The sequence below is a fragment of the Cervus canadensis genome, chromosome 14 (genome assembly GCF_019320065.1).
Source record: "Cervus canadensis isolate Bull #8, Minnesota chromosome 14, ASM1932006v1, whole genome shotgun sequence".
Classification (NCBI taxonomy): Eukaryota; Metazoa; Chordata; class Mammalia; order Artiodactyla; family Cervidae; genus Cervus; species Cervus canadensis.
The window spans coordinates 36,903,778-36,975,866 of NC_057399.1; positions in this window are offsets into that span (position 1 = coordinate 36,903,778).

The window sequence follows — 72,089 nt, forward strand, 5'->3', positions numbered from 1 at the left end:
CAACAGGACATGAATTATTTTAAAAAATCTAGAATCCCAAGCAAAGAAAAGGCAAGTCATAAAGCCAGTTTTATGAACTGGGTTGGCTGTGCAAACCTGGCAATGTTTAGCAGAAGGGTGCAGTTAAATAAGTAATCAGGCTGCCAATTACAGAAATACTTTAGACTCCACTTCTGCAGGGGTATAATGTCTCATATGTTTAGGTCAGCAGGGGAGAGTGAGGCAGAAGACATAGTTTGATGAAGTTTAGGAGCAGAAAGTGGGAGAAACAAGTTACCAATAAATTAATCTACTTGTGTCTTTAGGAAGACTCATTTTGAGCCTAATATAAATTACATAGCTAGGCACAGAAATTAACTTTCTATTTTTAATATTTGCTATTTGGAAATTATCTTAGTGTTAAAAAGATGATAATAACACCTCCCCACAAGACAAGATATTTAATTTATCAATTTAACTCTGTTCTCACCCAAATGATTCCCAGATTGCCAACCTTTACACCTGTGCATAAAGCAGTGCAGAGAGGAATATTTTACAGCCTGTATATCCAGAAGCAGTCACAATAAAAATTGTTCAATATCTTCTCCAATGTTTTAAGTTTTTGCAAAGATGATCCAAATGTGAAGGTAAAAAATTAGACTCTAGATAAGTGTTTGAAAAACTTAAGCAAGATGATGTTTTAGAAAATACACAGCTACTCTCTCTTGAAACTTCATCTTTGTAACAATTCTGCCCCTAAAACTATACTAAATAATCTTTGCTACCATTTCAATGGAGCTTTTACAAAATAAATTTATTTCAGGTAATCTGACTCATGAGAGCAAAATTATTTGCACAAAACAGGCTATATGGGACTCAAAAAATGGTGTACAGAACTACCAAGGAAGTTCATTGATTTCTAGACTCCACGTCAAGGGGTTCTGATTTTGCAGTTTAAAAGATAAAGCTTGGAAACCTATTTTTAAACAAGTCACCTATAGCATTACTCTGCCAAACACCAAATAAACCAGAGATGAAAGAAAAGTGAAACTGAAAGGTCTTAGTGCTGACACTGTTTGGACAGTAGAAATGGAATATTAAGGATTGGAGGGAAAAGGATTTCCTTTTTATTGACTAAAACCTGCCAAAATCATCTCTGAAGGAAGCCATGTTTTGTACACACAGGAGCTTTAAAAAGAGTGAGAGGTTATGATAAAGCTTTTATCTTGGGCAAAACTGATGCAGTGACAGTGCTGTGATGTGTGAAGTTAGCAAAGAAAGTAGCATGCTCTAAAATATAAAATTGCCCAAGAAAGCCAGGAAAAAGAGGTAACATATAAGTAATCAGTTTCATTTTCTAAAGAGTTTTAGTTTTAAAATATTATTAAATAGTCCCTTCAAGAAATGATCTTTAGCTTAGCTCTTGAATACAAAGAATAAAAATTAAATGCAATACTAAATGTTTTTTCAGGATAGTTAAAATTAAGCCACACTTTTCTCTGTCCCCATGCATGATTAAAAATGAATAACTGTAACAACCAAACCACATTTGACTCTTTACCCCAAAAGTGATTAGTCATTTTCACTGTAATGAGACACATATGCCAACCACAACAAATTACTAATGTGTCTGTGATATTCTGCAAATAAATGCAATGTATTTTTACTTGTGAGTACCATCTGCAGGATTTCAAGCATGCAAAATATTTTGATGCTTCAGGGAATTTTATATAATTGATGCTGTATTTTTCTGAGAATGCTTCAAATGACTGATTATGAAAGATTTGCCCAGTTTCGCTTACATTAACTCTTGAAAATAATATCCCCATTCTCTGACGAATTTGGACAGTTAACCCACTTTTTCACCATTACCCACTTTAACCTCCTCCAAATCCCTGCCATTTATAGGAAAACAGAACAAATCCCGCAGTTGATCTAGGTAATGAAATAGGATTACCTCCAGAAGTATTTGGTTATTTTCCAGTAACCATTAAAATACAGACAGATAAGAGACTTCCTAACACATAGTAGCCAGATACTGAGTCATCCCCACTATTCCCTTCTTTCTGTTATCATGAGCGTTCTCCAGGCAAGGCCAAATCCCCTTGCCAGGTAGCTGCTCTGGAATAGGAGGCCTGCTAACCATCCCAGACTTACCAGAACCATCTGGTCCTTGGGAAGTTATCTTGGTGCATTTTAAAGGGGAACTTGTCGGGCTGTCTGTGGAGCTGAGACCTCAGGCTGGGAAATGAAATGGCTTCGCCTTTTCACTGAACCAGCTGAGATACCTGCCTGTAGGTGATGTACATCACACTTTTTCAAAGAGGCAGCTCCACGTGATGAAGCTACATCCTGCTAGAGCAGCCCCCAGCAAGAAGTGCCAGAAAACAAAAATCACACAAGGATAGCAGCAGCCCACGTGATTCACAATCAGCATTGAGGTTTTTTCTCATATGGAAGGACTTGTGAACAAGTCAGATGAGCCGGGATCCAAATTGAGAGCAGTGGAAGTGGGGAAAAAATTCTCTAAAAGTGAAGTTATACCCCTTGTAAGAGTCTTCTATTTTTAGTCTGATCTTATGAGTTAACCCATGCATTTTACATTGCAATTTTCAGAAGCAATACCTGCAGAGCCAAAGATTCTTCAGTTTGTTGTTGTTATGCTCATTTATACCATTATATTAAATACCCAAATCCCATTAATTCCATATCTTGACTCGGGTTGTAAATGACTACAGAGACATATGACCAATAGACTACATGCTCCCTGAGGGCCAGCAAAGCATTGCAGCAGTAGAATCCAAATTATATAAGATTTGATGGTAAATATTCAGATGTATATAAAATGGAGATGACATGTGTCTCATTAATAAGCATTTATATAGGTAATCATTGGGCTTCTCAGGTCACACAGTGGTAGAATCCACCTACTGATACAAGAGATGCAGCTTCAATCCCTGGGTTGAGAAGATCCCCTGAAGAAGGAAATGGCATCCCAATCCAATATTCTTGCCTGGAAAATCCCATGGATAGAGGAACTTGGTGGGCTGCAGTCCATGGGGTGGGGAAGAATCAGGCACGTCTGAGCACGCACATATGGTTAATCTCATTTCATCATCACAACTACCCAAAAGGCAGGCGATGAGAAGAATAGAAGGCTTAGAGAAGTATCCTGTTCAGCATGACACAGCCTCTCATAGTGGGTAGATCCAAGCTTTGATACTTGGCAATTTGACTCCAGTGCCTATTGCCTCAACCAGTATTTCTGTGTATTCAGTAATACATGTTAAAGAAGAAACTATCACACAAACAGGTAATGCATCAAATAATTATACCTTTATATCTACATTTATTTCAATAAAAATGTTTTTTGGAAAGGTCTCAAGTGAACAGATGTATATTCTCATTTCCCTTGTAAGGAAAAAGGTATGTCTCTTTGATCTTCAAGGTTCCCAATCACTGAAAACAAATCAATTGCCTTGTTTTGTCTCTGAAAATCAGCTGATCAAACATGCTCATTTTATTAATTTCTACTCAATAACCAATCTATCAGGAATTCAAAATATCTTCTAACTTGAGACAAAGAAATGTCTGAGCATGTCCAAATATATGAAAACCAGGATATGTGTATTAAATATTTGGAAGGTGGTCACATAAAGAGGAAAGTTATTAATAAACATCTAGAAAAATTTGTAGTGGAGGAAAAAGCTGTGTTTATTGGGGAAATTTGCCCCTGGACTACTCAATGACTTTCATCTGATCCCCCAAGATCAGCCTCTACAGGCACAATCTATACAAACTATTTCCAAAAGGAGGGACTCTGAAGAAAAACACAGCCACATTAAAATAAAAAGCAGGTAATGAGAAATAGATGAAACAATGAACACAGGCACCAAATAAATAAAACTGAAGGGAATTATGATTAGTAATGTTCAAAGGTTTTACACCAAAATAGTTGATTGATTTACATGCACATTATTTGTGTGAAATTAAAACAAAAAGTCAAGATATCAGTATCTTCTTAAATGTACATAAGAGATTCTGGCTGTAATGCTAGTGTCTATTCTGACTTTTTAAAAGAATGATAATGAGGCAAGAAGGGCAAAGAATCTCCATGTATAACATAGTGAACTGTTGTAAATCATCCTAGATATCAAGGAGAAGCATATTTGTCTCAGATGTGATTGCTAAACTCTTGACTGGCACTTTGATATCTTAGTTCATGATATTCAGATGTTAGTATCCCAGTGAAAGCAATACTAGCTGTGTGTGAACTTAATAGCTGAATCTTATATCTAGTTGATGTTCTAACCCAAATCAGCAAACTTTTAACAATCAAATTAAAATCTTCCAAAACTTTTTTCTGAACACAGCAATACATTAAAACTGTGGTTAGCTAGTTACCTCTTAGAGCTTAATGTAAAATTCAGAGAAGAGTCCACCAAAAAATATCTGTTCAGCACCCAACTCACTGGAGAAGGAAAGGGCAACCCACTCCAGTATTCTTGCCTAGAGAATCCCAGGGACAGAGGAGCCTGGCAGGCTACAGTCCATGGGGTCGCAAGAGTTGGACACAACTTAGTGACTAAACCACCAGCAGCACCACCCAACTAAACTCTTCATCAATATACTTAAAAAAATAAATGCACAAATAGATGGCATTCATAAACAAGATTCAGTTCCAGAGCAGGGTATGCTGTCAATACTTGCTAGTAGGCAAGATAACACAGATCAACAAACAGAAGCCTGTCACAATCCAACTATATCCTCCAGATGACTTAAATTTAACTCTGGAAAATTAAGTTTCCATTGAGTTATATTGAATTCTTCAAGGATATTAAAAGCTTTTTTTTCTTCTTCTTCATTTTAGACACTCAAACTTTGATGTTTCCTGTGATGTGTGTGTGTGTGTGTGTGTGTGTGTGTGTGAATCAGATGCAATATAGATCTTGTGACTTTAAAGATCAAGAATTATGCTGAAGACAGAAAAGAATCCTGACTTAAATTTTAGTACAGATGAGGAGCTAACATACAACTATGTTATTATTGCTGTTGTTATTGTTAATATTATTATTGACACTGCTATTATTCTGATTTGTTACTCAATTCACTGACTGAATAAACATACAATGGCTTATGCAATGTTTTCTAGGACCATATGATGAATTTCAGACAATCCACAACTAAAATAAGAAATGAAAAGGGGAAGGAGAGGTTCAGTCTTAAGGAAAACCCTTTGGTCAAGTTATACAAACCCAAAGGCACAATGTTTAAAAATTTGTCTTTGCAATCAAAGAGACCATAGATTCAACCCACTACCCATGTGGTTGTTAACCTAACTTCAGAAACTTCACTGTAAATTGATGATCACAATACCTACATCATAAACCTATCTTAGAATAAAATGAAATGATGTATTTAGATTTCAGAACTTAGCATGTAATAAACACTGCTGTATTGGTCTCTATTATTTTACTAGAAACAATAGGAACAAAAGTAGGATCAGCATAATATTAATAAATCTCTGTTAGGTATTTTGAGCAAAACTTATCCTGGCTAGATTATTCCAGTACTATATGGCAGATTATGACATAAAAATGATTAAAGTGAGATGCTTTCGCCAGGCAAGGCTTAGCATGGCTTCTTCTACTTATACTCTTTTGGCTGTTTCATAGAGGACTGATCATATTGGAGAATATACTCAACACTGTCCCTTTTTTTGGTTCAACTGAGGTTACACACACAGGACTGGAAAAGGTCAGTTTTCATTCCAATCCCAAAGAAGGCCAATGCCATAGAATGTTCAAACTACCGCACAATTTGCTCATTTCACATGATAGCAAGGTAATATTCAAAATCCTTCAAGCTAGGCTTCAACAGTACAGAAACTGAGGATTTCCAGAGGTACAGGCTGGATTTAGAAAAGGCAGAGGAACCAGAGATCAAATTGCCAACATCTGTTGGATCATAGAAAGAGCAAGGGAATTCCAGAAAAAACATCTACTTCTGCTTCATGGACTATGCTAAAGCTTTTGACTGTGTGGATCACAACAAACTGTGGAAAAGTCTTCAAGAGATGGGAATACCAGACCACCTTACCTGCCTCCTGAGAAATCTTTATGCAGGTCAGGAAGCAACAGTTAGAATGGACTGGTTCAAAATTGGGAATGAAGTATGTTAAGGCTGTATACTGTCACCCTGCTTATTTAACTTTTATGCAGAGTACATCATGAGAAATGTCAGGCTTGATGAAGCACAAGCTGGAATCAACATTGCCAAGAGAAATATCAATTACCCAAGATATGCAGAGGACACCACCCTACTGGCAGAAAGGGAAGAGGAACTAAAGAGCCTCTTGATGAAGGTGAAAGAGGAGAGTGAAAAAGCTGGCTTAAAATTCAACACTCAAAAAATTAAGATCATGCCATCTGGTCCCATCACTTCATGTCAAATTGGGGAAAAAAATGGGAACAGTAACAGACTTTATTTTCTCGGGCTCTAAAATCACTGCAGACAGTGACTGTAGCCATGAAATTAAAATACACTTGCTTCTAGGCAGAAAAGCTATGACAAACCTAGACTGTATATTAAAAAGCACAGACATTACTTTACCAACAAAGATCCACATAGTCTAACCTATGTTTTTTCCAGTAGTCATGTATGGATGTGAGAGATGGACCATAAAGAAGACTGAGTGCTAAACCATTGATGCTTTTGAACTGAGGTACTGGAGAAGATTCTTGAGAGCCCCTTGGACTGCAAGGAGATCAAAGAGTAAATCCTAAAGAAATCAATGTTGACTATTCATTGGAAAGACTAATGCTGAAGCTCCAATACTTTGGCCACCTGATGTGAAGAGGTGACTCATTGGAAAAGACCCCGATACCATGAAAGATTGAGGGCAGGAGGAGAAGGGGGTGACAGAGGATGAGATAGTTGGATAGCATCATTGGCTCAGTAGGCATTAGTCTGAGCAAACTCTGGGAGATAGTGAAGGACATGGAAGCCTGGCTTGCTGCAGTCCATGGGATTGCAAAGAGTTTGACACAACTGAATGACTGAACAACATGTTAGAGGAGATATGCAGAATCTGAAGATCCATATCCTTCAAGCTATTTTCTTTGTGACATTATTTTATTAGATTTAGTTAGATTCTTTATAAAATATCCAAAGATAAAGGTAATACAGACACTTTCAGAGAATATATTAATAATATATATTATAATTTTACTGGAGATCTAAATCTATCTTGCTTATTGAAAATTGTCTTAGCACAAGCAATGGTTCCTCACTGTCAATGATCGCTACATCAGTGTCATAAAATAATTAAATCACAATGTTTAGTGAGCTACTTATATCCAGTTAAATGTTATTCAATTAGCAAATTAAGTTTCATAGCGTTTTAAAACTTCAGATTCAATCTGGAAATTTCCAATACTGTTCATTGAAATAGACTCTATAACTCTTTTCATTCATATGGCGCTGGATAGAAACCAGAGAAACACCATGATGGAAGATGGATGCATCTTGAAATTCTCAGACACAGAAAACTCTTAGGCCAATGTATCTGAATGAAGGAAAAAAAAAAAATTCCAAGAAACTCCTGCCTTTGTAAGTTAAATTCACAGATAAAAAGTAAGGTAATCTTCTTTAGAAAGAGTTCATGAGGACAATACCTTTAAAATTCGAACTTTGAATCACTGTATGCCAAAACATTGAAAGAGAATTTTTGGTTGCTATCATTCTCCTCAATGAGGAAGCCACACATGCATTAACAAAAGTGTAAAACTAGGACAAATGGCAGTTAACAAAGACTTACTCAAAACTGAGAAAAGTAAAAGGGGAAAACTGAGACCAAATGGGGATTTTCTTCCTTCCTAAAACAGATTCTTAGTGAAAAGAAATTAAAAGTCAAAAATAAAAAATCTGCTATAGTATATAGGGTCATATACAAATAACACGTAATTGTATAAGAACTAGATAAAGTTTTCAATTTTCACACTTTCATATACATGTGACAATTGTTATATAAATTTTTCATTGTCTTCATAAATTTACAGATTAAAAATCATTTTTGTGCTTACACTTATCTATAATTTAAAAAATAGTAATTACTAAATTTCTGATCATTTACAATTTACTAGACATAATACAAAACAGAGGTAAGATTTCATTTATTCTTAATGATAATCCTATGAGGTAAGTACTATTATTTTCTCATTCTTTAGATGATGTGACAAAAGCTTTGGAGAAATTTAGTCATTTTCCTGATTATACAAGTAACATAAGAATCCTACCCTAGATAGGTAGATATATAATGGAACTACAGACAAGCATTTAGTGCCTTGAGGACACCAAATATGCATCACCCTTATCACATTAAGTATGTTACCACATGGCCTCATTATTTATAATGCCTGAGTGTATTACACATTACTCAAGTCACAATTTCAACACAGACTTTAATGTAGAAGACCTCTTGTCTCTATGGTAAAGACAGGCAGATCTTTCTGTAAAGGGCCAGATGGTAAGTATCTTGAACTTTGCAGGCCATCATGCTCTGGTGTAACTCCTCAACTCTTGTTATAGTAAAAAGGGAAAAAAAAATTTTTTTTTCGACAACATAGAAATAAATGAACATGTTCCAGTAACATTTTATTTACAAAGATTGAAATTTGAATTTTATATAATAGTCACATGTTACATAATAGTCTTATTTCTCTTAACCATTTAAAAATGTAAATAAAACAAAAAACTTCTACGTCCTGAGAACATTCAAAAACAGATGTTGGACTCAGTTTGGCACACAGGCTATAGTTGATTGACCCTCTGCTCTGCAGTGTCAAAGTTCTTGCTGGCAGTGACTTAGGCACTTGAGTATTCATAAAATATGGTATAATTCTATGTTACTATTTACATCCAAGACGAGTGTTAATTTAACAATGGCCCATTTTTTAATACACTTTTCAGTTTTGAAGTGATACAATTAATTAAGCCCATAAAACACAAGGAATTCCTGGTTATATAATAGGGGACAAAATATAAATCTTACCTGATCATTGACACTAAGTGATATTTTCTACATTAGCATTTAAACAAAAGAACCTGGGATCAAAAAACGACCTTAGGGCATTCTTGTACATTTGACAGAATAAGTTTGGAAATTTTCATTCTAGCAAATCCTGAAAAGTTTATCAAAGATATAAATGTCAAGATCTCTAAGAAATAAAATATGAAATATCTGATCTTTTCTCTGGATCATTCTACTGGTACTTACAAATTCAGCTATCTATAGTAAATAATTGTATTTGTGTATTATTTATGCTTTCCCCATTATTCTTTTAAGAAATTTTCACCATATTTTATTTTGGTCACTTTTCTAATTAAAATTAAAATGTTATCTGAATTATAATCTAGTTTCAAAAATCCCTTTCAACTTCATAACTTCTGCTAAATCAATACCCCAGAGAAGCCATAAAAATGACAACAGATTAGCTGACCCATTGCACATTTTGACAGATCAGACCAAACAGTAAGTGTTCTTGCATGTAATTGCACCTTTTGGCATATCTATGAATGATATTCAAAAAGTCCCAGAAGCTATCATTGCTATCTATCATTTTCTTCTAACAGTTGCATTACCAAATAGAGGATTTTAGGGCACTTTTGCAATAACCTTTAAAATCACTGGAAGAAACACAAATATATTTCTTCTTTTTTGCTTGTCAAATAGCTACAAATCAAGCAAAATGAAAACAAATTGAATAAAAACAGGGCATTTGCCAGATTTTCCCATTGCTAATGACTTCTTCACAGGCATGTAATTGATTCAAAATTTGAGCAGTCCTGATGCTTTTTGTTTTGTTTTGTTTTCTTTTGAGTGGTCCTGATTTTAATGCCGTGCCCATTCATGCCATGATGCTTTGAGGTCAAGTCAAGGCAGCCCCTCTTTGCTTTTACAGAAGCAAAGGCTGTATAGCATTTAATTATTAATATTAAAGCAGCTACAAGCTATAATGAAGAATTACAGGAAGGCCATCAAAAAATAAACAAAAGCAAAGCCAAGCCAGAGATACCATGACTTTCGTCTTTTACAAAGCTTTATAGTGGTCAACATATTTTCACATTTTCCTTTGCTGATTCTCACAGCAACGCCCAGTAAAATAACAGGGCGGCAATCTTTCCAAAATAGCAAGATTTTCTATGCTTTGCCACATAATGACTGACTGAATTAGGAACAAAAAGAAGCTAGAACTGTACATAAGAGATGCTATTTGAAGTACTAAGAGACAAAACCTACTTAAGAACTACAGTAATGGAAATATCTCAAGTGTATAAGGCTAGGGAATGAAATCTTAATTCACCAAGATTAACAGGATGCTAAGAGGAGTGATGTTGTATAACAGGATTCCCAAGAGATGAAATGGGATTGGCAACAATTCGCAGCAATCATAGAAGAAATGAATTCTAAGAACAGGGAAACTTAAAGGAAGAGAAATTTATTTTCAGAACCTTTGGTAGAATTTGTTAGGCTGTTCTAGTTTTCCAACGGTCCCTGTCACTGTAGGAATACCTTTCTGCAGAGCTTCACCCTCTCCTTTATTTAATTTGCTCTGTATTCCCCATTCCTTCTTGAACAGACACCCCTATGGAAAATGACATTGCTCAATAGAACTATAATAGCTCTATTGATCAGTGAGCTAGGGAGGAGAAAGGAGTGATTCAGGGCTAAAATGTATAAGCAAAGAAATTCAGGGAAATAAGCTAAAATAAAATGTGAAATTAATCACAGAAGAATGGGAAACAGAAGAAACAGTGATTGTTAAAAGACCTATATATTCTTCTTTCTTCTCCCTCAACCTTGGTTATAAGCCTTGATTATAGGAACTTTGGTAGCAGCCTTTAAATCAATAAGCATGCTATTTACCAGCTTTGCAGAAACTGTGCCTGGCTTTAGTCCATCTACCCAGTAGCTATTACAGCTGATTACGCCACGATTTCAAATGCTTTGCCCTCAATGTCCAACTCTAGAAATGGAATGAGGGACATCATGGTTTTGTCTTTTTGCTAATGGCAACTTGCTAAAATCCACAGATTTCTGCCTCACTGCTAGGGTGTGAAACATTGTCCTGTTTCTTCCCATTTGGCTTGGCATATATTAGGGAGGTAGAAAAAGGAATAACTGTTCATTGGAATGGAGTCCTGAGTAAGTTAAATGCCTCCTGAATAAATGTGCGGTATCTCTTTCCCAGGCCTAGGTAATTGCTTTTTTATTTATCTCAAACAGTTTTCATCCTCTCCAATAGCCTAATAGAGTCAGTCTGTGCGCACAGTGGATTTCCATCACAGACGCTAGCAGGATACAGCCTTTGCTGATAAAAAATAAATAAATAAAATCATGGAGTCCATATTACAGCAAGTGGAAGCTGAAGTTTTACATTTATATATTAAATTAAAATTGCTCTCTGTCCATTTTATACAAAATGTAAATTATAATTCAGTCAGGCAGCAGACAGAGGTTGACTGCTTTTTGAGCAAGATGTCTGAGTTTTATTTCAGGGCAAGCATCCCTCGTGGGTGATACAGACATTTATTAATAAGTTAATATGGCAGTATTCATTCTAATCACATTTAGAATCTGCCTTGTGCACAAGTAAAAGTCTGGGTGAAGGAAGAGGACATTAATATATTTTAAATGAGCATGGTTGATGAATACTCTCCTTCAAGTAAATGAAAAAAAAAATCAAATGAAAAGGAATACTTTTAAAGGAGCAAAAATTTAAAAAATTGAACATATGAAGAATGCTTTATCCCTCTACATGGAACCATTATCTTTGTCAAAAGATTCACTGCTTAACACCAATCAGAACTTCATATTTTTCCCCTTAACCAGAGCACTCAGGCAACTGTGACGTACAGTCTGAGCAATCATTTTAGTGAATAGACAACCACAGTCTTTGAATAATAAAAACACATTTCAGTACTGAGAAATCTTTTTCATCATTAAAATATGGACTATTTCATGGTGCTCTGGAGGTTCTATGACTAGAAAACATTTGCTACTACTAGACCTATATGGACAATAAATATGAATACACAAAACAGTTATGTTTTGTCTACAATTAGCCAACATAATGGAAATATGACTGATTTTACAAACACTTTTGCAGAAATTAGTACATGTGACTTCAAACTTTCTTCAGTTTTTTCTGCTGTCAGACTTGACAGCTCACAACTTTTCAAGTGAAGTAAATACCTGGGGTAGTAATCCATCTACAGATCCAACATGGCAAACACCTGGCAAGTGTATCAACATTCTTGCATTCTGCTCTCTGAACAGACATTATAATTCATATGGCACTCTTGCCCCAACCCAATATTTGGACATAGATGATAATTCATGCGCACACAAGATGGTGGCTGGCAATTGATCTGTGTCTCCATTTCTTTATGGTTGACATAGACAGCTAAACGCTCTGACTTACAGTTTCAGATAAGAGTTATAACTTTTAGTCTATATTTTTAAAAGACTCAGTATTAACACTCTCACTCTTAAGGTAAAGAAATTAAGACCACAGTCATTTGCTTAAACCAGAAGCGTTATTTGTAAAGCAGAACAGGACATGGGAGGAAAAAAAAAAAAACAGTCAAATTCATTAATTTTACAGAAAAGAAAACAGGCATTTAGCAAAAAGATTTACCCACAAACAAGTGTCAAATCCTGTGTCAATCCCAAACAATTGAGCTGGCTTCTGGACCGTCATGTTGAGGATTCTTAAGCTAAATCTTAGCCTAATGGATCAGTTGATCAATTAGCAATAATCAATTAGCCATATCTCTGAGGTTTCAGGGAAGGGCAAAATAAAGCATGTTACATGATATCTTTTCTGTAACCTCCATAGTCTGAGCCTAATCACACCAAAATAACTTCAAAATAAACATTTAGATTCCCCAATAGTCTGCCTTCAAGGAGAGAAAGCTTTTGTTCTGTTTACATAACTATTCAGGTTCATATAAAAACAATGTGTTTTTAATAGCTATAATTAAGTTGGTATTCTGATTTAATACAACAGTTCCAATAACTTATAATGCCCCTGAGATTTAGTCTTCTAGTGCTGACAAATTCAAATTGCTGAGCCTGCAAGTTTCAAGGTCAGACTCTGGAATACAGTAGCATCACAAGGGAAATGCAAGGCCATTTGGGGAGAGGCCAGTTGGATCTCTCATGCGCCACACACATCATTTTCTTTAAACTTTCATCCAGTATATTTGCACCTCATTTTAGATAACAGTATAGAAAATCACAGCTTACAAAATAATTTAGAATATTTCACTTTGAAGAAGTGTTTATCACAAGGTCCCTAATAATAACAAACTCCTCTGGTACATTTAAAATAAGATTTGATTCTCCCAAATTATTTAAAAATAACTTTTCAGTAACAAATCTACTGCATAATGCAAAAGTCACATGTTCATAAATAGTATCTACTGGGGAAAAGGGCAAAATAATTGATAATGTAAAACTATTTTTCATTCTAAGAATCATATAGCATATGGAGATTCACAAGATCTGCTTTAGAAAAGTGTCATGATTATTACTCCACAGTCAAGTCACTAAAGGGAAAACAGATGCAGAAAATGGATTACAAAGTCAGTTAGGGAAGACATCACTGCCAACAAATTTTTTTTGACGCTTCAACTAAAGAACAGCTTCAGCCAAGTTTGAAGACATTTCATTTCTTTCCTGAACAGTTATTGATTTTATGTAAGTGGACAAATTTACCTTATCTGGGTTGTGGGCAGAGGCAATATTGTTTTTCATGATTTCTTATTTACTGTTCATATGTTTACAGGAATACAGGTATCATCTGGCTTTTCAAAAGTTTGCTTTATGTCCCTTCACTTTTTAGAAAACCCTACATTAGTATCTGTTTTGGTAACCAAGATAAATCCAAAGAGAATTTTCACTTTTGTGAGAAAAGGCAAAAAGCAAAAACAGCAATTAGCATTTGCTTTGCAGCCAGCCCCATAAAGGCCGCCTGAACCCTTAGCCGTGCGACGGGCACCACCAAGCTCTTTCCTCAGGAACTACACTTGCATCTCAGCATCAAGCCTCCGAAGCTTTAAACTGCATGTGAGCAACTGGCTCTGTCTCCATTTGTGCATCCCTTAGCAAGATGTGCCCTAAGGTAACTGCTTTTTTTGCTTTACACCATTTCAGTTGATGAAAAGTTTCATAGAAATGGACTAGTTTGATATAGCAAGGAAAATCTGTATAGACACATTAAGCGAATCTTACCAGTCTTTCTAAGTACTTGCTATTTCCCATCAGCACCCTGACGTCACTGTGTTGTATTGCCTTCCTTAAGTCTAAGTTGCAAGAATTCCAGCCTAAGGCTATGACAAATACGTTTCACACCCTGAAGGAAACCGGACAAAAGCAAAGATTATGATATGAAGCAGAATATATCTAAGTCACTTAGACTATCCTATTTTGGAAATATATTTGTGAGGTTTCCCTAGTACCACTAGTATTTGTGGTAAATTATGTATCCATACCACAATGGCCTTGTATACAGTATATCCCCTAGTCAAACCTTCATTTGTAGCTTTTATAACCATAACAGGAGATAGAGTGATTTGTTTAGTTACAATTTTCTTCAACATTATAAAATTACTACTACACTTGTAGTATGAATCTGACAATTGGCATCTCCCCAAGAAAATGCAGTGTTGGAAAAATAAAACTAAAATTATGTATTGCATTAGCAAGAAATAACAGAAGTTTTGGCAAAATAGACACTACAGTTGAAAGTTGTTATTTGTATAATTAGACAATTTTAAAAATATTTGTTGCATTTCATCCAACAATAAGAGGTATTTCAGCTGGCATTTTTCAATCCTATGCCTACATAATGAACTGATGTTACATCATGACCATTTTTAAACTATATAGTTGGAAATGTATGCAATTGGGGAGAGAAGGAGTGGGAGAGAAAGATGGAAAGAGATGGAAAAGGAGAGAGAAAAGAGGGGAGGGAGAGAGGGAAGGAAGGAATTTTTTAACTTAGTGTTTTTATTTATTTTTCTTAATAGTCTTATTAATGATCTAGGATGAATTTTTGCTAGGGAATTCTACTTACTATTCCAATCACATGAATGCACTGGGAGAAATAAACTTTATATTACCCAAGTAAGACTCACTCACATCATGAGACTTTATGGTATGAGAGGAACTAAAGTTGACATAGTCATTTCTTATTCTCAAAACTGATGGAAAGAATATTTAGATGGTTTTTCAATTAGTCATATAAAACATTTTGTTCACAGTAATGACATTATCCACATAGTTAGATAAAAGTTAAGACAGATACTGAAGTTACACAGAGAAATCCTGATTAAAATAAATTATAAATTAGTTTTGGACTTCCCTGGTAGCTCAGCTGGTAAAGAATTCACCTGCAATGCAGGAGACCCTGGTTTGATTCCTGGGTCGGGAAGATTAGCTGGAGAAGGGATAGGCTAGCCACTCCAATATTCTTGGGCTTCCCTGGTGGCTTAGTTGGTAAAGAATCCACCTGCAGTGTGGGAGACCTGGGTTCGATCCCTGGATTGGGAAGATCCCCTGGAGAAGGGAAAGGCTACCCACTCCAGTACTCTGGCCTGGAGAATTCCATGAACTCTATCGTCCATGGGATCACAGAGTTGGACGTGACTGAGCAACTATCACTTTCATAAATTACTTTTAAAAACTTGGAAGATAATGACAATCTGAAAGAACCAACAGTTGGAGTCTTCATAAGTAAGTATATGTGCATCTATATATTTGGGTATACGTATATTCCCACACATATTTACATGAATTTTATTGATTGCAATAGTAAGATATTCTCATATACTTTGGTTAAAGAATTTGACACACAAGATTTGAGAACTTTTGGTTGTTTCCAACTTTTTCCAGATTATCAGTAATAATACTCTGTCCATCTCTTAGGCTTCCCTGGTAGCTCAGATGTTAAAGAATCTGGCTGCAGTGCAGGAGACCCAAGTTTGATCCCTGGGTCAGGAAGATTCCCTGAAGAAAGGAGTGGCTCTCCACTCCAGTATTCTTGCCTGGAGAATTCCATGGACCAAGGAGCCTGGCAGTCTACAATCCACAGAATCGCAAAGAGTCAGACCCGACTCTTAGGTGTTCTGAGACCCAACTTCAATGTGAGGAGAAGGGGTTTCCCCCTACACCACCAAGCAATTTTGGACATCAACTGGGTATCCTATGATTCAACTTAATTCTAACACTAAATACCTGCACATAGCATTAGATCTCACAGATTAGAGGCTCAGTCTTACAAAACTGTCCTTCCCACAATTTCAGATGTCATTCACATGCCCAGGCTGTCACGGGAGTTTCTGATAGACCAGCAATTGGGGGAAGATTGGAGGTTTCATAACACTAACCTTGCGTATCAGACACCAGTCCCCAGTCCAGGTTATTACCTATACTTCTGACTGACTAGTTGTAAACCAGAGATTCCCAGGACCTCCTCCTCCACTGTGATTAATTTGCTGGAGCAGCTAGTAGAACTCTCAAGAAATCTGTTTACTCACTAGATTACAAGTTTATTATAAACGGATATACTTCAGGAACAGGCAGATGGAAGGGTCTCATAGGGCAAGATATGGGGAAAGAACATGAAGCGTTCATGCCCTCTCCAGGCTCACTACTCTCAAAGATTATTCACTGATCCAGAACTCCTCAGAACTCAGTCCATTTGAGCTTTTATGGGAGCTTCATTACACAGACACGGTTGATTAAAACCCTGGCAATTGATTCGCCCTCCAGCCCTTCTCCCCTTCCAGAAGTTGGGGGTGGGAATACTGAAAATTCCAACCCTTTCATAAGATGATTGTTTCCCCTGGTAACTAAACCTCGTCCTTAGCTGCATCCAAGTCACTTTATTAAAATAACAAAGGACACTGTCCTTACCTTTATAGCTATCATTACTTAGGAAATCCCAAGAGTTTTGGGAACTTGGGGATGAAGACCAAATATATATTTTTGTAAATCACAATACTACTCCATCCTTGTCCATATTTTTTAAAACAAAGTCACAAATTCTTTCTAAAGGAAATATGCATAAAGACAGAACTACAACTCAAATGCTACATGTGTTTGTAAACTCTATCTATCCAGTAACAACACTGCTTTCCTCAGCAGTATTTTCCAGTTTAACCACACTAGCAATATACAAAGGAATCCCTTGACAAACCTGTTCTGAGTACCATTAATTGAAAAAAAAAAGTTAGCTCTTTGCCATTTCAATAAGCAAAGGCATATCTCAATAAAATAAATTGCCAATCAGCCTATTTAAATAAAATTTTATTTCATTCTTTAAAAGGAGGCAAAATCAACTGCGCTAGTGCAAAACCAGTTCATGTCTATGAAAAGATGGGGATTTCCCCTAACTGCCTCATAGCGCCTTATATCCAAAACTGCCTCATTGGTGTAGCTAGATTTTTTTAAGATATTAAGTGTGTGAAGTGTAAAAAGCATCTCCCTGGGTTCAGTAAGAAGTTTCTCAAAAGGCTTCACTCCTCATGCAAATTTTAATTCTTTGACATTGAAAGGATTGCAGGAACCATAAATCAACACCTTCTTGTGATTGAAAATCAAAGAAATCCAAATTGTATATGGAAATATTTGTCTTTGGTACACTGAACTTAGTTTCTCAAGTTCTCGAAAGGCATTTGCAACACATGCTGTCTTCACAGCATAATACAAAGCAGGTCCCACTAAAATTAGGGAGGGGAAGTTTTCAGCTCTGACTGAAACTAACCTGGTTAATCACTGCAGATGGTGACTGCAAACATGAAATTAAAAGACGCTTGCTACTTGGAGGAAAAGCTATGTCCAACCTAGACAGCATATTAAAAAGCAGAGACATTACTTTACTGACAAAGGTCCGTCTAGTCAAAGCTACGGTTTTTCCAGTAGTAGTGTATGGATGTGAGAGTTGGACCATAAAGAAAGCTGAGTGCCGAAGAATTGATGCTTTTGAACTGTGGTGTGAAGAAGACTCTTGAGAGTCCCTAGGACTGCAAGGAGATCAAACCAGTCAATCCTAAAGGAAATCAGTGCTGAATATATTTATTGGAAGGACTGATGCTGAAGCTCCAATACTTTGGCTACCTGATACAAAGAACTGACTCATTGGAAAAGACCCTGATGCTAGGAAAGATTGAAGGCAAGAGGAGAAGGGGACACAGAGGATGAGATGGTTGGATGACATCACTGACTCAATGGACATGAGTTTGAGCAAGCTCCGGGAGTTAGTGATGGACAGGAAAGCCTCGCGTGCTGCAGTCTATGGGGTCACAAAGAGTCAGACACGACCAAGCAACTGAACTGAACTAAACCTCCTCCTAGCTGTGTTATATCACAGGTGTGCTGGTGCCTTTTCAATGATAATTCAGTTGAAAGCAAAATATTTCAGACATGAAATTTTACCTGATTTTATTATAATGTTACTCTGTAAAATATTTTTAAACTTTCAATAGCAATTGTTTGTTCACTGAAATGGGTGGGAGACTTTGTATTGAATAATTGCTACTGAGACAATCAGCTGTTTTTCTCATCAATATTTGCTAACTTCTTGTTCAAAGGATATTTTCTTTACTAAAAAAAAAACCAAAAAACTACACCATTTATTTATTATAAATATGTGACAACAAAAGTAACATTTTACTATCATATTTAAGATAATTGATAATATAGTGAGTTTTTTGTTTGTTGTTTTCTTTTAATAGCAGGCCTTCTAATATTGATTCCATTATGTTATTTTTCTGTGTAAGAAGAACCCATACTGACTTCCAACTGCCCGGAGAATGAAGATGTTTCTCAGTATGTTCTACATATCTGTACAATATGGCTAACCATCCTAATCATCTTCTTTTCTGGCATCTTCAGTGTTCTCTTCACACACACACATCATCCTTTGGACATATGTGTGTATGTACCTAGGCTTCACCAATGGCCCAGCAGGTAAAGAATCTGACTGCAATGCAGGAGACTTGGGTTTGCTCCCTGGTTTGGGAAGATCCCCTGGAGTAGGAAATGGCAACCCACTCCAATATTCTTGCCTGAAAAATCTCATGGACAGAGGGTGGGCTACAGTTCAAAGGGCCACAAAGAGTTGGACATGACTGAGCGACTAAGCACAAGGTGTATATACCTATGAATCTGCCCCTGAAACCTCCTCCCTCATTTAAGATTTGTCCAACACTTTAATTAGTTCATGTTTTCCCCATTTTCTAGAATGGTTTAAGCTTATATTACTTTCATTAACAATTTGTATCATACACTTTAGAATCTGCGTATATATTCTAATGCTAATTGGTTCTGGTTTTGTTCATGTTATTTTCATGAAAGTCTATCATATATGCAGGACAAATAACGTTTCATAGCACTTTTATACTGCTGTATTTTGTAGGAATAGTTTAACTAAATTTAAAAAATAATTAAGCAGAGAAATACTCAAGACTTAATTTGGTACTATAGACATGCAATCCAATAGTATGAAGAGACATTTTGGCCTTTCAAGCAAAGGAAGTAAGTAAAGCTCTTTTGGGCTATTTTGTGGCTGTTGACACACAGGGACAAAGAATAGAGAAATAGGTATGAGAAGTGTTGGTATGAATAATTATACCCTCAAAAGTTTACAGAGGAGAATAATATGGTGAAAAAGAGAAAAAAAATGTTAAAGGTGAGAAGAGGTTATATTTTAGAGGATTCTTAGCTTTCAGGAAATTTTCTTTGTAAATTTAAATGCTTTTTTGGGATTTTGGGGTTGACTTTTAGGGTTTTTAGACAGTTATGTCTAAGACTCCTCGGAAAACATCTTTTACATATCATCAAAAGCATCAAACATTATGATAAAAACAGTATAACTCTAAGTATTTTCTAAGTTTAATGCCTAAATAGAACTTTAGCAAAGGTGATAGATACAACTGGAAAATGTTTCATATTTACACAGAACAACACAGTTTTTATTCAGTAGCCAAGGCTCCTGTTTTTGTGATTTTTGTTCCTGAGGTGGGGGCCAGGTAGCACTTTTATCATTATTTTATATTCTATTTGGATGTGGTTATGTTAATTCGTCTTCATAGGTTTCAACCTTACTGCTCATATTCAAAGTTATGTTTATGCAGATTCAGAAATTTAGAAACAAAAAGGTTTCAAGTTTTCACCTATATTGTTATTACATTTAGAAATGAGATTACCATATTTTTAATGTAATTTTTGTAATTAATTGTATTTACAATTAATGTAATTTAATTGTAATTTTTTAATTACAATATTACCATGATTTTTTCCCCCAAGATCATAAAGCTAACTGGTAACATCAAGATTAGGATCCAGGTGTCCTTACAAGTTGAGTTACTTATTTTCCTGATCACATTTTTGGCTTAGTGAAAGCATTTTATATTCTACTCATCTCAAAGTGGAAATGTTTTAAGATATGAATAATCAAATCATTTTATATAATCTTAAATTACCTTCCTATTCAGTTGGGAGAGATTAAAAATTCCTTTACTTATTTATAACCCATATTTCCAAAAGGATTCAAGACAGTCTGCATAATTAAATATGACACAAAATAAGCATATTTTCCTTAATATGGAGCCTTTATACATAAGGTGATATGAATAAAGAGGATATCTCGGTGATTTGAGTTCCAAATAAACTTTTCTCCTAAATTTGATTCAGTTCTATGTCATAGGCAAAATAATAAATAAGTTCTTAGCTTTCATGACAAAGAAAAAAAAATTGATACTCCAAGAAACAATCTTCCAAAGACTAGGTGCAGTAAAAAATACATATGCTCTTCAATTCTCAACTTAAAGTCATTCTATTTTCTTAGGCCAAAAAATTACTGGACTTGGCACATAAATGGGTTTAAGTTCAAGAGTATTGAGTTCAAGAGTATTAAGTATCGTCCCCCTCTCTGGTCCATATAAAAGCATGGGAACCAGCAACAGAGACAGAATGTGACAGAATCTAGGTGATCCTAGCCCCTGGGTTCCTATGATCTTCCCCAAAGCAATCTGGAATCAATTTGAGTAGGATTAGTTTTCTTGCTCTATGAAAAGCTAACAAGAAGTTGAACAGTTGAACTAATTCTGCACCCCTTATTGAAGGAAAGTACAGAGAGATTCAGTAGCTAAATGGTTTCTTCTTGGATAACCTGATTTATGATGTATCTCCCATCTGCAGACGCTGATAGACAACTGGTCTTTTGGCACTCTATATAGAGTGCCAATTCCAAGCTACCAAACCGTGGCAAGTAGAAGGAAAACAGTTTTAACACTTTTGAAAACCTCACATCCAGAGAGAGAGCAATCAACAAAAGATCAGAATGGACCTCTAATGAAACAAAGATATAAGAGAAGACAGAAAATATTGAAGGAAAACATTCTAATTATAAAATAATAAAAATAACATCAACTGTAGATTAACATACTTTATTGGAACAAACTTTAAAAATTTAACATATACACTGAAGAAGAGAATCATCTCTAACATGAATAAAATTGCTGGTCTGGAAGGTCAAGTCAATCATAAAGCAAAATTGAAAAAGACTGTAGTCTGGAGAGAAATATAAAATTTGAAGGGTAGATACAATAATTGTAATTTGAGAATAGACTTTCCAGAAGAAAAAGTAGATACAGATGAAAATAAAATCAATCATAATTTTAAAAATTTCATCAGCTGAAGACTATTCCAGCCTATACTTTATAAGTTTTGGCTAATTCCCAGTGGGATTAATGAAGAATATAGGGATATATTTGTTAGATACTTGAATTCCTTGAGTTAACAACAAACTTTAGAACTTTCCAATAGAGAGAAAAAAGGATAAAGAAGTTTTGTTCAACTGCTTATCCACAATGTTGTATTTAAAAGTTGATAAAGAAATTTCTAAAACAACTAACAGAGAAGCTTGAAATCAGACTCCCTCCACCTAGGAAAACTATTCTTCACTCATTGGGGAGAAAAGAAAAATATTTGCAGATATGCAAGGGTGCACCCACCTACAGAAACACATCTAATTGAGAGGAATACTTTGAAAATATGGTGTAATAGTTAAAAACCTGCATGTAGCATCCATTATATCAACTAAACATATAAAATACAACTATTTAAAATGTGAGAAATTCACAATGGAGGTAACATGATAAACCAATTAATGAGAATGAGTCAAGCATTTATCCTGCTTTTTCTGAATAAAACAAACTTCAAATATTCATATAATCAAACGGATGAGGGAAAGGTCTTCATGGAATAAATCATGCTAACAAAATGCAAATGTGCTTAGTCACTCAGTGGTGTCCAACTCTTTGCAACCCTCTGGACTATAGCCCTTCAGGCTTCTCTGTTCATGGGATTGATTCTCCAGGCAAGAATACTGGAGTGGGCTGGCATTTCCTCCTCCAGGGGATCTTCCTGATTCAGGGATCAAAGTCACATCTCCTGTGTCTCCTGCATTGCAGGCAGATTCTTTACCAGCTGAACCATCAGGGAAGCCCAAACATAGCAAAAGAGATGACAAATATAGAAAAATCACCATTTTGCAAATCCTAATGAAATAAAGGAGCTAGGCCATGATTATTAATGAATTCTAAAACGATTCGATGAAAAGTTGATGGAAAACTTCATAAAGAATGGTTCAGACTGATACCATCTAAACATACAGATCAATCATAGCTTTTCTTACATAGTAGAACCAATGGATACAGTGTGCCTCCTGGTGTGATGCAAACAGCAAGTACATAGTCCCACCAATGAAATATTCTTGAAAAAAGAAAGGTGAGGGCTTAAATCTAACCAACCTCTAGATATCATAATCACTGAATAGAAAATCTGGGTGAATAAGGGATGTTTAAACATCACCAAAAGAAAGTCTGCAGCAAATATACTGAATAGAATGTGGGACACACTAAAAATAAGTGACAAAAGTAATTTCTACAAGTAAGTGGCATGAAAAAAAGATAAATGAAAAGAAGCACATACATATATCCTGTTAGACATTTGTATTGAAATATCTACAGATAAAATGATGCGATGTCACAGATTTGCTTTAAAATACTATTCACACAAAAAATAATTTGGAGAGATGTGTAAGACTGATAAAATGTTGATTATCATCAAATAGGGATGAATGGGTACCTGGAGACATTGTACTATATTCTCTATCTGGGGATATGTTTGAAAATTTCCTCCAAATAAAATGATTTTAAAAATTCAGGGAAGCTTTATTTGAAAATACAATGGTTGACAATATATCATCCTTCTTTAAAATCTAGATAGATTTAGTAGACAAAGAAGGAAGAACTATGAAACTGATGAAGGCAATCTACAATCTGCATTTACAGTAAATATAGAAAACTTTGTTATTTGAATGTAGGTTATTTTCATACATTTGAGAAAGTTTACAGTAAATAATAAAATTTCCTATAATCTTTCACATCTTCAGAAAATTGAGATTTTACAGCAACAGTCTTTGATTATGTATTTCATCCAAAATAAAAGTTGTAGAGATGATTACAGACACTTGAATAGAAACGTCATGTTAAATAACATTATTTCTATTTCTCTGATATTAAATTTCTTAGATGTTATAATACTATCATGATTATGTGCAAAAATGTCTTTATTCTTATTAAAGATTTGGTGATGAAATGTACTTTTCACTGCAATTTAATTTCAAACAATTCAGCCAAAATATTTCATGCTACTGCTAAGTCTCTTCAGTCGTGTCCGACTCTGTGTGACCCCATCCCTGGGATTCCCCAGGCAAGAACACTGGAGTGGGTTGCCATTTCCTTCTCCAATGCATAAAAGTGAAAAGTGAAAGTGAAGTCGCTCAGTCATGTCTGGCTCTTCACAATCCCATGGACTGCAGCCTACCAGGCTCCTCTGTCCATGGGATTTTCCAGGCAAGAGTACACACATATAAATGGTGTTAGAAAGAATAAAGTGAAGAGAAACTCAAATTTTGAAAAAATAGCAATAATTGGTGAGTCTGGAATAAGAGTTACATGTGTTATTATACTATTCTTTCAATTTTTCTATAGATACAAAGTTTATTGTGGTAGAAGGTTAGAAAGGGAAATACAGGAACAAAAAGTTAAATAAACAATTTTTACAGTTAAAAAGTTAAATACATTCATTTGATTACTTGAATGAAAGATAAAAGTAAAACTAGAAAACTTCATTCTCCAGCCTAGAGAATATTTTGTACAAATATCTTCCTCTCTAAAAGGTCAAGAGGGCAAGATATGACTAGATCTTTAAGGTACTTTTAATAACAGGAATGCATTAATTTAAATACCCCATAACAATCACAGTGAGAGTAAAGGCAAATGTTTACTGGCAATTTACAATTACCAGGCAACAAACTGCATATTCTATATGTATTACCTCACTTAATCCTCACAATAGACTCATGACTAAAAGCAATTAGCTTTTGACTTAACAGTGGTCTCCTGGGATAGTCAGCAGTGGAGTCAAGGTCACTGCCCTTTATATTATGCAAAGCATGATTACTCATCAGTTTCATATTGCCCTTACCCATCAGAGCTGGCATTAATCATGTTCCCCTAAATGAAATACTTATCTTAGAATAATGATTAAGAGGGTAGCATATTAAGCTCATGTTTTAACACTTTAGCGGTATGACCTTGGTCAAGTGATTTTTCCTCACTGTTCTTCATTTCTCTCAACAGTAAAATGGAGGGGTTAGCCTGTGAAGCTGGACTAAGATGATTTGTGATAGATGTACTGAAAGAACAAAACAGAGAGTCTAGAAAGGATCCAGGAGATATTAGATCTCAGTATAATAATGCGGACATTCTTCAGGGCTGCAGCTTTATGCCATTTAAAAAACAAACAAACAAACAACCAGCTGACCATGAAAACAATAGAAGGTGAAAGACTTGAGATCTCTTCAAGAAAATCAGAGATACTAAGGGATCATTTCATGCAAAGATGGGCACAATAAGGACAGAAATGGTAAGGACCTAACAGAGCAGAAGAGATTAAGAAGAGGTGTCAAGGACACATAGAAAAACTGTACAAAACAGGTCTTAATGGCCCAAATAATTAACCATGATGACCCAGATAACCATTAGTCACTCACCTAAGCCAGACATTCTGGAGTGTGAAGTCAAGTGAGCCTTAGGAAGCATTACTACACCCAAAGTTAGTGGAAGTGACAGAATTCCAGCTGAGCTATTTCAAATCCTAAAAGATGATGCTGTGAAAGTGCTACACTCAATATGCCAGCGAATTTGGAAAACTCTGCAATGGCTACAGGAATGGAAAAGGTCAGCTTTCATTCCAATCCCAAAGAAAGGCAATGCCAAAGAATGTTCAAATTACCATATGATTGCACTCATTTCACATGCTAGCAAGGTAATGTGCAAAATCTTTCAAGCTAGGCTTCAACAGCACATAAACCAAGAACTTCCAGATGAACAAGCTGGATTTAGAAAAGGCAGAGGAACCTAAGATCAAATCGCCAACACCCGCAGAAAAAACAAAGGAATTCCAGAAAAACATCTACTTCAGCTCTACTTCAGACTATGATAAAGCATTTGACTGTGTGGATCACAACAAACTCTGGAAAATTCTTCAAGAGAGGGGGATACCAGACCACCTTATCTGCCTTCTGAGAAACTTGTATACAGGTCAAGCAGCACAATTAAAAACAGACATGAAACAACTGACTGGTTCAAAATTGGGAAAGGAGTACATCAAGGCTGTATATCGCCACCCTTATTATTTAACTTATGTGCAGAGTACATCATGTGACATGCTGGTCTATATGAATCAAGATTGCCAGGAGAAATATAACAACCTCAGATATGCAGATGATACCACTCTAATGGCAGAAAGTGAAGAGGAACTAAAGAGCCTCTTGATGAAGGTGAAAGAGGAGTGTGAAAAAGCTGGCTTAAAACTCAACATTCAAAAAACAAAGATTATGGCAATCAGTTCCATCACTTTGTGGCAAATGGATGGGGAAAAAATGGAAACAATGACAGACTTTATGTTTTTGGGCCTCAAAATCACTGCAGACAGTGACTGTAGCCACAAAATTAAAAGGCATTTGCTCCTTGGAAGAAAGGCTATGACAAACCTAGACAGTGTATTAGAAAGCAGAGACATCACTTTAACAACAAACGTCTGCATAGTCAAACCTACGGTTTTTCCAGCAGTCATGTACAGATGTGAGAGTTGGACCATAATAAAGAAGGCTGAGCACTGAAGAATTGATGTTTTTGAACTGTGTAGCTAGAGAAGACTCTTGAGAGTCTCTTGGACAGCAAGGAGATCAAACCAATCATTCCTATAGGAAATCAACCCTAAATATTCACTGGAAGTACTGATGTTGAAACTGAAGCTCCAATACTTTGGTCAACTAATGCCAAGAGTTGATTTATTAGAAAGACCCTGATGCTGGGAAAGATTGAAGGCAGGAGGAAAAGGGGATGACAGAGGATGAGATGGTTGGATAGCATCACTGACTCAATGGACATGAGTTTGAGCAAACTTCGGGGGATGGTTAAGGACAGGGAAGTCTGGCATGCTGCATTCCATGAGGTCACAAAGAGTCAGACATGACTTAGCAACTGAAAAAGAACAATGTTTCAAAATAAAAAGCATCAGGCAGTGATAGGGGACAGGGAGTTACAAAAACTAGCAATATTTATCCATTTGGAGAGGATAGTGTAAATTGAATTATATCTCCAAGCACAGTGCCTGCTTAATATTAAGCATAAGCTTAGTAAACATTTGTCAAATAACAGAATTTAACAATGTCTAAGCTATAACTGAATATATTGAATGAATTTAATCATAATAGTTTTTGATTTGTGAATTGAATCATAGTAGATGTTCAGAAGATCAAGATTATTTTACTTAATTAAAAAGTAGTTGTAAAATAGCAAATGTTAAGTGTTTAAACTTCAAATCAAAAATTAAAAGAAAAAGCAAGATCATTCCATGTAGTAAATGCATCTCACCAAATCTCCTATCAGAGCATAGGAAGATCAAACAGAAGAAATATTATCAAGGAGTATTCACCACTGTGTACTCAACATGGAAAGATAACCTTTTCCAACCTGTCCTGTAAAGAAAGCCCATTTTCTTTTGAGCTTTCTGCCTTCCACAGTGGAAACATTAGACATCAGTGGCTTTTGTACACCAATCCTTCCATTTTTTTTCAAAAGAATAACTAAGAAATGAAACAATCCTTAAAGCACAAAGCATGGTCAATATATTTCCCATCCACTTACAGAAAAAGCAATTATGTTGAAAGTCAAACTCTTACTAAAATTTGGGTCCTAACTATCTCATTTTTTCTATAGGCAAACTTAATAAGAAGTAAAGTAACAAAGATTCTCTGCGTAATTTACCACAGATTCTAAGGAGGAGGGCACAAAATTGAATAGGAATTCTGCTCCCAGCCTGCATTCTACATTTTCATTAATGTCATGCCTGAAGTTATATAAGAACCTAAAAATAAAGAACAAATTAGAACACAGTTCTGCTGTTTTAAAAAACAGGTTGTATAAATACCAAAAAGTGAATAAATAAGCAATCATTTTTAATTATTTTTAACTACAATATTCTCTTTTCAACCTGACACTCAAAAAAAAAAAAAAAAACTGACACTCATTTTTTTTTTAGTATCCCAATGGTAAAAATAATTTTTAGAAGGGAAACTTATGAGCCTATAAGGAAATAGAGTTATGAGAATAAAACTTTGCTTGAACATAATATATTGGGAATTCTCTGGCAGTCTAATGGTTAGGACTCCTACTTTTACGGTCAAGGGCATGGGTTTAAACTCTAGTAGGGGAACTAAGATCCTGAAAACCACATGACATGGCCAAAAATAAAAATAAATAAAACAAGCATAGTATATTATTTTATTAGGTTTAACATTCACTGAAACAAAACAATAGCCAACATATTGAAGAATATATGGCATTATTATATATAAAATGGGGGAAATCATCATGAGCAAGATATAGAATTTGGGGGGAAGAGGATTTTTTTTCTAAATGGAAATCTCGTCAAAGAACCTTGCCTTAAAAGAAAATGTAGGGAGTGGTCTGAATAAGCAAGTGTAAAAAAAAAAAAAAAAAAATAGAGGGACCTCTCACTGTGCATAATAAACAAATAGGAGTCTACCAATGGGGGCTGCCAGTGGGCTATGAGGGTGAGAAAGGAAGCTAGAATGGGTAGCGGGCTGGAAATATTGGAAAAGAATGACTGAGTATTTAACCCTGGAATGGAGATGATTCAAACTATATAAAAGAGTGTTTATTATTCTTTTTTAAATGATTATACTTTGATTTTTTTTCTAATCTATAGCCACAACTGCGAAATCTTCACAGAAATTCTTCTGAAAACAATCAAGCCCCTTACATGAATGGTTTTTATGAAGTATCAATACTGTATGCATTTGGGTCAGGAAAAAGATAATGACTGCAGGAGACGAAATGTGAAATCAGTGAAAACAGGGATCACTTTCATGAGTGATTGTGAGCATCTCCTTCTCCAAATCCACAGAGATATTGAAAGGAATGCTGGACTTAGGTCAACTTTATCTGAGCACCCAAGAAAGGTTGAAGAGTCCAACTGACATTACCTCATCTCCTCAAATCCCCTTTCCCTGTAGTTTAAAGAAAAAATTTCAGAATGTTTTGCTTTCTGTCAAGTACTATTCCAAATCATCTTATACTACCCACAAAAATCAACTCAAGATGGATTAAAAACTCAAATGTAAGACCTGAAACCATACAACTTCTGGAAGAAACATGAGAAAAGCTCATTGACAACAGTCTTGGTAGTGTTTTGTGATATGTATGTGTGTGTTGTTTTGTTTTTTTTTTTTTTTGGTCTGACATCAAAAGCAAAGGCAACCAAAGCAAAATAAGCAAATGGCATTACATCCAACTAAAAAGCGTCTACATAGAAAAAGGGAAAAAAATCAACAAAATGAAAAAAGCAATCTATGGAATGGGAGAATATATTTGCCAATCATATATTGGGATAAGGTATCAATATTTTACACACTCACACAGACACAAACATAAATTAGATTATTCAACCATTAGAAGGAAATCTTGACATGTGGGAAAAGATGGATGGACCTTGAAGAATTATGGTAAATGAAATAAGACAAAGAAAAACAAATAATGTATAGTATATTGAGATGTGGAATCTAAGGAAAAAAAAATTTTAAGGTTAAGTTCCTTGAAACAGAAAGTAGAAAAGCAGTTGCCAGTGGTTGGGTGTCGGAAGACAGGGAGAGTTTGGTGAGAAAATACAAACTTTCACTTATAAGGTGAATGTAATCTGAGAATGTAATGTAAAATATGGTGATTATAGTTGGTAACACTGTGTTGTATAACTGAAATCTTGGAAGACAGTAGCACTTAATTATTCTTACCAAAAAAAGTAAACAAAGAGAAGATAAATATATGAGGTGATAGATGTATTCATTAACCAGACGGGGGAATTCATTCACAATATACATACATCAATTCTCCATGATATACACTTTATCTTACACTTTTATTTGTCAATGATACCTCAAAACTGAAAAAAATAATAGCTAAGCAAACAATGGAATACTACTCAGTGATAAAAAATAATGAAATCTTGCCATTTATGACATGGATAAACCTGAATGGTATTATGCTAGGTGAAATAAGCCAGAGAGAAACAAATACCATATGATTTCATTTACATGTAGAATCTAAAAAGCAAGTGAATCAATATAACAAAATAGAAACAGATTCAGATACACAGAACAAATTGGTTGCCATAGGTGAGAGGGTTGGTGGGGGAAATGAATGAAATAGATGAGGGGTATTAAGTAGCATCAATTTCCAGTTATACAATAAATAAGTCATGGGAATGTAATATATAGTATAGGGAATATAATAAATAATATTTTATTTACTTTGCATGGTGACAGATGGTAACTAGGTTTACACAGTGATCATTTTGTAATGTAAAAAAAATCACATAACTATGTTGTACACTTGAAACATAAGTCAATTATATTTCAATTATAAAAAGAAAAAATATAATAATCAATGTACGTCAAAAAGTAAGCAGTATGTCTACAGTCCTCCAGCCAAACTTAAGTGATTTTTTAAGTTACTCAGAAGAACATATACAGAGTCTCTGTAAGTACAGAATAGATAGTTAATTTACTTTTACCTATGAAAGTATTGGAAACTTGGAAAATTATGCAAGATAAACCTGAACTTCACATCCAGGGAATTTATGATTAGTGACAAATCACTTTGTGGTGTATTTTGTTGGCTAAATATCTAAAAAAAAAAAAAAAAAACCTCAAATGCAAATTTTTACAACTCTGAGTTTTATAATAGGTAGATTACCTTAAACTGAGTTTTGTGAACTCTTTATAGAACATGATGACTTATTTTATGCTACAAAGAGTTCTGAGAATTATAAAGTAGTTCAAGTGAACAAAATTGGTAAAATATCAACCTATACACCATTAAAGATTTTTTTATTTGTTTTGACTCAAGCATTTTATATTTTTTATGGTGGTAAAAGCTACATAATATAAAACATATTATTTTAACCATATTTAACTGTACAATTCAGTGGCACCAAATACATTCACATTATTATGCAACTATCACCAGCATCCTTCTCCTGAAGTTTTCACTTTCCTAAACTGAAACTGTGTTCCCATAACACTAACTCCCTAGTTAGTAGAGCTAGGTTGGGGACCTCCCCAAACCCCTCAACCCTGGCATCTACTGATGTACTTTCTGACTCTATGAATTTGTCTGTTCTAGGTATCTTTTATAAGTAGAATCAAATAGTATTTGTTTGCACCTAATGGAAACGACAGAGTGACTTCACTTTCACTTTTCACTTTCATGCATTGGAGAAGGAAATGGCAACCAACTCCAGTGTTCTTGCCTGGAGAATCCCAGGGACAGGGAAGCCTGGTGGGCTGCCATCTATGGGGTCTCACAGAGTTGGACACGACTGAAGCGACTTAGCAGCAGCAGCAGCAATGTTTATTGGAATAAATTTTTAAGGTTAATATATGTCCTACAAACAGACTGTACCTTTTTTTGCCCTATGCTACACAGTAGGTTCTCATTGGTTACCTATTTTATGCATAGTAGTGTATATATGCAAATCCCAATCTCCCAATAAATATTGATATTTTAAATTGCCAAGAAAAAGTTTTAAAATGGCTAGATAATTTCACCAGACTGAATATCTGTTAATAACCTAAGTATTAATAAGTTAACTAATCAAAGACTATCTTGCTAACATTTATTGTCTTTTGATTGTACCCTGTACATGCTCTACACTCAGGACACTGAAGTCAGGCAGCTTTCATTAGTATTAGTAAAGGTTAACAATGTCTCCTAAATTTGGGAAAACAGTTTGAAATCTAGTGATTAGTAATAACATAGATTCTATGGATTCACACTCTAGATAGCTGACTTAGAGGCAGAATTCTAAAATTATTTATAAATTGAAAACTTTCAGGTTTAAGACAGAATAACAGTCCACGGTAACAACTAACCTTAAAGCTTTTAGCAAACTGATATAAATATGAATTAATTGACAAAAAGTAGAATATGAATGAAAACAAACAAAAAATACAAAAGAACGGTCCAGACAGAATCCAAGATAATGGTATTCTCCAACGCATGGAGGCAGGGAGAAGGATAAGGGGAGGGATGATTATCCCTGGAGACAGCAGCTTTGCTTGGCACGGTGTCATCTCACTACTATGAGAGAAGGAAGGAAGGAATGGACGGGGAAAGCCAGGAAGGGAGACTGCCCATTCACAGACCAACAATGATTATGTTTTAACCAAGGATCATGACTAATACAATTCTGGGCATTTAAGCCTAAAGGTGGGTGAAGCAGATTTTAGATGACTTCTAAAATTGCTGTAAAATTATAGGAAACGGTTTTATACAATCAGACTATTTTTGTTTTATTAACATGAATGAATGTTTTTCTGTGTAATGAAGAAATCTAATAAATGACACCGCATCACTGAAGGGTCTTAGGAAAATACTTTTAAAATTGCTTTGTCAAGTAGGACTTGAGAGGCAAGTATACATTTAGAAATTTTGGCTAACATCTGTGAGATTTCACTTATATTTAAACAGAGCTGTGAATATCTCCTCAGGACACCTACCATTCTATTTTAATTATGCTGATTAAAAAAATGTTTTAACATCTAACAAAGCACACATGATGTGAAAGTACTTGTTAAACCACCTACGCAGTTTTAACAATAAGACAAATATGAGATCATTGCATTTCTTAAGGCTCATTATATTAGAATTAGTTCAGTGGCAATATTTTAGGGAAATATTTGCATTTGATATTTTTTAATATACATTTGCCATTTGCTGGGCTCTTTTTTCAAATTCACTTTGCACAAATTCTATGTTAGAATTATGAGATAGAGTAATGTGTCATGCTATATTGGTGACAAAAACCTTCTTAGGAAAATTAAGAAAAAATGGCCTGCCATTCATTGAGGATGGCTTTAGGTTATGTTTTTGTCACACTATCAGCCTAATAAACAGTTTTTTGCTCATGTGTATCATATCAAAGACATCTTTTAAATATGCCATTTTTAAGATTAGTTTCCATGTGGCTCAGTTGTAAAGAATCCACCTGCCAATGCAGGAGATGTGGGTTTGATCCCTAGGTCAAGAAGATCCTCTGGAGAAGGAAATGGCAACCCTATCCAGTGTACTTGCCTAGGAAATCCCATGAACAGAGGAGCCTGGCAGGTTACAACTCATGGGGTGAAAAAGAATTGGATATGACTTAGCAACTAAGCTAAAATAAACTTAGAGATTAAACTAATTTTAAGATATTCAAAAACAGATTTTATATATGAGTAAGTTGAATTACTAACCCTTGGGAGAAGTTTAAAGTTATACTCCTCAAGTCATGTGTTAAGCTATATTCTACTCTAATACAGAGAATTCAACACAATTCAAGGGAAATTTGAGGCAAAGAATTAAATGCCTTCTCTATTCACTCTTGAGTATAGGGGAGAAACTTGGAGAAATGGATTAATGATGAAATCAGGAACTTTTAGGTAATACGTTGGGACCACTGAACAGGGGTAAAGATTCTTTTCTTCTTTACAACTTACTCACATGCACAAAGTGAGAGAAAAACCCAAGAAAGGAGGAATAAGACTGTCTTCTGCTCTAAGTTTTACTCTAGAAGACAAGGAGTTATTGTGTGTTCTAGTCAGTACATTCTAGATCACCAAGATAGGAAAACAGATCTGAGTTAAGAGCTTTTGAAGAAATGCACTTTTGTCTTTCCTACCATTTCCATCTGATACTCTTCAGATTTAAGCATAATGACATGAGTGGCTAATTGAGATAAAGGACCCTATCATTTAGAGATCCAAGACCCCAACCCCTTCATAGGAGAACCAGCTAGAGAAAATGAAGGGCTTTATGAGACTTTGTTCCCTTTGTGTATATTTTTCCAAAATATATACACATACGTGTGCATGCAAGCTAAGCAGCTTCAGTTGTGTCCAACTCTTTGTGACCCCATGGACGATAGCCTGCCAGGCTCCTCTGTCCACAGGATTCTCCAGGCAAGGATACTGAAGCAGGATGCTATGTCCTCCTCCAGGAGATCATCCTGATGCATGGATTTAACTCATGTCTCCTATGTCTCCTGCACTGGCAGCTAGGTTCCTTACCACTAGTGCCGCATTAGAAAAATAGTTAAGAATATTTCAGACTCAGAGTCATAAATTTAGTCATATAGGGACATACATGCCAATTACTAAGCTGATTACTGAGAGTCTGAGTGAAAGAGAGAGCCAAGGAAATTATATTCTAGAAATATGGATGGACACAGATTACTGCAGTACGCTGAGATATGGACTGTGGTTGTAGAATAACAGGGGACGTGCTGAAGAGGTGATTTATTTAGACTTTCAGAGATGGCTTATAGGAAAGAGTCATCTACTAAGACCTGAAGTATAAAGAGGCTTTATCCAGGTAAAGGAGTATGAGGCCAGAGCCAAATAATTTGAATAGGAGAGACTTGGCAACCTTGAGACTAGAGGAAAATCTGGACCTTTGAGTCCAAGGTCTGTCAAGCTAAATCTTGGTTGAGTTACAGTTTCTCTTGGGTTGTTTCCTAATCTTCAAATAACCCTTTAGGAGAATAAAATGACATCACAAGTAACCTGCCAAATACAACACATTTTCTCATAATTATCAGATTCTCCCTGCCTTTACATTTTTACACCTATATTTCCATCTATATTCCTCCGTTTTCGTGGTCATTGTATTATTAGCACTTCCACAACTAGGACAACGAAGGCAGGAAGAGGCATTTTATTTTCTCTCTTCTCTTCAGCCCTTGCTTCCACAATCAATGTTAAGTATTATGCCTGATTCACTGTGTCCACCCCACCCCATCCCTGCACTTTGGATTGTATTATGTGCTCCAGGTTTATAGCAGGTTTGAAATGAAAAAGTGAATGAGTGAATAGGAAATTTGTTACTCTATTTTCCCTCAAAATGGATAATTTTACAAACCGCCAACTTTTTCCATTTAACGCTCACTGTATTTTTTGACAACCCACAATGACTGTGAAATCCTTTTTCTAAAAGTAAATGCATGGTTTAGCCTTAGGCTCCATTCTCCTCCAGGGATAAATGGTAAAGAATTAGAGAAGTAGAGGTCAGTGGTATTTGCCTTTTTTCTTTTGTTTATAGGATAGTTTCTCAGCCTGAGCATTATTAACAATTAGAACAGATACTTTTGTGTCATGACAGGCTGTCCTATGCATTATAGGTTGTTCAGCAGCATCCCTGACCTCTGTCCACAACATTCTTAGTTTAATTTCATTCATAGATGTGGCAGGGAAAAATGTCTCCAGATATAGACAAGTGTACAACACCCTTCCCCTTTTGAGAAACAAATAGGTAGTCTAAACATTTAATTCAAAAGAAATTTTATCACAGAGGAAACTAGCAGTTGTTTTTTTTTTTTTTTTAATTAATGAAAACTAGGCTCAATTAAGGTTGAGAACAGGAAAAAAAATAAGTTTAAGGTATTTGATCCTGCAACAATTACATCTTGAAAACGTGGGCAATTCTCTACTCTCACCTGTCAAACTGAGAACAAGGTGACTGAATGGGTGGGTCACCTAAGTGAAAATGTTAGGTTTTCTGATTTAGAGGATAGAAATCTCAAGATCAAGAGGTAAGAGATGTCTGAATTAAGGTAATCTCAGGAGATAAGAAGCTTGAAGGAATATAAAACCCTTTGCCTCCTGGTTTGCTGTGATCAAGTTAATACCTAAGAACAGCTTGAGTTTCCAGTTCTTGCTTCAGACAGCCTGATGATCAAGAATAATCACTGACAGTTGGGTCAATATTGACAAGAAAATATATTCAAAGCTTGAAGTAATAAAACACCTGAATTTCTCCCCTACAGTTTCTAAAAGATGACTGTAGGGCAAATTGCTAGCATTTAAATGAAAATGTTATGTACTCCTCAGATGTTAATTGGTTTACTTTTCAGAATTCCGATAATCAGATCTCACCATTTCCACTGAGTATAATTCTAAACAGTATTAGAATGTATATTCAAATTCAAATTAGCATATATATGATCTCTAGTTTTTATCTGTTTCTTCTGTCAGATGTGAGTACCAAGTACACTTTAGTTTCAGTGCCCTAGAGAAGGATTTAATTCATCTCTTTGAAATGTTATATATACATATGTGAGTTTGTGTGTGCATGCTTATATATGATACACAGCATTTTATGTGCAGTGGTACAGTGATTGTTACTATGATTTTTATTTTTTTTGTAAATACGATAGACATTTTTAGACAGATGCTTTTTAGTGCTGAGACAATCAAAGTCAGCCAAGCATGTATTTCTGTTGATTTATTAACTATGCAGAGCTCCAGTGATATTGCTTTGACCTATTGCAGAGCTCCAATGATATTGCTTTGACCTTAGCAGCAAAGGTCAAAAGCCCTGAATGTGTCTTCTGGTAGTTTTATTTTAGAAAATAATCAGATTTGTATGTGCTCTAAACAGTTTAAGTTAACAACAAACCTTCCTTTACACTTGTATCTTTGTGCAACCCAAAACTATTTTCTGTACTAACATTTGGAGACCCTGCCTTGACAGATATTTCAAGTATGAGACTGCTCAGCAAAATTCTCACTAGCCATTTTGGAAAGGTGTATGGAAATCCTTGAGCAGTGAAGTGAAACTTCATTCAACAAAGTTTCCTTTTTGAATTCATTCTCTACTGGAAAAGGTAAGCATTAGGTATTTCAAAATTGGCTAATACTATAGAATTTAGACACTTAAAGAAAATCAAACAAAAGCAGGTACACTGGGGCACTCGACCATCCTTTGGATTCACCATCACAACTAGAACTTAGTAATGGGCAGCTGTTTTCACACTGGGGTCTCTACTATCAACTTGTCTCACTAATTTTGCTGTTTTTTATTATCGCTCTCTTGCCCATCTCCAACTAGGAGTAGTTTTCACCTCTCTAGTACTGTGCTCTTCTAACAAGATTAAGAGCTTTGTTTGATTTGGGTTTGAGTCCAAGCTCACTGAAGCCATAGCATCTCTCGGCTTCAGCATCTACATCATTTTTTAAACAGAAAATACCTAAATAACTGCTGTGACATAAAATAAAATAGTTATATACCTTGAACTGCTTGACTCATCAGTAAGTTTTAGGGCCACAAACAGTGGCTGGAAGGATTTATACAGTCATGTGTGGTACATGGGTTATATTGAAGGTCCCACTTCATTTATCCCCCCTGCCTGTATCCCTCTGTGATAACACAGGGCTCTGCAACTGGCCTCTCAGAGGCGCTGTGTAAATCATGTTAGCCATAATGTCAGCAAAGCTAAAAAAGAGAAACTTGAAATATGCGTGAATGTTTGAGATTGCATGCTTGTACACCTCCTGCATTCACCATGGGAACAGGTCTAAGCTAGCTTCCCAATGAAATGTGAAAAATCACTGCAGGAGAGTCAGTCACCCAGGCAACCCCTGGACTTGTGAGCAATATCCAGCAACCACTGCCCTACCACCAACTCCACCATGGACTCCATATCCTTTCAGATCCTCTGCAAGCTCTTTAATATGTCTGGAATTGAAAGAAGAATATGACAAACTAATATAAAGACTGTCCAATACACTTGATATTACACACACATCAATTTAACATCTACTTATAATACATGTAGGGATTCCCTGGTAGCTCAGCTGGTAAAGAATTCACCTGCAGTGCAGGAGACCCCCTTTCAATTTCTGGGTTAGGAAGATTCACCTGAGAAAACTCGTTCCAGTATCCTTGGGCTTCCCTGGTGGCTCAGTTGGTAAAGAATCTGCCTGCAATGTGGGGGACCTGGGTTTGATCCCTGGGTTGGGAAGATCCCCTGGAGGAGGAAATGGCTACCCACTCCAGTATTCTGGCCTGGAGAACAGTACATGGGGTTGCAAAGAGTTAGACAGGACCGAGTGACTTTCACTTTCAATATATGTATATTAAAAACTTAACTTAGATCCCACTCTTCCAATCTGCTCTTCTCACCACCTGCATTTCTCCCCACCTTTCTTCCTATTTTAATCCAGCCTCTCATTTTTCTCAACATAGTAGTCAGCAAAAAGGCCTAAGCTGGGACATTTTCCAGAAGCTTCATAAGCACTGACTGAGCTGACCATGAAAGACTTGGTTAAGAGCCATTTCCACTACAAAGTTGCTACTATCAATTCACTTTATCCACCATTTATGTTTGGCCAATGACTGACCAAACCAGTGCTCCAAAGAATAAAGTTGGTTTCTTCTGTTAAGAAGTGAATATACCCTCCTTTCTAGGGTTGAGGGAGGAAGGATCCAGCATGTAATTTTCCCTTCCACAAAGGGCTTTAATTCAGAAATTTGGGGGATTAGTGAATTGAAATTTTACCTAAACTAAGTACTTTTTTGAGGAAGGGAATTAGGTTTTCGTTGGAGGCATTTCAGATTCTGAGTATCAGCTTTGAGCCTGCTATTGTGTTTGGAATGTCCCACAAATGCCTTTATTTTTCTATTGTTAAGCAGGGAGACTTGTGCACAGGTACGTATACACACGTACACTATACGAAGACTCAAAGTTCTGCCCTTCAAGGTGCTTATGCTTATACTTTAACAGAAAAGGTAGGCCCATGCTAAATTTTCTTTTCATATTCCCTTTGTTGCTGTAAAAAAGCCCAAACACAAATTCAATTATTTCCTATTCTTTGAGAGACCCTGACATTTTTTTATTCTAAAAGAAAAGTTAGAGAATAGAGATATTTTTATAAGCAGAACCGTTTTTTGAAAAAAAAAAAAATCTCTAGTAACTAACACGCAATAAATAGAGATAAAGCTCTGAAGAGAAGGTCAACAAGGGGAACAGGAATGTATAGCTGGTGTCTGGCAATCACAGGATATTAAATGTGCAGAGATGGTTCGGGTACTTTCTGGTTTTCACTCTCAAAACTACCTAGTCTCTCCATCAATTATGAATTTTAAGAAAATATCAGCTTATACCAAAATGAAAATCATACATCTGCTTTCTTTAAATGAAGCAATCACCAATAACTCTAAAAATGTGTGACATACAAGCATTGCCTCATATGTACTCTATCTGACCTCTCAGGCAGCCTTTATTCCCAGCATTAAAATAAATGTATTCATCATACAGCCATATACTGTGAAATTTTGCCATCACTTGGTTTTCTTATTTTCCAGGGCAAACTTTTCAAAACCCAAGGGAAAGTAATTGAAGTAGAGCTATACCAAAGTGTATTTCCAATGTGATGCAGCAGAAATAACACTCAAAGAAAATGTTAGTAGTGCCTGGGCAGTCAAGCTGAATATTCTATGCCTTCAATGAGTATTTGACATTTGTTTTTAGTTTTTTTTTAATTCCAGTACTTTCATCCTTTTTTTTATTCCTGAACACATATTTATTTGGAAAACATGTATCATATAGAATAATGTCTAAATATTAACTTAGATATAAGAAGCTAAAGGATACTCAGTACTCAAAGATAAGAATATGATTGCTCCTCTGTCAAACTCTGGGGTAGATGAAGTTTATTTGCGGCCCTAATACCAGGGATGCGGGAGCCTGGTGGGCTGCCATCTATGGGGTCACACAGAGTCGGACACGACTGAAGTGACTTAGCAGCAGCAGCAGCCTCCCTACCTGAAGAAGGAAATGACAACCCACTCCAGTATTCTTTCCTGGAGAATCCCAGGGACAGAGGAGCCTGGTGGGCTGCTGTCCATGGGGTCGCACAGAGTCAGACACGACCGAAGCGACTTAGCAGCAGCAGCAGCCTCCCTACCTACCAGCAAACAGTAACTATGGCCTCTGTTCAGGACATCACATCTGACACTGGGGATAATGGAATTAGAGATGAAACAGAGTTCAGGCCTTCTACCTCCATATTTGACGTTCTTCTACAATTCTGGTCTTTTTGTTTGTAATTTAACAGAAAAGGTAGGTCCCTGCTACATCCAATAACCATTGCCCCACCACCAACTGCACCATGGACTCCATAGGATTTTACATCCTTTAAGAAACTCCAAAGGATAGTATATCCTTTAAAAAAGATCCTCCGCAAGTCCTTTGATATGTCTGGAGTTGGAAGAAGAATATAGACAAAATAATATAAAAATATATAGCAGCTTTATATTTGATATTACATGCACATCAATATCTACTCATAATACATTTATGCTAAAAACTTAGATCCCACTCTTCCAATCACCAGCATGCTCTTCCCACCACCTGCATTTCACCCCTCAAAACGAAAATAGTTTCAATTCTTTCAACTTCTTTGTGCATTTCAGGTGAGAAGTTGCTTCTTCTCATTTTAATTTTAAAAGGAAGCATTTCTTGAATATTATAGTAGAGCTTGTTGCTTACTTCCCTTGCTTACAAACACAGCTACCAAACCATGTAACACTCCCTGGTCTCCTGAAACACATAACATAAGCCCTGGAGCTATATGGCAGGTGGAAGCTAGTGGGCCTTAAGGAGACTGGAGTCTGGTTGGCCTCGAAGAGGCTGTCCAGAATGCAAAGAAAACACCGTTGGTACCTGGAGTAATGGAGACTTTTATAATACAGTGGCAGGAAGTTTAGCAAAACTGTTATTTAAAAATAGCAAAACATGCCTAAAAACCCAACATATAGCTAAGTATATTTCTAGGCAGAGCATTAAAGGCAATGTCTGACTTCTACCTACCTACCTATAATAAGAGATCAACTAAAGAACTAAGTATCCATTTATTGAATGGAAATTAGAAATTACTGAACTGAAAAACAAGGACCCAGAACAATCATTTCAGGCAGTAAACTGTCCTGTAAGTAAGAAAGGGACAAGATGAGATTATAAATTTCTATGTAAAACCTAGCAAAGATCTAAGGTGTGCTTCATAGATGCTTTTGCATGAACAACTCGGGATTTTCTTCCTGAATTTGTTATGTTTATAGAAATAGGTAAGTGAGGTACCATTATACACCAGTCAGGATGGCTGCTATCCAAAAGTCTACAAGCAATAAATGCTGGAGAGGGTGTGGAGAAAAGGGAACCCTCTTACACTGTTGGTGGGAATGCAAACTAGTACAGCCACTATGGAGAACAGTGTGGAGATTTCTTAAAAAACTGGAAATAGAACTGCCATATGACCCAGCAATCCCACTTCTGGGCATACACACTGAGGAAACCAGATCTGAAAGAGACACGTGCACCCCAATGTTCATCGCAGCACTGTTTATAATAGCCAGGACATGGAAGCAAACTAGATGCCCATCACCAGACGAATGGATAAGGAAGCTGTGGTACATATACACCATGGAATATTACTCAGCCATTAAAAAGAATTCGTTTGAATCAGTTCTAATGAGATGGATGAAACTGGAGCCCATTGTACAGAGTGAAGTAAGCCAGAAAGATAAAGAACATTACAGCATACTAACACATATATATGGAATTTAGAAAGATGGTAATGATAACCCTATATGCAAAACCAGAAAAAGAGACACAGATGTACAGAACAGACTTTTGGACTCTGTGGGAGAAGGTGAGGGTGGGATGTTTCGAGAGAACAGCATGTATATTATCTATAGTGAAACAGGTCACCAGCCCAGGTGGGATGCATGAGACAAGTGCTCGGGCCTGGTGCACTGGGAAGACCCAGAGGAATCGGGTGGAGAGGGAGGTGGGAGGGGGGATTAGGATGGGGGGGAATACATGTAACTCCATGGCTGATTCATGTCAATGTATGACAAAACCCACTACAATATTGTAAAATAATTAGCCTCCAACTAATAAAAAAAAGGGGGGGGGGGAGAAATAGGTGCTATGCAATTTTTTCCTAAGATTTTACACTTTTAGAGAAGTTTCAGGTTTACAGCAAAGTTGAAGGAAAGGTACAGAGATTTCCTATGTACACACTGACTCTGTGAAGGCATTGCTTCCCTCATTATCAATCTCACCCATTAGAATGGAGCCTTTATTGGAACTGATGAACCTATGCTAACATATAACCACCAAAAGTGCAGTCTGAAAATTTTAAGGACACATCTCACAGAAAACCTCAATACATATAGGGCTTCTAAGGAGAGCATTCCTTTAGCAGCCTCAAAGGGGAGGAGGGGGAGTGCTGTGGATATGTTACTTGGATGATAGAAGGGACTTTGTAGCTTTAGTGATTTTGAGATGGGGAGATTTTCCTATATTATCTGGATGAAGTTAATGTAATCAAGAGAGTCCTTAGAAGAGGAGTCAGAATGAGAGCTAAAACAATGAAAGCAGAGTTTTCACTGACCTAAAGCTACAGGCAAAGAGTATGGGCAGCCCCGAGAAAAGGGAAGGAAATGGAAACAGATTTGTGGATATGAAATTTGTCTAATGAAGAGGATTATAATTGACACATTACAAAAACACACATTTTAAAAAATGATTTCAAAATGAAAAGAATATATTGCAAAATGAAAGCAGGATTTTGGACTTCTGAACTACTATGGGCAAGAAATAAGCTGAGTTCCTTATTTATATGTGTCAGTCACTCCTAATGGAAAAATAATAATGTCCAAGGGATATATAGCCCAAAGATGCCAAAGGACAACTCCAGAGAGCAAGACTGAGCTCTAAGAAACTGACAACACTGACCAGCATTGTGTCAGAAGTGCCTCTTACCAGCAAATGCTGTGGTTCTACAGTTTTCTCTATTGGAAAATTATTGCCTTTACTGGCTATCTTAGCTCTTTTGATTCACAAGTGTTCTGACCAACAGGAATGATACTCAAAGAGCCGTATCTTAGGAATTGCATAAAATAGCTTTACTAACACAGAGATACAGTTTAAATAAAAGATCTGATATTTTGAACCTGAAATTGCTGCTATAAAAACACAGCGGGGGAGAGAGGAGTCTTGGAGAAGAAAGTGCCAATGGGGGGGATTAAACTGTGGCCAGAGAACTGGGTGTGGCATGATGGAACAACGCTGCGTATCATAGAGACAATTCTACAAGGTGACCCTGACAGGTCTCCCATTGAAAACAGGGGTCTATATTCCCTGCCCTTTGAGTCTAGGCAAACTTGTCACACTCATGTACCAGCCCAGTGAGGAAGTGACACTCATTGACTTTTATGGCAAGGTGAGAAAAAGCACACAGCCTCCACTTTGTTTGTTGGGATATAAGCTGGAATCTAAGTCACCATGTAAGGTGCCTGGCAGCCCTGAGCTACCAGGCTTCAAGGAAGCCCAAATGAGCCCATGTGGAGACTCCACATGGCAAACTTGTAGACCACCTGACCAGAGAGAGGCCTGCCCAGCAGTTGCTCTAGCTCCTCTAACTTGAATCCACACACTGTCTTCAAGCACATCCCAAATATCTGATCCACAAAACCAGTGAGATAACCAAGAGATGACCAATCAAGTCCCTTCTCTTAAACCCTGAAAACAAGAAAACATTGTATTCAGTTATTTACATATTGGTGGTAACTTAGTTCTTGGACTTTTACCTTTCTCTAGAAAGTCTTCCCTGAATATTATAGCTGACCTGGGTGTTCACTTCATCTCATCTACCAACATCAAACTGAAGATTTTCCCTCAAGGTTACTGTACACACCTTTCAGTTTTTCCTACTGAGATGGGAAATCCTCAAGGGAAAATACCCTGAGGAATTCAAGTTTATGTCTCCTGCAATAAAAAGCACAAAGGGCACATAATTGCTGATGACTGTCAGCCATCACTGTTATGTGAATGAAAGATATTTATTTGAAAAATCTTAATTTTGTACAACAAAAAGAGTGTCTTGTTCCCTTTAAGTGATCTGCACCCTTACAACAAGAGCAGAAGAACAATTTGTTTGTTTAACACTGTTGGACCTTTACTATAATTCTTAGTTCCACAGGACAGTGACCTGAGAGGTTAAATTCAATATGAGAAAGTGTAATATGTGATATATAATATCATATATTGTGATGACTAGACATTTGGAAGGAACAAGAAGTTGACCTTATGGTAAGCCCTGTGGTAAAGGGGCGGAACAAGGTTAGGTATTCAGCTTTCTGCAGGAGAGCAGGGAGGCAGGACACCAAAGTGAGAGCATTTGAGTTCTGACCTCACAAGTATACTGAGTCAGACCCGAAGACTCAGCTGGTGGTAGGTGCGGTGGTACTACAATGGTTTCTGAAGAGATGTAGCTTCCGCCACCTCAAAAACATTTCTTGCAAATAGAAAAATTAGGAAAATGTAAGTGCTCCCTACAGGACTAGAAAGTTTTACTAGTAGAGGAAGATAAAGGAGATGATACTTTTGAAATGTCCCTAAGTACCATCACTCAATTGACAATATTTTATGGACCATCTACTCTCTTGTCTGAGGGAGTATGGCTATAGGGGCAAATGAGACACATACGCCCCATGGTTCATGGAGGTTTAATTCTAATAGAACAAGACAAACTTAAAAGAAACTAATAAAATAGGATAAATTCAGATGACATAAGTGCAATAAAAGAAAATGACAGCTGGCAAAGGGAAAGAGCATGGTTGGGGGAAATGTAAACCTTAGCTGGGAAGACTAGGGGAGAGGGAGTAAACACGGTCATTTACCCGCCCCATCCACTCCCCGCACTCTCAGGTTCTAATGGAAGATCCCATATCTGGCCACGTACTGACATTCCCACCCCCCACAGGAGAGGTGGAGAGCATGAACACTGTTCAGAGGCACTATGGAGACATTTGTTGGGGTGACAAATTGCTCACAATTGAAACATAGATGCTTTCAAGAAAGATTCTCCTGTTTGATGAAGAGAGTCTCATGAAGAAAGTCCTTGAAAATTGTTCTGGGAGCACAAGATGCACAGAGCTACTGTAAGTCATTTTGTGATGTGATGGCGAAAGCAATGAATATTGCAAAAAAGCCAACCCCAGGTCTTGATTTCATTGTGCCAAAACCAAACCTTGGATCACTGACATCAGTACATCTCTTGTAGGAGAGAGATACTCATTGTTTAAGTCACATTTGAAATACTTGTAACCTGAAATATGCTAATGTATTAGTTTGTTAGGACTGCCATAAAAAAAGCATCACGAAGCTTCAACAACATAAAATTGTCTCAGTGTTCTGGAAACTCTAAGTGTGAAATCAAGGTGTCTTAAAGATTGGTTCTTTCTGAGGGCTGTGAGGGGAAAAATCTGTTTCAGGTCTCTTTGGTTTAAGATGCCCATTTGCCCTCTCTGTGTCTTCCATCTTCTTTCTTTTATGGGCATTTCTATGTTTAAATCTTCCCTTTTTATAAAAACACCAGTTACATTGAATGAGGGTCTGCTTCTAGTGACCTCATTTTAACTTCATTATCTCTGCAAAGATACCCTCTTCAAAGGTCACATTTCTAGGTACAGAGAATAAGGACTTCAGCATATGAATTTTGAAGAGACACAATTTAACTCATAAACCTAATACATACAGAAGTTTTCACTGAGGCAGAAAGAAGAGGCATGCAGAAGCAGCAAATTTGCATCATACACTTGGGTGAGGACTATCCTGAACCCAGAGAAGTATAAATGCCAAGGCTCTGCATTGGTGATTGAGTAAGAGTTCAGTTGCATATGTATGCTAGTGATTGACCTATTGCTTCCCAGACCCAAACGTATATTCCACTGCCTATTCTGATAACTGAATTGAACTCTGAATACTTCTCCTTTGCCAATTGGTACACTGCTGATTTTGCTTTGTCAGTAGCGGGTGCTGGAAGCACCTGGCAGGATGCAGAGCTTCTCTTTTTTACATCCAGCGTTCTCTTCTCACCAAGTTGCTACATGGTGTAGAGTCTCTGCAGGGTCAGGTTCCTGAAGTGTGTTGTCTCTGCCCCACTGTAGACAGTCTGCTAAGGAACCCCAAAGGGTGAATTAACTGCAATTCTGGACTTGGTAACATGACTATACCCTCTCAATGAGGCCTGGATCTCAATCCTAGGGGTTGAGTTATTTTAGATTGGATTCTTTCTTGGATGTTCTATGTCATCCCTAAAGGCAGGGACTACTTTATATATGCTATTCCTGAATTCTTTAGAGAGTTATATGTTCCCATTAGGTAATCACCATTACTATAATCTCGTTATAATTAATCATTTTTATATTAAATTTGTCCTGCTGAAATTCTTTGTGATTACTGCCTCCTGATGGGGCCCTGAGACTCACCCAATACGCCAGAAATTATTCACAACATCATCACAAGAAGTAGAAAGGATCACACTCTAGGATAGGGCTCAAAGAATGACTCCCAGAATAATGCTGTGGACTATCCCACAGAGAAGCAACTATCATTGCCTAGTGAGGAGTAATTAGGAAGCTGCTAATGCATTTTTCAGGAACATTTCTGCTTAGCTTCACCCCAAGGGAGAGGAAGCAGATCATGTCTCCCAAAACATACTGTGTTTTTTTTAGGTGGCCATACAAAGTAATACATTTCCTTGGTGGCCCAGACAGTAAAGAATCTGCCTGCAATGCCAGAGACCTTGGTTTGATCCCTGGGTCAGGGAGGTTCCCTGGAGAAGGGAATGGCTACACACTGCAGTATTCTTGCCTGGAGAATTCCGTGAACAAGGGAGCCTGGTGGGCTCCATGGGGGCTCCATGAGTCCATGGCGTTGCAAAGAGTTGGACACAACTGAGTGACTCTTTCACTTTTTACAAAAGTAACACACCTCTTGAACATTGCTGATACTCCTTCCTCTTGTAACACCCAACTCCAAATTTGAGTGTTACATGAGAACATCTGAGCAGTTGAATCTAAAAAACAGTGAGCTTTTGGACATCACATCTATGTTACCGGCAGTAAGTAGTAGAAAGGAAAAAGATTAATTGGAAATGCCAGCTGATTTTGTTCCCGCCCAGAAACTTCCATGGCAGTCAATGTCATTGATTACATCTCACTGACTAGAGTCCAAGACTGGGCAATATGGCCATGACTTGTCCAGCTGCTGGAAAAAGGGAAGTGTGGAGGGAGTAGAGTCACCAACCAATGAAACATGCCTGCCTGTGTGTATGTGTCCCGCTCTCTTCTCCAAAGCAACCCCAACTGAGCTTTCACAGCAGTATGGGGACTGGGATGAGGTAAATTTTGCATGAAAAAGGTCATAAATTCTCCATTATGTTAGACTTTGGGGGTCTTAAAAAATAAAGTGAAATTGTTAATCACTCAGTCGTGTCCAACTGTTTGGGACCCCATGGACTGTATCCCATCAGGCTTCTCTGCCCAATCTGATTCTCCAGGCAAGAATACTGGAGTGGGTAGCCATTCCCTTCTCCAGTGGATCTTCCTGATCCAGGGGTTGAACTCATGTCTCCTGCACTGCAGGCATATTCTTTATCATCTGAGCCACCAGGGAAGTCCCTTCCAGACCCAAAAAGCAAAGAAAGAACAAAGAGATAATGCTTAGATTTAAAGTAATGCTTAGATTTAAAGTAATAAATGGCATCAGGAAAACATTTAACTTTTTAAGCAGAGATACAGTATCCTGTGAGTATTGTGAGCTCTTTGTCACTTAGCACATAGAGAAAGCAATTATAATACATAGGCTTTTATTTCTTCTTTCACATAAATGCCATTGTACATAGTTCTGCAGCTTTCAGCTTAATAATATATACAACCTTACTTTCTTGACAACATATTCACACTTACATAATTATCTTAGAAGACTGATACAGATCTATTTATCAATTAGATTTTGATAGTCATTTATAAAGAAAGTTTTCCATTGAGACTTCTTAACACAGGTCACTGGTCAAATATATAGTATTACATATTTTAAGTAAAGGAAAAATTAAATGTTTCAATAATTGTGTGTTTTGCCTTTGGGTCACAGGCACATAAAATCTACATGAAAGGCTAAATACTAAGTACATATGACTGGAAAAGTTCATAGCTTTTGTGCCACAACATTTAAATTTTCATTAATGTACAATATACATAATTCTAGTTCTTTTTCACTAAGCAAGACTTAGAAGAAGGTCTGTAAATTTAGTTTAAAAATTAAAAGATTTACCTCATAATTTTATAATTTATTACCAACTTCTAAAGCTAGACAGAAAATAGAAATGACCTTTTTATCTCTATTTTATCAGATATAAGAGATTGAGAGGAGACTAAACTGAAATTTACTTTTAACCACTTTTATTTATACATTGATTCATGTAATAAGCATTTATGGAGTGACTACCATGTACCAGGCACTGTACATAAACAAGTAAATAAATAAAATATATTTTAGATGACATGGTTAAGTCCAATGGAAAAAAGAAATGAATTAGTAAAAGAGGCATGGGGTAAATGAGAGAGGGATGAATAACTAAATATTCATGAAAGGCCTCGCTGAGATGACCTTTGAGCAAAAGAAGGGGAAGGAGCACATTAAGTTGGCATTTTGGAAGAGGAACAATCAAGCATGGGGGTGATAGGGGCAATTCTTGCAGAGCAAATGCAAAAGCCTGAAATATATGTGCACTTGCTCTGCACCAAGAAGAACAAGAGGTCTCTAGCACAGTGAGCCCGAGGGGAAGCAGCAGTAAAGGAAGTAGAGGAAGTTGATATATCCAATACAGAAGTGAAATAATCCAGAACATTGTGGGCACTTGTAATGACATTGGTCATTACTCTAAGTGAGATGGGGAGGGACTGAAGTAGTTTGAGCAGAGTTATGACATGATTCCACTGTCTGCTGATCAAAGATAGGCTTTGATAGGGAGTGGGGATGGACAGAGAGAGAAATACATTAGGAGGAGGCTGTTATCATAAAGAAGTGGTTACCATAACCAGGCTAAAGAAAATAGTGGCTTGCCTATGGAAATATCAGCAGAGGGGTTGAGAAGGGATAATATATTGGACAAAATTTAACCCTAACACTAAGAAATAAATATTAGTTTTGAGATATGAGAGAAAAGGAGTCAAGTCTGTTTTAGTCAGAGCAAATAGAAGAATTGCTTACATTTGGAAAAACCAGGCAAGGGTATTAGATCAGAAATTCAGTACGGGTCTTGATAAACTTGAAGTACTCATTCAATATCCAAGTAGACATGCTGAGCCAGGCAGTTGGAGGTAAGAATATGAAGTTCAGGACAGAGTTTCTAGTTAAAAACATACATTTGGGTAATGCCAGCATACATACTATGTTTAGAGTTAAGAGACTAGATAAATCACTGCAGATTAAGTTTTGAGATTAGATAAGTCACTGCAGGTAGTGTTGGTAATGCCTATTATGTGTCAGTCATTCTGTTAATCCTCAGACCAATTTTGCAGTGAAACGGACACTGAGAGATTAAATAAATTTCCAGTAACACAGCCAGTAAACAGAAGATGTAGTAGGCAGTTCAAGGTGTGTCTGAGAATAACACCTACTCTTTCCTGCAGCATAGACACGCTGTATTTCTTGCTCTGAATGTACCACATGTTATCTCCTACTTGGCTGCAGAAAAGTCATTAGTATTTAGGTCTGTAAACCACCAACCAGCAATGGTTGACTGAATTGCCTTCTGCTACCCCAACTCACTGAACTCTTGTTCAATTTTTGGAAATGTTAGCATCCTGTCTCTCCAATTCCCTCCAAACCTTACCACCCTTGCTTAGAGATAACTTGAAATAATTACCTACTGCTACACTAAGGGAAACTATCAGTAATCTAGATATAGATCTTAATACGTGGGCAGTATTTTTGGAAATTTATAGTGAATAGCAATTTAAAACAGAATTTAGCTGACAGAACTGTACCATATCAGTTCTTCCCCAGAGCTTTACATAAAAAGTGTTGGGTAACAAAGGTATTTGTTTCTATTCATGTATTACTTGTGTTTCTTGCATATATAAAAGAATGTAGATGTATCTATCTTAATAAATGCACTTATAGAATCAATTGCTATTTAAAAATATTTATCACTACTATTTGAATTTATAAAATTTTAAGACATAATTATTTGATTATGCAACAAAAATATCTTGGTAATATAAAGTAATAGGAAGCTCATCATAAGCTTGCGTGGTCGTGGTGGTTTAGTCGCTAAGTCGTGTCTGACTCTTGCAACCCCATGGACTATAGCCTGCCAGGCTCCTTTGTCCACAGGATTCTCCAGGCAAGAATACTGGAGTGGGTTGCCATTTCCTTCTCCCATCATAAGCTTACAGGTATTTAATTATATAGGCATAAATGAAAACATTATGAAAAGATAGGTGATAAATCATGGTTATAAATGTGATTTAAAATGTAAACTTGCTTAGAAAGAGAGTATAATTCTGTATTTTAATTTAAAAAAAAGAAAACTATATACCATTGTATATAGCTGCCAAACTGGAATAGACTAGTGCATGTTAATATGAGCCATGACATGCAGGGCAACCCAAGATGGACAGGTCATGGTGGAGAGTTCTGACAAAACATGTTCCACTGGAGAAGGAAATGGAAAACCACTTCAGTATTCTTCCCTTGAAATCCCATGAAGAATATGAAAAGGCAAAAAGATAGGACAGTAAAAGATGATCTCACCAGGTTGATAGGTGCCCAATATGCTACTAGAGATCAGTGGAGAAATAACTTCAGAAAGAATGAAGGGATGGAGTCAAAGCAAAAACAGCACCTAGCTGTGGATGTGACTGGTGATGGAAGAAAGTCTGATGCTGTAAAGAGCAAGACTGCTTAGGGACCTGGAATGTTAGGTCGTGAATCAAGGCAAATTGGAAGTGGTCAAACAGGAGGTGGCAAGAGTGAACGTCGACAATTTAGGAATCAGCGACATAAAATGGGCTGGAATGGGTGAATTTAATTCAGATGACCATTATATCTACTACTGTGGGGAAGAATCCCTTAGAAGAAATGGAGTAGCCATCATGTCAACAAAAGAGTCTAAAAGGAGTACTTGGATGCAATTTCAAAAATGACAGAATGATCTCTGTTCATTTTGAAGGCAAACCATTCAATATCACAGTATCCAAGTCTATGCCCTGACCAGTAATGCTGAAGAAGCTGAAGTTGAAGGGTTCTATGAAGACCTACAAGACCTTCTAGAACTCACACCCAAGAAAGATGCCCTTTTCATTATAGGGGACTGGAAAGAAAAAGTAGGAAGTCAAGAGATACCTGGAATAGCAGGCATATTTGACCTTGGAGTACAGAATGAAGCAGCTCAAAGGCCAATAGAGTTTTGCCAAGAGAACACACTGGTCACAGCAAACACTTTCTTCCAACACTACACATGGACATCACTAGAGGGTCAATACTGAAATTAGGCTGATTATATTCTTTGCAAACAAAAATGGAGAAGCTCTATATAGTCAGCAAAAACAAGACCAGGAGCTGACTGTGGTTCACATCATGAACTCCTAACTGCCAAATTCAGACTTAAATTGAAGAAAGTAGGGAAAACCACTAGACCATTCAGGTATGACTTAATGGTCATATGACATATGACAAATCCCTTATGATTATACAGTGAAAGTGAGAAATAGATTGAAGGGACTAGATCTGACAGACGGAGTGCCTGATGAACTATGGATGAAGGTTCGTGACATTGCATAGGAGGCAAGGATCAAGACCATCCCCAAGAAAAAGAAATGCAAAAAGACAAAAGGACTGTCTGAGGAGGCCTTACAAATAGCTGAGAAAAGAAGAGAAGTGAAAGACAAAGGAGAAAAGGAAAGATATACCCATTTGAATGCAGAGTTCCAAGGAATACCAAGGAGAGATGAAAAAGCCTTCCTCAGTGATCAATGCAAGAAATACAGGAAAACAACAGAATGGAAAAGACTAGTGATCACTTTAAGAAAATTAGATACCAAGGGAATATTTCAAGCAAAGATGGGCACAATAAAGAACAGAAATGGTATGGACCTAACAGAAGCAGAAGATACTAATAAGAGGTGGCAAGAATACACAGAAGAGCTATACAAGAAAAATCTTCATGACCCAGATAACCATGATGGTGTGATCACTTACCTAGAGTGAATGCAAAGTCAAGTGGGCCTTAGGAAGCATCACTGTGAACAAAGCTAGTGGAGCTGATGGAATTCCAGTTGAGCTATTTCAAATCCTAGAAGATGGTGCTGTTAAAGGGCTGCACTCAATATGCCAGAAAATTTGGAAAACTCAGCAGTGGCCACAGGACTGGAAAAGGTCAGTTTTCATTACATACCCAAAGAAAGGCAAGGCCAAAGAATGCGCAAACTACTGCACAATTGCACTCATCTCACACGCTAGTAAAGTAATGCTCAAAATTCTCCATGCCAGGCTTCAACAGTACATGAACCATGAACTTCCAGATGTTCAAGCTGGGTTTAAAAAAGACAAGAACCAGAGATCAAATTCCCAACATTCGCAGGATCATCAAAAAAGCAAGAGAGTTTCAGAAAAACATCTACTTCTGCTTTATTGACTATGCCAAAGCCTTTGACTGTGTGGATCACCACAAGCTGTGGAATACCAAAGGTGGGATACCACCTGACCTGCTTCCTGAGAAATCTGTATGCAGGTCAAGAAGCAACTGTTAGAATCAGACAGGGAACTGACTGGTTCAAAATTGGGAAAGGAGGAAGACAAGCCTGCTTGTATACTGCCTGTATATTGTCACCCTGCTTATTTAACTGATATGCAGAGTACATCATGAGAAATACTGGGCTGGATGAAACAGAAGCTGGAATCAAGATTGCCAGGAGAAATATCAATAACCTTCAATATGCGGATGATACCACCCTTATGGGAGAAACTGAAGAAGAACTAAAGAGCCTCTTGACGAAATTGAAAGAGAAGAGTGAAAAAGTTAGCTTAAAGCTCAACATTCAGAAAACAAAGATCATGGCATCTGGTCCCATCACTTCATGGCAGATAGATGGGGAAACAGTGGAAATAGTAGCAGACTTTATTTTGGGGGGCTCCAAAATCACAGCAGATGGTGATTGCAGCCATGAAATTAAAAGACACTTACTCCTTGGAAGGAAAGTTATGACCAACCTAGAAAGCATATTAAAAAGCAGAGACAGTACTTTGCCAACAAAGATCTGTCTAGTCAAGGCAATGGTTTTTCCAGCACTCATGTATGGATGTGAGAGTTGGACTGTGAAGAAAGCTGAGTGCCAAAAAATGGTTGCTTTTGAACTGTGGTGTTGGAGAAGACTCTTGAGAGTCCCTTGGACTGCAAGGAGATCCAACCAGTCCATCCTGAAGGAAATCAGTCCTGGGTGTTCATTGGAAGGACTGATGTTGAAGCTGAAACTCCAATATTTTGGCCCCCTGATGCGAAGAGTTGACTCATTTGAAAAGATCATGAGTTTGGGAAAGATTGAGGGCAGGAGGAGAAGGGGACAACAGAGGATGAGATAGTTAGATGGCATCACCGACTCAATGGACATGAGTTTGGGTAAACTCCGGGAGTTGGGATGGACAGGGAGGCCTGGTATGCTGCAGTTCATAGGGTCACAAAGAGACATGACTGAGCGACTGAACTGAACATTACTGCTAAAAGACTAGAAAGTTTATTATCTTAGTTTTTTAAAAGAAATGTGACTGAGGCTTGAAACTTCTAATCCAGTTCTGAGAATATAAAGAAATCCTATGTTGTTTAAAAAACAAACAAACAAGGAATTAACATGTGATATAGTGTTACTAAAGCATAGATTTTCCAAAAATACACCCAGCACATTCTTGAAGTATAATAGCATATCACAAGCATAGTTCACTATACAAAATATTGTTTTCCATAGAAAAAATGTATTTATGCCCTTTTCCCCAAAATAATACACAGCTTCAGCCCTAAGACTAAAGCCCTTTCTATCTGGCAACCACATCTACTCTTTCAATAATTTCTTCCATCTCTGAAGCATTTGTTCTGGCTCCTGAACCCTCTGTGCTTTCTTAAGAACTTTATTTCTGTTTTCTGTTGTAATTTTTCTTTTCAGTTTTTAAAATATTTTACTTTTTTATGATTAATTGGAGGATAATTATTTTGCATCACTGTGTTGGTTCTGCCAGTGACAACTAGAGGGATGGGATGGGGTAGGAGGTGGCAGGGAGGTTCAAAGGGGAGGGGGCATTGTATATCCATGACTGGTTCGTGCTGCTTCTAGGTATGTTAAGCATCATTTTCCCTCTTAACTGGATCCTTCTCAATGATTTTAAGCATATCCAATGTTCTTACATTAAAACGACAAAAGAAGCTGTGTGATTCAATAGCTCCTTCATCCTGCCCTCTTTTAGCCTGGTTATTTTTCTTGTCAAATATTTAACATGACTTTCCTCTTCTCTCTACCTCCAAGCTACTAACAATCATCTCTCTGTTGAGCTTCTCCAATAACCACCTGGTGGGTTTCTCTCTGTATCAGTTTTGTTCCCCTCAAATCTGTTCTCCATTCCGCCCCAAACAGACCTTTTTTTTTTTTTATTATTATTATTATTTTTTTCCAGTGGGTTTTGTCATACATTGATATGAATCAGCCATGGATTTACATGTATTCCCAATCCCGATCCCCCCTTCCACCTCCCTCTCCACCCGACTCCTCTGGGTCTTCCCATTGCACCAGGCCGGAGCACTTGTCTCATGCATGCCACCTGGGCTGGTGATCTGTTTCACCATAGATAGTATACATGCTGTTCTTTTGAAATATCCCACCCTCACATTCTCCCACAGAGTTCAAAAGTCTGTTCTGTATTTCTGTGTCTCTTTTTCTGTTTTGCATATAGGGTTATCGTTTCACCCTTTCTAAATTCCATATATATGTGTTAGTATGCTGTAATGTTCTTTATCTTTCTGGCTTACTTCACTCTGTTTAATGGCTCCAGTTTCATCCATCTCATTAGAACTGTTCAAATGAATTCTTTTTAATGGCTGAGTAATATTCCATGGTGTATATGTACCACAGCTTCCTTATCCATTCATCTGCTGATGGGCATCTAGGTTGCTTCCATGTCCTGGCTATTATAAACAGTGCTGCGATGAACATTGGGGTGCACATGTCTCTTTCAGATCTGGTTTCCTCAGTGTGTATGCCCAGAAGTGGGATTGCTGGGTCATATGGCAGTTCTATTTCCAGTTTTTTAAGAATCTCCACACTGTTTTCCATAGCGGCTGTACTAGTTTCATTTTCCACAGACTTTTACGATTTTTTTAATTAGGGGGAAAAAAAAAAATTTTTTTTTTCTTTCTTTTTTTTTTTTTTCTTTTTTTTTTTTTTTTTCTTTTTTTTCTTTCCTTTTTCTCTTCTATTTTCTATTTTTTTTTCTCTTATTTCTTTTAAAGTCCTCTAGTACTCCTCTACTACTCCTTAATTTTTCATTTTCAATACACTATAACCTTACAAAAAAAAAAAAAAAAAAGAAGAGAACCCCTATTTTTAAACAGAAGATTATTCTCTCCCAATCTTGACTCTCTGTTTTCTACCAAACAGACCTTTTGAGAGGGTGATTCACAGCACATTAACTTCTCACACTGAAATCTTTTCCATGACTCCTATCCACATACACATTTAGACCAACATTCTTTGAAGTCTCATCAAGAACCTCTGTGATCTCTCTGCTCTCTTTCTCTAATCCTATTCCTGCTGATTGCCCTTACCTCTTTTAATTTTCATTTTATTTATACTCAATGTGACCTCCTGCTATGGTTTTTCCATATTAGTTTAACCAGCTTTCACTCATCCATCAAACTGCAGCTCAGCACCATTTTCTTTTCCATGAGATTCTTCACTGACTTCACCAAGTCATCTAAAACCCCTCTGTATTCCCAGCCTCCCTGTCATCGCCAACTCCCAGAGTTTACTCAAACTCATGTCCATTGAGTCGGTGATGCCTCCAACCATCTCATCCTCTGGTGACCCTTCTCCTCCCACCTTCAGTCTTTCTCAACATCAGGGTCTTTTCAAGTGAGTCAGTTCTTCACATCAGGAGGCCAAAGTATCGGAGTTTCAGCTCCAGTATCAATCCTTCCAATGAATATTTAGGACTGCTTTCCTTTAGGATGGACTGGTTGGATCTCCTTGCAGTCCAAGGGTCAAGAGTCTTCTCCAACTCTACAGTTCAAAAGCATTAATTCTTCAGCACTTAGCTTTCTTTATAGTCCAACTCTCACATTCTATACATGACTACTGGAAAAACCGTTGCTTTGACTAAACAGACCTTTGTTGACAATGTCTCTGCTTTTTAATATGCTGTCTAGGTTGGTCATAACTTTTCTTCCAAGGAGCAAGCATCTTTTAATTTCATGGCTGCCATCACCATCTGCAGTGATTTTGTAGCCCCCTCAAATAAAGTCTGTCACTGTTTCCACTGTTTCCCCATCTATTTGCCTTGAAGTGATGAGACCAGATGACATGATCTTAGTTTTCTGAATGTTATGTTTTAAGTCAAATTTTTCAGACTTAAATTGAAGAAAATAGGGAAAACCACTAGATCATTCAGGTCTGGTCTAATACAAAAGTAATAAATATTTGTTGAATACAGTCATCTATGCTATCCCACTGACTTCTCTATTTCTTTTGTACTTTTTGAGATTTTTCTGTGCTTTTAAACTTGAAGGGAAAAAAATGAAGTGCCAAAATTCAATTCTTCCCTTGATCTCTAATCCCTTTTATTTTTTATTTTTTTTCCCTTTAAAATTCTGCTAACAAAAGGTAAAGCTGAGTTTCCAGATGCACAGAGGGTTGAAAAGCATGTGTGCACTTATTTCTCAATTTCATCAAGATGAATATGTTGGACTAGGGAACAACTTGGGGTGTTGTCTGGGTATCAGGGGATACAGTGCTAAGAATGAACATTGTTCTTTTTTCTCTTGAGTACTTATTACTATCCCAAAGACACAATTAGCCCCAAAATCAAGAAGAGAAGTATATCGCAATGAACACATGGCATTCTGGATATTACTAGGAAGAGGAAGAAGAAATAGGAAAAAAGAAAACCTTAAGTATCAGCCAGTGAAAATAGGGAAGAATTCTGCTAGTTTTCCTAAAATGACAAAGATGAGATGGAGGCAAAGCAGTAAACTCCAGGCTAAAACCTTATATCTATTTGAATACTTCAGTTGAATATTTTTCATTTTTGCAAACTGTTAAGTGAAGAACCTGTAGCAGTGCTAATTTCAATTTAGTATTTATGACATGTAGTTACTTAAAATCTCAGTGATTTATATACTTGCTATTCTTTTTTATAGTTATGATAAATAACTTAAAAATTGAGTCTATCACAATGGTGGTGAATAAGGTCATTTTTCATCTTTAATGGAAAGCTTGTCTTTCTTGAAGTTATATGGCACATAGGTAGAACCTGAAACTTAAAACATGAATGATGGGTAGCTAAAGGGTCTGTTTGTCACAGTTCATCTGCTGCAAATGAGATGGCTACACAGCTTAGGGCCCATCCATTTATTTCCACAGACAGATTAATTTTTTCCATCTTTTATTTTCCCTTTGGAAACTTAATTTACAATGAAGGGGGCTGAAGTCTTCCCTAAAACACACACATTTAAACACACACACACATACATAGAATGTGTAAGTGTAAAAGTCTTTCTTAAATTTTTTTTTCTTTTCAGAAAAGAAAGGGAATATCTATAATGATTGGCAACAGAAGTGGTTAAAAATCATCAGAACATTTATAGTTCTTTAATAAAAAAAACTAAAGAATTAGATCAAAGGAACTTATTTTGAAGAGGGTCAGCCTAAGGAGTTGACTTATATATTATAAAAGAATATTTTAAATGACACATCAGAAAATATAGTCTTTGGAGCAAACAGTCCACAATTATCTCAAAATTACTGATATGCTATATCAAATTTAAACTAAAGAAAACAAATGAAAAGACTCAGTATTTTGAACCTACACATTTCCTACAAGAATTTTAGAAAGGAAATAAGACAAACAGTAGTATATTTTAAAGTAAAAGAGGCATATTTGAGGGAAAGTTAAATTCATTTAATAAAATGAAAAAATCTATTTGCAAAGTATAATTATTTTATATTTTTCCTCAATAGGAATATATCTATATCTTATTTTAAAATATGAAGATGATACTTTCTAATCTTGTCGAAATATATAGTATTTCTAACAGTAGAAATAAGCAGAATTTAAATTGCAGATGTCGGTTTTCCTATCTATGAAGAGTTTAAATACCCTGAAAAACAGATTATTACAATGTTATACACAGTGCGTGCTCTGTTATAAATCAGCATACTAAAGCAATCAAATATTTAACATTTTATTTTTAAATCTGATGATTTCTAAGGTAGACAATATATACTGAACTATTGCTTTCCCAGGGATCTAAATTAAGCATCAATTAATTTTTCTCTAAAGAGCCTGTAGTATATATTCTATGTTTTTCAGGTCCTATGATATCCATTGTAAGTATTCAACTCTGCCTTGGTCATATAAAAGCAGCTATAGAAAACTGATCAACAAGTGAATAAAGCTGTTTCAATAAATTTGCATTTACAAAGATGCCTTTGGTACCTAGTCATGCTTTGGCAAATCCTGGTATAAATGATGAGATAAGAATGTCTTCAATAACACAGATTAGCTATATGAAGAAATCATCTTTTCTACTGCTTTGCATTTTTTCATGAAAATACACAAAACTCCTACAGTCTGAAATGTATTTCAAAGATATATAACCTACTCATACTAATAGTAAATGACCCACAGATACAGAAGTATGTCTATATGACATTTAAAAATATTAATAAATTAAAATAAATAACTATTTCATTTTGAAGCCAAAGGTACTGAAATATTATTTGATGGTTCAGTTCAGTTCAGTTCAATCGCTCAGTCATGCCCGACTCTTTGCGACCCCATGAACCGCAGCACGCCAGGCCCCCCTGTCATCACCAACTCCCAGAGTTTACCCAGACTCATGTTCATTGAGTCAGTGATGCCATCCAGCCATCTCATCCTCTGTCATCCCCTTCTCCTCCTGCCCTCAATCTTTCCCAACATCAGGGTCTTTTCAAATGAGTCAGCTCTTCATATCACGTGGCCAAAATACTAGTTTCAGCTTCAACATCAGTCCTTCCAATGAACACTCAGGACTGATTTCCCTTAGGATGGACTGGTTGGATCTCCTTGCAGTCCAAGGGACTCTCAAGAGTCTTCTCCAACACCACAGTTCAAAAGCATCAATTCTTCAGCGCTCAGCTTTCTTTGTAGTCCAACTTTCACATCCATACATGAGTACTGGAAAAACCATAGCCTTGACTAGATGGACCTTTGTTGGCAAAGTAATGTCTCTGCTTTTTAATATGTATGCTGTCTAGGTTGGTCATAACTTTCCTTCCAAGGAGTAAGTGTCTTTTAATTTCATGGCTACAATCACCATCTGCAGTGTTTTTGATGGTATTTGATGGTATTATAGCTTAATTAATGAAGGGGATGCATTTTAATTGTTTATATAATGATGCCTTAATAATAGTATTTGAGTATCAATAAAAGTAGAACTCACACTCCCCTATTCTTGCATACAAAAATTGATTTTGCACACATTTTAAGGTATTGCATTTTTTTTTCCTTAACAGGAAAAGATACCACGCCAAGGACTACTTCATGATATTATTATCCAGAGGATCTGGGGATGATCCTCTATATTGGAATTCAAGTTGAGAAATTCCAAGGTCTTGGGGAAGGAAAAATCACATCAAGGTTCTTGGGGGTGGTTACTGCACTTAAATTATGGTGGTTTCATGTTGTCATGTACTCTATGAACTGGAAGAGTAGACTGAGATATCTGACATGCTGATATCTTTAAACCTCGCTTTCCTGACCTTGAATTCTTAAACTTCGAATAGGAAACCATGTAAAATTTTCATAAACTGTGGTCCTCAGATCTATTGCAGTGGAATAAAATTCCTATAGATAATGATTATGATTTCATATATATGTACATATATAGAGATATATACATTCAGTATTTTCTGATATAATCATCCCAACTGCTTTTCTCAGATGAGGCTCTTGAGGTCATTATTTTAGAAAGGTTTATTATATTCTTCAAATGTGAATATATTGCTATTACAAAATGATTGTAAGAATCCTTCATTAACATTTCCTGTAGAGGTTTTGAACTTTCAGTGTTCAATCTCCTGGAATGCTGCTTGAAGTCTAGAGGCTAATTCACACAACAATTGACATAATTGTTGATGAAATTAAAATAAGCCCAAATCTTAAGAAATATATTCCAAAGATGATTCTTCCATTATAGCTTTATAAAATATGATGCTACATTTAGTAGGATAATAATTTATGATAAATGAAACATATTAAATCTTTGAGAATTTACCATTATGGATTTTAGCTTTGATAACCATGGGTCCAAATGCCTGAGAATACTCAAATTAATTCATAATAAAAAGACAAGGGAAATCTGATTTTTTTCTTTTCTCAGAATCTCAAATAGTAAGTTCATGAAAGATTTACATGTGGAATTCTCTAAGTTTTCCAGGTTAATAACTATTTTAGACAGATTTAGTCTTCCTGAGACTAGAACATTTTCTTGTACAAAGTTGTTAACCAATTCAGGATGGTTGAGCTGAAAATAGGACATGAGAACTTATTTTAAAAAACATAAGGTAACAATGGCTTGATTTTGTAAAATATTAATTGGATTTAATCACATTTTTTACTATTTTCAAGCATCACTGAATACAGGTCAGTTTTACACCAAGTTGGGACAATTTTAAGCCCTTCAGAATATAGCACTAACAGTGTTTACTAAACAAATACAAGTCATTTTTGTTGAGTGGCAATGTCTTACCTTGAAGAAATAATTTCAAATGTAAGTTGATCATCACATAAAATATTAGTAGAATTTCTAGGAGATGAATACTTATGTATTCAGGGATGAAGTATCAGTGGTCATAACTTAATTTCAAATGATTCAGCAGAGCAGATAAAATACTTGTGGTAAAATTTAGAAGTTGGTGGGCCAATTATTTGCATATTTAAAATTTTTCAAAGTAAAAATATTTTTTAAAATTCTTGATATTTATCAAGACAGGACTATTAGCATAAATTCAACTCTTTTATGATAATTACTTATGAAAATACAAAGTTGTAAATATTTATTGTGCTCCTACTCATATATCAGTAACAACCATACTAGATTCTGGGAACTATTGTGGTAAAAACTAAACATGGTTTCTGATTTCACGGGAAAAAAAAAGAAAATAATAATTATTAGATAGGAAAAAAATATTAAAAACATGAAGATTTAAGTTGCAAGAGAATATAAAGTAAATCACATGCATTCATTCATATGCATGCAATCTTTGTGCTATGTTAGATACATAATCATTAGAAGAAAGTGATTTGACTCAACAAATTAGTTGCTTCTTCCATTTGATGTCTTATTTTATGGCACAAAAGGTTAAATAAGTATATATGTTTAAGCACAAATACATATGTACATATGTAAAACCTTTGATTTTTGCTGGAAACACACAATCTCCTTACTCAGGCAAAACTCCTTTTAAACCATAAGGAGTAAGTAGGAAATTTGAGGTCCTAAATTTTCCTTAAAGAAGAAGACAGAATGAGACAATATTCTACCTCAGTGGTGTGAAGTGGGGGATGCATTTTGACAGAAATAGAGTGAGTTATGCCCCCTCACCCTACCCCAATGGCAGCTAAAGTCACACTACTGTGAATTTCTACACCTGGATTTTTATTGCTGGAGGATTTACAAAATAGAGCCCTGTGAACTGTAATTGCCTATCACCTAAGATGGTGGCTCAGACGGTAAAGCATCTGCCTGCAATGTGGGAGACCCGGGTTCGATCCCTGGGTCGGGAAGATCCCCTGGAGGAGGAAATGACAATCCACTTCAGTACGCTTGCCCGGAGAATTCCATGGACTGAGGAGCCTGGTGGGCTACAGTCCAAAGAGTTGCAAAGAGTCCGACATGACTGAGCAACTTCACTAAGATGTCTAAATGTGTCTGCATGTCCAAAAGTGTTGCAATTTACTTGGGGAAAAAAGTATTTGAAAGAAAATAGCTATAAACCATTGCTATGTTCCCAAGTACCCCCAAGTTCTCTATTTTTGTACCTACCTACATCTGAGTTCATCAGGTGACCTCACTCTTTCGAGTATATCATCAAGTACAATTTCACAAACCAGTTTGCAAAAAAAAAAAAAAAAACCAAAACAGACACACACTAGTCGCATAACCAAAGCTGATAATTATCTCTCCAAATATAAAAATTTACATTTATCTAAATAAAAAGTGAACTTACATAGCACTGGGGAAACAGACTTTTGGAGGGCACAAACAGAATTTTGTACACACCAGGACCCAGGAGAAAGGAACAGTGACCCCACAAGAGACAGCCCCAGACTTGGCTCTGAGTGTCCAGGAGTCTGTGGCAGAGGCGTAGGCTGGCAGTGGCCTGCTGCAGGGTTGGGGGCACTGATTGTAGCAATGTGTGCGTGGGACTTTTTGAAGGAAGTCACCATTGTCTTCATTACCTGCACCACAGTTTGGCCTCAGATCAAATAACAGGGAGGGAACACAGCTCCCCTCAACAATAGAAAATTGGATTAAAGATTAACCAAGCATGGCCCCACCCATCAGAACAAGACCCAGTTTCCCCTTCAGTAAGTCTCTCTCATCAGGAAGCTTCCATAAGTATCTGATCCTTCTCCATCAGAGCACAGAGAGGCTGAAAACCACAATCACAGAAAACTAACCAATCTGATCACACTGACCACAGCCTTGTCTAACTCAATGAAATTATGAGCCATGACAAGTAGAACCACCCAAGACAGACAGGGTCATGGTGGAGAGTTCTAACAAAACATGTTCCACTGGAGAAGGAAATGGAAAACCACTTCAGTATTTTTCCCTTGAGAAACCCATGAAGAATATGAAAAGGCAAAAAGATAGGACACTAAAAGAATATCTCACGGGGTTGGTAGGTACCCAATATGCTACTGGAGATCAGTGGAGAAATAACTTCAGAAAGAATGAAGGGATGGAGTCAAAGCAAAAACAACACCCAGTTGTGGATGTGACTGATGATGGAAGAAAGTCTGATGCTGCAAAGAGCAAAACTGCATAGGGACCTGGAATGTTCAGTTCAGTTGTTAGTCGTGTCCGACTCTTTGCGACCCCATGAATCGCAGCACGCCAAGCCTCCCTGTCCATCACAAACTCCTGGAGTTTACTCAAACCCATGCTCATCGAGTCGGTGTGCCATCCAGCCATCTCATCCTCTGTCGCCCCTTCTCCTCCTGCCCTCAATCCCTCCCAGCATCAGGGTCTTTTCCAATGAGTCAACTCTTCGCATGAGGTGCCCAACGTATTGGAGTTTCAGCTTCAGCATCAGTCCTTCCAATGACCACCCAGGACTGATCTCCTTCAGGATGGACTGGTTGGATCTCCTTGCAGTCCAAGGAACTCTCAAGAGTCCTCTCCAACACCACAGTTCAAAAGCATCAATTTTTCGGCACTCAGCTTTCTTCACAGCCCAACTCTCACATCCATACCTGACTACTGGAAAAACCATAGCCTTGACCAGATGTACCTTTGTTGGCAAAGTACTGTCTCTGCTTTTTTAATATGCTGTCTAGGTTGGTCATAACTTTTCTTCCAAGGAGTAAGCATCTTTTAATTTCATGGCTGCAGTCACCATCTGCAGTGAGTTTGGAGCCCCCCCAAAATAAAGTCTGACACTGTTTCCATTGTCTCCCCATCTATCTCCCATGAGGTGATGGGACCAGATGCCATGATCTTAGCTTTCTGAATGTTAAACTTTAAGCCAACTTTTTCATTTGCCTCTTTCACTTTCATCAAGAGGCTTTTCAGTTCCTCTTCACTTTCTGCCATAAGGGTGGTGTCATCTGCATATCTGAGGTTATTGATATTTCTCCCTACATCTTAATTCCAGCTTGTACTTCTTCCAGCCCAGCGTTTCTCAGGATGTAATCTGCATATAAATTAAATAAGCAGGGTGACAATATACAGCCTTGACATACTCCTTTTCCTATTTGGAACCAGTCTGTTGTTCCATGACCAGTTCTAACTGATGCTTCCTGACCTGCATACATGTTTCTCAAGAGGCAGGTCAGGTGGTCTGGTATTCTCAAATCCTTCAGAATTTTCCACAGTTTATTGTGGCTCAGCTGGTAAAGAATCTGCCAGCAATGTGGGAGACCTGGGTTTGATCCCTGGGTTGGGAAGATCCCCTGGAGAAGGGAATGGCTACCCACTCCAGTATTCTAGCCTAGAGAATACCATGGACTCGGCTACCTGGAATGTTAGGTCCATGAATAAAGGCAAATTGGAAGTGGTCAAACAGGTGAGGGCAAGAGTGAATGTCAACATTTTAGGAATCAGTGATATAAAATGGGCTGGAATGGGTGAATTTAATTCAGATGACCATTGTATCTACTACTGTGGGGAAGAATCCCTTAGAAGAAATGGAGTAGCCATCATGTCAACAGAAGAGTCTAAAATGCAGTACTTGGATGCAATCTCAAAAATGACAGAATGATCTCTGTTCATTTTGAAGGCAAACCGTTCAATATCACAATAATCCAAGTCTATTCCCTGACCAGAAATACTGAAGAAGCTGAAGTTGAATGGCTCTATGAAGACCTACAAGACCTTCTGGAACTTGCACCCAAGAAAGATGCCCTTTTCATTATAGGAGACTAGAATGCAAAAGTAGGAAGGCAAGAGATACCTGGAGTAACAGGCATATTTGGCTTTGGAGTACAAAATGAAGCAGGTCAAAGGCCAATAGAGTTTTGCCAAGAGAACACACTGGTCATAGCAAACACCCACTTCCCACAACACAAGAGAAGACTCTACACAGCGACATCACCAGAGGGTCAATACTGAAATTAGACTGATTATATTCTCTGCAATCAAAAATGGAGAAGCTCTATACAGTCAGCAAAAACAAGACCAGGAGCTGACTGTGGCTCACATCATGAACACCTTATTGCCAAATTCAGAGTTAAATTGAAGAAAGTAGGGAAAACCACTAGACCATTCAGGTATGAATGGTCTAAATCAAATCCCTTATGATTATACAGTGAAAGTGAGAAATAGATTTAAGGGACCAGATTTGACAGACAGAGAGCCTGATGAACTATGGATGGAGGTTCGTGACATTGCACAGGAGGCGGGGATCAAGACCATCACCAAGAAAAAGAAATGAAAAAAGGCAAAACAGTTGTCTGAGAAGGCCTTACAAATAGCTGAGAAAAGAAGAGAAGTGAAAGGCAAAGGAGAAAAGGAAAGATATACCCATTTGAATGCAGAGTTCCAAAGAATAGCAAGGAGACATAAAAAAGCCTTCATCAGTGATCAATTCAAAGAAATACAGGAAAAAACAGAATGGGAAAGACTAGAGAGCTCTTCAAGGAAATTAGAGATACCAAGGGAAAAATTCATGTAAAGATGCAATCAATAAAGGACAGAAATGTTATGGACCTAACAGAAGCAAAAGATATTAAGAAGAGGTGGCAAGGATACACAGAAGAGCTATACAAGAAAAATCTTCTTGACCCAGATAACCACGATAGTGTCATCACTCACCTAGAGCCAGACATTCTGGAATGTGAAATCAAGTGGGCCTTAGGAAGCATCACTACAAATAAAGCTAGTGGAGGTGATAGAATTCCAGCTGAGCTCTTTAAAATACTAAAAGATGATGCTGTGAAAGGGCTGTACTGAATATGCCAGCAAATTTGAAAAACTCAGCAGTGGCCACAGGACAGGAAAAGGTCAGTTTACATTCCAATTTCAAAAAAAAGACAATGCCAAAGAATGTTCAAACTACTGAACTAGTGCATTCATCTCACATGCCAGCAAAGTAATGCTCAAAATTCTCCAAGCCAGCCTTCAAAAGTACATGAGCTATGAACTTCCAGATGCTCAAGCTGGATTTAGAAGAGGCAGAGATGAAATTGCCAACCTCCATTGGATCATAGAAAAAGCAAGAGAGTTCCAGAAAAACAGCTTTTTCTGCTTTATTGACTATACCAAAGCCTTTACTGTGTTCAGTTCAGTTCAGGTGCTCAGTCATGTCTGACTCTTTGCGACCCCATGAGCCACAGCACGCCAAGCCTCCCTGTCCATTACCAACTCCTGGAGTCTACCCAAACCCATGTCCATCGGGTCGGTGATGCCATCCAACTATCTCATCCTCTGTTGTCCCCTTCTCCTCCTGCCCTCAATCTTTCCCAGGGTCTTTTCAAATGGGTCAGCTCTTTGCATCAGGTGGCCAAAGTACTGGAGTTTCAGCTTCAACATCAGTCCTTCCAATGAACACCCAGGACTGATCTCCTTCAGGATGGACTGATTAGAACTCCTTGCAGTCCAAGGGACTCTCAAGAGTCTCTCCAACACCACAATTCAAAAGCATCAATTCTTTGGCGCTCAGCTTTCTTTATAGTCTGACTCTCACATCCACACATGACCACTGGAAAAACCATAGCCTTGACTAGACGGACCTTTGTTGGCAAAGCAATGTCTCTGCTTTTAAATATGCTATCTAGGTTGGTCATAACTTTCCTTCCAAGGAGTAAGCGTCTTTTAATTTCATAGCTGCAATCACCATCTGCAGTGATTTTGGAGGCCCAAAAAGTAAAGTCAGTCATTCTTTCCACTGTTTCCCCATCTATTTGACATGAAGTGATGGGACCAGATACCATGATCTTAGTTTTCTCAATGTTGAGTTTTAAGCCAACTTTTTCACTCTCTCCTTTCATTTTCATCAAGAGGCTCTTTAGTTTTTCTTCACTTTCTGTCATAAGAGTGGTGTCATCTGCATATCTGAGGTTATTGACATTTCTCTCGGGAATCTTGATTCCAGCTTGTGTTTCCTCCAGCCCAGCGTTTCTCATGATGTACTCTGCATATAAGTTAAATAAGCTGGGTGACAATATACAGCCTTGACGTACTCCTTTTCCTATTTGGAACCAGTCTGTTGTTCCATGTCTGCTTCTGACTGTTGCTTCCTGACCTGCATACAGGTTTCTCAAGAGGGAGGTCAGGTGGTCTGGTATTCCCATCTCTTTCAGAATATTCCACAGTTTATTGTGATTCACACAGTCAAAAGCTTTGGCATAGTCAATAAAGCAGAAATAGATGTTTTTCTGGAACTCTCTTGCTTTTTTGATGATCCAGCGGATGTTGGGAATTTGATTTCTATTCTTCTGCCTTTTCTAAAACCAGCTTCAACATCTGGAAGTTCATGATTCACGTATTACTGAAGCCTGCTTGCAGAATTTTGAGCACTACTTTACTAGCGTGTGAGATGAGTGCAATTGTGCAGTAGTTTGCGCATTCTTTGGCCTTGCCTTTCTTTGGGTATGTAATGAAAACTGACCTTTTCCAGTCCTGTGGCCACTGCTGAGTTTTCCAAATTTGCTGGCATATTGAGTGCAGCACTTTCACAGCATCATCTTTTAGGATTTGAAATCGCTCAACTGGAATTCCATCACCTCCACTAGCTTTGTTCGTAGTGATGCTTTCTAAGGCCCACTTGATTTCACATTCTAGGATGCCTGGCTCTAGGTGAGTGATCACACCATCATGATTATCTTGGTCATGAAGATCTTTTTTGTACAGTTCTTCTGTGTATTCTTGCCATCTCTTCTTAATATCTTCTGTTTCTCTTAGGTCCATACCATTTCTGTCCTTTATTGAGCGCATCTTTACATGAAATGTTCCCTTGGTATCTCTAATTTTCTTGAAGAGATCTCTAGTTTCCCATTCTATTGTTGTCCTCTATTTCTTTGACTGTGTGTGTCACCACAAACTGTGGAAAATTCTTTAAGGGATGGGAATACCAAACCACCTGTCCTGCCTCTGGAGAAATCTGTATGCAGGTCCAGAAACAATAGTTACAAGTGGACATGGAACAATAAACTGTTTCCAAATAGGAAAATGAGTACATCAAGGCTGTATACTGTCACCCTGCTTATTTAATTTATATGCAGAGTACATCATGCGAAATGCCAGGCTGGATGAAGCACAAGCTGGCATCAAGATTTCCAGGAAAAATATCAATAACCTCAGATATGCAGATGACACCACCCTTATAGCAGAAAGTGAAGAGGAACTGAAAAGCCTCTTGATGAAAGTGAAAGAGGAGAGTGAAAAAGTTGGCTTAAAGCTCAACATTCAGAAAAGTAAAATCATGGCATCTGGTCCCATCACTTCAAGGCAAATAGATGGGGAAACACTGAGAGACTTTATTTTGGGGGGGCTCCAAACTCACTGCAGATGGTGACTGCAGCCATGAAATTAAATGATGCTTGCTCCTTGGAAAAAAGCTATGACCAACCTAGACAGCATATTAAAAAGCAGAGATATTACTTTGCCAACAAAGGTCCATCTAGTCAAGGCTATGGTTTTTCCAGTAGTTATGTATGGATGTGAGAGTTGGACTATAAAGAAAGCTGAGCACTGAAAATTTGATTCTTTTGAACTGTGGTGTTGAAGACTCTTGAGAGTCCCTGGGACTGCAAGGAGATTCAACCAGTCCATCCTAAAGGAAATCAGTCCTGAATATTCATTGGAAGGATTGATAGTGAAGCTGAAACTCCAATACTTTGGATCCCTTTTGCGAAGAACTGACTCATTTGGAAAGACCCTGATGCTGGGAAAGATTGAAGGCAGGAAGAGAAGGGGACAACAGAGGATGAGATGGTTGGATGGCATCAGCAACTCAATGGACATGAGTTTGGGTAAACTCTGGGAGTTGGTGATGGACAGGGAGGCCTGGCGTGTTGTAGTTCATGGGGTCACAAAGAGTTGAACACAACTGAGCAACTGAACTTAATATATTCAAAATAATAATCCATCAGTCACTGAAAATCTAGTGTGTATCTATATTAATAAACTATTCATATCATCTTATTTCAGTCCTCAACACTGCATGTCACATATTACACCTTCATTATTAACATAAGAGAAGAGTTTGGGTGAGTTTTTCTGACTTTTTCAAGTCATTTACCCATAAGTGGAATCAAGACAGTGACTCCAACATGTACTATTCATGTCTTCTGCTAGTAGGAACTTCAGAAACACAAGCCCTGCAACTAACACCTTAATTTATGAAATGAAACATTTTAAATTAAGCATTATTTTGTTATTTACTTAATACCAATCCTGTGACAGGCAGTTTGCTAAAAAAGTTCCACCACAAACATTTAATTAATCCCACTCTATATCTCTGTCTGTTGCCACACCATTAAGATTGATATAATCATAGAAAGAGCTTTATGCATTTGTGAGAATATAGTCATGATGCATTCAGCTCTCCACTGGGCACAGGTCAAGCACCAAGTCAGTTTAATTCAGTTCAGTCACTCAGTTGTGTCCGACTTTTTGCAACCCCATGGAGAGCAGCACTCCAGGCCTCCCTGTACATCACCAACTCCCAGAACTTGCTCAAACTCATGTCCATCAAGTTGGTGATGCCATCCAACCATCTTATCCTCTGTCATCCCCTTCTCCTCCTGCCCTCAGTCTTTCCCAGCATCAGGGTCTTTTCCAATGAGTCAGTTCTTCACATCAGGTGGTCACATTATTGGAGTTTCAGCTACAACATTAGTACTTTAAATGAATAGCTATTTCTCTCATGACACATAAAGTTTATCTCATTTATATGTGTAGCAGACACAATGGTTGTGACAGTAAAGCTCAATAAGTAGTTTTGAGATAATAGATTAAAATTAATACAATTAAATAGAATACAAGAGATATAAGATCATTAAAGAAATCAATGTGGTTGATTTCTGGAAATTCAGATTTTATAACATATTCTTTCCTGTCCATCTCCATCTCATCTGTCTTGGGGATGACAGAAAATTCAAAAGCACTTGAAGCTTTTTATTTGATCTCCCCAAGTCTCTAATCTTTCTATCTAATTACCATGCAGCACCAACATGACTGCACCTCATTAAGTGTTTCACAATAACTGTGTCCTAAGTTTTATTTGATCAAAACAATAAACTCAGTTTTCAAAACTCATTAATTAACTAATAGGGTCAATGACTCACAACCTATAGACAGAGGGAACATTAGCCTTTATCTTAAGTCAATGCCTCTGCCTTCACTTCTGGCATCATCAGCAAACCATGGGTCATTCCAGGCAAAGTTCAGCCTTCCAGGAGCACTGATTATAGTGAAAGACATTTCCTGAAGCAAAGCCTGTTCTTTTCATCATCTCACTTCTTCTCTGCTAAGAAATGCTCTGTGTCAGACAACGACAGGGTGAGACAGTGTGTCTAGGTCTAAAGTTTGAAATGTGTTTCTTTTCTAAATCTTGAATATGTTTTAGGCATAAATCTTTGATGAGCTGCAGAATATAAGATCACCTCCTGGAAGTCAGATGCTCACTGAGATGAGACAGGTCACTTCTCTAAGGTTATCATTCACTGGCTACTTATATGTGACAGAGATTATTTTGAGGAGGAAAGAGAAAAATGCTGAGTTTCAAGATGGGGTAAAACATTACCTTTCTATACTTGTTTTGGAATTGAAATATCTGCAGTATTATTTTAGTAAATTAATTTAGTTCACTTTTTATTCTGAATCCTCAGTTAGAATGCAATAACCTCAAAGGCAAAAAAATTATAATTTAAAAGTTTTGCTTTCATTTGTACCATTATATATGGCTATAAATAAGTAATTTTTCTGAGTCTCAGGTTCCACATCTACAAAATTTATAATAATATTTTCTTAATTATCTCAATGCAAGTAAGTGTGCATTTGGTTTGCCATAATGCACATACAAAATACTCTGAAAAGGCAAGTCATGAGATAAATGCAAGGTATGATACAAGTACCAAAAGACAAATGATAAAGCTTAACCTTTTTTTTTCCCCTTAACCAGAAAATTTAATCATACACTCAAACTTTTTTGGAAAATAGATGAGGTAAAAGAAGTTCACTTAAGTTTGGTTTGCTGAAGATCAAACTCAGAGGGATCATAAGTGGGCAATGATATATGTTGTTGAAATAAAAGTAGGGCTTATGTTCTCATGCTGGAAGTGCCTTTAATCTGTCATATTTTTATTCAGTTCATTACAGAACATGCATAAACATGGATTTTTAGTGTGTTTAAATCAGCATCCTAAAGATTCAAATCAGTGAGGCACACATTATCGATGTTCTCTTTAATATTCATTGTGATCTACTCTGTGGTTTTCTCTCTAATGAGAGCTTATCATCTGAGTAACTCACCTTCTCACGTCTGAATTTAGCAAATTTAGTCCATATTTGAACAGCACCTATTTTTAAAAGTTCTTGTTCAACTATTCTGTGCATTTATAACTATCTTCAGTATCTTCTCATCTACTTTGTATACATTGCACACATTTATTCACACTAAATTTGCTTTTTTTTGGGGGGGGGCTATTGAAATCATGTCTATATTTTTATAACCAGAATTGCATTTCTGGTAGCCTTAAATAACCAGCTCAATTTTTATTAATGACTAGCAGATGAACACTGCATTATATTCATTCAAGAATAATATATTCTTTTTGATCTTCTTTTAAATTGGACAATAATTGCTTTATAATGCTGCATTGGCTTCTACTATACAGCAGAGTGAATCAGCCATATGTATACATATATCCCCCTTCCCCCTCTTGTCCCCCCACCTTCTACCCCATCCCACCACTCGAGGTTCCCACAGAGCACAGGGTTAAACCGCCTGTGCCAATACAGGAGCTTCCCACCAGCTATCTGTTTTACATACGGTGGTGTATATATGTCAGTGCTTCTCTCCCAGTTTGTCCCACCCTCTCTTTCCCCTGCTGTGTCCAAAGTCTGTTTTCTATGTCTGCATTTCTATTCCTGCCTTTGTACATGGGTTCATCAGTACCACTTGTCTACATTCCATATACATGCACTAACTCAAAATGGATTAAAAACCTAAATGTAAAGCCAGAAACTATAAAACGCTTAGACGAAAACATAGGCAAAACACTCTTTGACATAAATCACAGCAATATCCTCTTTGACACATCTCCTGTAGTGTTGGGGAAAAAAAAAAAAACAAGTGAGACCTGATAAAAGATTTTGCACAGCAAGGAAAACTATAAATGAGATGAAAAGACAACTCTCAAAATGGGGGTAAATAATTGCAAATAAAACAAATGTATTCTTAATGTTTTCAAATAATTCTGTTCTCATGTTATTATACAAGGGGAATATTTTCATGCAAAGATGGGCTCAATAAAGCACAGAAATGGTATGGATCTAACAGAAGCAGAAAATATTAAGAAGAGGTGGCAAGAATACACAGAAGAACTGTACAAAAAAGATCTTCATGACCCAGATAACCACAAAGGTGTGATTACTCACCTAGAACCAAAATCCTGGAATGTGAAGTCAAGTGGACCTTAGGAAGCATCACTGTGAAAATAGCTAGTGGAGGTGATAGAA